Raw genomic sequence first — 59,085 nt, 5'->3', positions numbered from 1 at the left:
AAGACTTCCCCGTTCTTACAGATCCGCTAAAAACGAATTTATTTTCTCGTTACGAGTTTTTTAAATTATAATAATTATTTGCGTTTTAAATAATTATATAATATATTGGGAACATCAATATATCTACAAGTACCTATCAAAGTTTGAAATATATTTTACTTATCAGTTTTCCCTATAACCTTATAAAAATATATTAATTAATAAATAATATGTGAAATAAATAACTCTTAATAAATAAGGCTATGATTTGAATTTATTGAACTACAATAGGTACTGTTAAATAGGCACGCACTTATGTACATAGACAGGGGGATTGTGATATATGTATATATTATATTGCACCTGACTAGTGACCACCGTAAATACGTTTATATACTTATGACTTATTGTTCTAAAAAATTTAAATTGTCAAAATATGATTTTTAAAAGCCAGTCACTATTTTTATGTAAGCATAAAAAACAATTTAAAAACAATTCCGATCAAAATTCGGTTTAAAACTCCATATTTTATTAAAGAATAAATGGAAAACAATTTCTCATTTCAATACTTCGTATTATTTAAAATACACTTTAAACTCGACATTTATTTAAATTTGTATAGGTATTTGTGTAGTAAATAATAGAAGTTTCCATTCTCCAGCTTCGATATACTTTTTTAATTAAAATAGTCTTAAGCCTAAAGACAATTAAAATATTAATTTTCTTTAACGATATTGTGTAGCTAAATTTTCTACATAAATGTATTTAAACATGTCTGAGTACCTATAACAACTCTGGAATTTGTCAAAAACTATGGATTTAAATTAACTCAAAACTAATTTTAGATTCTGAGTGGAGCACTGAAGTGTTAAATGTATTGATTTTGACACAATGATATGTGTTTTTTTATTTTTTTTTGTGTGTGTCTGTGTACACGATAAGTAGGTAATTGAAAATATAATGTTTAGAATCCACTTCAGTATCTTTTTTGATATGATACAGACTCAAGAATCTAGTTGATGCATTCGGCAGGTCGACATTTCTAGTAGTTTCCAAAAAGCGCTGGGAAAAAATCTACGTTTTAAACAATATACCTATATCTAATACTTTTGATATTAAATTTCGTCAAAATGAATAGGTCTAATTAGTCAGTCAAATTAAAATGTAAACAAAAAAAAATTGTGCTTGTTTATATTAATACTTTAAATTTACCTTTAATAGCTTAAAATTAGTTTAAACCTTTTGAACAAACATTGTGAATTAAAAATGATAATCTAGGTAAAAACGGAAGGTCCCCAGTTTCAACGACTAATATTTTTTTTGAACAATAACAAAATTACAAAATAAATTCAGGATAAGTCCTTATTACTTATTAGATGAACGTTTAAGCATTCAATATCATAAAAACTTGAACTTCGATCGCTCAATATGGTTTTATGTTTAAATTTGTTTTTATTTTTGACTAAAAAAACTTATGAGGAATTTCGTATCAAATTTGCAATTTTTAATACCTTACTACCTTCTAAAATAAAATAGAAGATTAGTAAAAATAAAAAAAAAGTGAATTGGATCGTAAAGTACATACATATTTTTTAGAAATTTTGTAATAATTTAGAACTGTAAAAGAGGAAAATATCCCTTTATTTCTTAGCCGCCAAATATATGATGATAAATATATAAGAACTTAAGCATGTCACATGGATGATAAATTACAACTCCGCCATCACTTTATCGTCTTTCGCGATTCCACAATATTGATTTTATACACTGTTAATAAAATGAACATTATAATACTTAATAAATATATACAAAAGGTTGGATTTATAAATGTGCCTGCCATGTGTCAGCACCGTCAAAGAATATGGCGGGAAAAGACAACATAATAATAATTTATTATTATTATACCTCTAAATAAAATGAACGCTACGTGGGTCCATTTTATATTATTGTCGTATTTTATTCATCCGAATCTCTTCACAAAAATTTTAACCCTGATAATATCGCACAATAAATTTAATGGTTTATGCCTGTGAACATGCTCAAGAAAGATGCAGTACCTACCTATATATCTCACACAAAAAATAAATACCTACCATAAATAAATGGGTGACAACCATTGAAATTGTACGAAGACACGGTTCACTAAAAGTTACATACTTATCGTTGGATGTGTTTTCGGAGGTAACGAAGGCGTGCCAAAAAAGTATCCATGTGGTGATCGACCCGCAGAGGTGGTGTGCAACTTAAATTCCTGCCCACTTGCCACACAATAATACATACTATATTACCGAAAACAATTCACGTTGTAAGTATATTATTTAAAATCGTACCAAAAATGTATACGGAGCCATTTCTACACAAACAAGGCATAACTGTATAAGCAGCATCTTGCGTATACTACTACAGAAAAATGAAAATATCATGGTTGCCTAAAAAAACAACATGTAATTTGCACCACATTTAAATACTTAATAATTTTGGTAATCTGCGCCACGACAGAAAACGAAATGGCATAATATATAATGTAATCTGCACACACTTTAATTTTTACTGAGTTCACATCAGTTATAGCATATACAACGTGAATGGTGAATAAATAATATGGATTATGGACTTTTAATAATATGAACAATTGGATAATGATTTGTAATATTGCGAAAAATAATAACTATTAATTTTGTCACATTATTTACTTATTTATAAAGTAGAATGTTCAAACAAAAATGCATAGGTAAGTAACATAAACAAATCATGATAAGTAGATATCATAATTAGTATGGTCAATATATATTTTGAAGAGGTTTGGTCTCAATTTAGTTGAAATTATTCAAAACCTTATAACATTGTTAATATATTGTCAGGGCTTCAGACTTTTTATAATTTAATCGTTTTAGTTTGTAGGTAAGACGGCAAAACCGGTTTCTCTCGGCGAGTTCCCCCTCGACGGTTATTGGGAATATCCTCACAAGACACCCTGTATTTAGGAGGAATTTTTGATAAATCGGCGTATACGGTTGTTCAACTGTACAACACAACACAAGACCACAATTCTATAGATCATCCCTCCTTACATACACACTGACCTTCGATATAGACGCGCTAAGGCACCTGTCCATGGATCAGTATGCCGTCGTGGTTCGAACAGAACAAATCGTTTATTTAGTGTTGAGAGATATTTAAATTCTTGAAAATTGCTCCCGATGAAATCTTAAGGTAATACCATATTATAATATAATATTTTAACTTTTAGTAAAGTTAAATGTAATGTATTTAAATGAAATAAAACATAATTATAGGTGTAGCAATAATTCAATTAGGTTGGTAAGAATATGCGTTTGGGATTAGAAAATATTAAATAAGAATGGCGAATGTATGACATTAAGTATAATATATGATATTTAATAAAAGCGTTCTAAACTTCTAAGCGAATGGATTTGTTCTGTATTTAGACAAATAAGCAGGTGAAAAATAATCATACTTCTAATAGTTCGATGTCAAATTACAAAATAATTTGAATTCTTTAGCATCTTTTCTGTGTTCTGTAGAAAATCTTTTTCTTTTTTTTTGTGGCAACTTTAAACTGCATATTTAATTGGATTAATTGGATGTTCCAGTAAACCTATATAATGAAAAAAGAATGTGAATTATAACAAGTAAATTGGTCGGAAAACAACTGATATTAGGTATGTCATGCCTAAGATATTTTGGTAATATAAGTTCTGTATTGAAATATGAATTGACGAGTAGTATAATTACACAAAACTACTAGATTTAAGTAATCGTCTAAAATATGTACAGGTAATTCATCAGCGTTATTTCATATTTGGTATTTTAAGGACTGTTTCATATGCTTGCAGTATTTGCATACAAATCCAGTTAAATAATCTAAAAATCTAACCACTCAGTGATGGACTACATTGTAAACTTCAATAAACAAATGATACAAAATGCACTATCTCGTGTATAATTGAAATATTTTAGTAATAATTAATGTAGTTCTTTGAGGGTAAGGTTATTTGTTATTTAACAATTTGTTAAAAATATAATATGTCAATTATAACAAGTAAATTAGTGGAAAGGAAACAGATTTTACTTCATGGTTTAGTTGTTTTGGTAATTTATAGGAAGCTTTATTAAAATATGAATTTACAGCTACTATAATTACCAAAACTACTGGATTTATGTAATCTTCTATTAAGAAAATTTATTCAGATATTCAATTATAATTCATCAGCATTAATTAATATCTGGTATTTTAAGGACTGTTTTATATGCTTGCAGTATTTGCATACAAATCCTGTCAAATAATCAAAAAATCTTACCACTCAGTGATGAACTTCATTGTAAAATTTAATAAACAAATGATACAAAATGCACTATCTTGTATATAATTGAAATATTTTAGTAATAATTAATGTAGTTCTTCGAGGGTAAGGTTATTTGTTATTTAACAATTTGTTAAAAATATAATATGTCAATTATAACAAGTAAATTAGTGGAAAGGAAACAGATTTTACTTCATGGTTTAGTTGTTTTGGTAATTTATAGGAAGCTTTATTAAAATATGAATTTACAGCTACTATAATTACCAAAACTACTGGATTTATGTAATCTTCTATTTAGAAAAATGTGTTCAGATATTAAATTATAATTCATCAGAGTTATTTTATAGTTGGTATTAGAAGGAGTGTTTTATATAGGTAACTGGAGTCTTTGGGTAAAAATATAACTGAACAAAACAATAAACCTACACCACTAATTTATGATCTACATTCTAACTTTCAACAAACAAATGATACAAAATGCACTATCTTGTGTATAATTGAATATTTTAGTAATAATTAATGTAGTTCTTTGAGGGTAAGGTTATTTGTTATTTAACAAGTTGTTAAAAATATAATATGTCAATTATAACAAGTAAATTAGTGGAAAGGAAACAGATTATACTTCATGGTTTGGTTTTTGTGGTAGTTTATATGAGTCTGCATTAAAATATGAATTTGCAGCTTCTATAATTACCAAAACTACTAGATTTATGTAATCTTCTATTAAGAAAATTTATTCAGATATTCAATTATAATTCATCAGCATTAATTAATATCTGGTATTTTAAGGACTGTTTTATATGCTTGCAGTATTTGCATACAAATCCTGTTAAATAATCAAAAAATCTTACCACTCAGTGATGAACTACATTGTAAAATTTAATAAACAATTGATACAAAATGCACTATCTTGTGTATAATTGAATATTTTAGTAATAATTAATTTTGTTCTTTGAGGGTAAGGTTATTTGTTATTTAACAAGTTGTTAAAAATATAATATGTCAATTATAACAAATAAATTAGTGGAAAGGAAACAGATTTTACTTCATGGTTTAGTTGTTTTGGTAATTTATAGGAAGCTTTATTAAAATATGAATTTACAGCTACTATAATTACCAAAACTACTGGATTTATGTAAACTTCTATTTAGAAAAATGTGTTCAGATATTAAATTATAATTCATCAGCATTAATTAATATTTGGTATTTTAAGGATTGTTTTATATGCTTGCAGTATTTGCATACAAATCCTGTTAAATAATCAAAAAATCTTACCACTCAGTGATGAACTACATTGTAAAATTTAATAAACAAATGATACAAAATGCACTATCTTGTGTATAATTGAAATATTTTAGTAATAATGAATGTGGTTCTTTGAGGGTAAGGTTATTTGTTATTTAACAATTTGTTAAAAATATAATATGTCAATTATAACAAGTAAATTAGTGGAAAGGAAACAGATTTTACTTCATGGTTTAGTTGTTTTGGTAATTTATAGGAAGCTTTATTAAAATATGAATTTACAGCTACTATAATTACCAAAACTACTGGATTTATGTAATCTTCTATTAAGAAAATTTATTCAGATATTCAATTATAATTCATCAGCATTAATTAATATCTGGTATTTTAAGGACTGTTTTATATGCTTGCAGTATTTGCATACAAATCCTGTTAAATAATCAAAAAATCTTACCACTCAGTGATGAACTTCATTGTAAAATTTAATAAACAAATGATACAAAATGCACTATCTTGTATATAATTGAAATATTTTAGTAATAATTAATGTAGTTCTTTGAGGGTAAGGTTATTTGTTATTTAACAAGTTGTTAAAAATATAATATGTCAATTATAACAAGTAAATTAGTGGAAAGGAAACAGATTATACTTCATGGTTTGGTTTTTGTGGTAGTTTATATGAGTCTGCATTAAAATATGAATTCGCAGCTTCTATAATTACCAAAACTACTAGATTTATGTAATCTTCTATTAAGAAAATTTATTCAGATATTCAATTATAATTCATCAGCATTAATTAATATCTGGTATTTTAAGGACTGTTTTATATGCTTGCAGTATTTGCATACAAATCCTGTTAAATAATCAAAAAATCTTACCACTCAGTGATGAACTACATTGTAAAATTTAATAAACAAATGATACAAAATGCACTATCTTATGTATAATTGAAATATTTTAGTAATAATTAATGTAGTTCTTTGAGGGTAAGGTTATTTGTTATTTAACAAGTTGTTAAAAATATAATATGTCAATTATAACAAGTAAATTAGTGGAAAGGAAACAGATTTTACTTCATGGTTTAGTTGTTTTGGTAATTTATAGGAAGCTTTATTAATATATGAATTTACAGCTACTATAATTACCAAAACTACTGGATTTATGTAATCTTCTATTAAGAAAATTTATTCAGATATTCAATTATAATTCATCAGCATTAATTAATATCTGGTATTTTAAGGACTGTTTTATATGCTTGCAGTATTTGCATACAAATCCTGTTAAATAATCAAAAAATCTTACCACTCAGTGATGAACTTCATTGTAAAATTTAATAAACAAATGATACAAAATGCACTATCTTGTATATAATTGAAATATTTTAGTAATAATTAATGTAGTTCTTCGAGGGTAAGGTTATTTGTTATTTAACAATTTGTTAAAAATATAATATGTCAATTATAACAAGTAAATTAGTGGAAAGGAAACAGATTTTACTTCATGGTTTAGTTGTTTTGGTAATTTATAGGAAGCTTTATTAAAATATGAATTTACAGCTACTATAATTACCAAAACTACTGGATTTATGTAATCTTCTATTTAGAAAAATGTGTTCAGATATTAAATTATAATTCATCAGAGTTATTTTATAGTTGGTATTAGAAGGAGTGTTTTATATAGGTAACTGGAGTCTTTGGGTAAAAATATAACTGAACAAAACAATAAACCTACACCACTAATTTATGATCTACATTCTAACTTTCAACAAACAAATGATACAAAATGCACTATCTTGTGTATAATTGAATATTTTAGTAATAATTAATGTAGTTCTTTGAGGGTAAGGTTATTTGTTATTTAACAAGTTGTTAAAAATATAATATGTCAATTATAACAAGTAAATTAGTGGAAAGGAAACAGATTATACTTCATGGTTTGGTTTTTGTGGTAGTTTATATGAGTCTGCATTAAAATATGAATTTGCAGCTTCTATAATTACCAAAACTACTAGATTTATGTAATCTTCTATTAAGAAAATTTATTCAGATATTCAATTATAATTCATCAGCATTAATTAATATCTGGTATTTTAAGGACTGTTTTATATGCTTGCAGTATTTGCATACAAATCCTGTTAAATAATCAAAAAATCTTACCACTCAGTGATGAACTACATTGTAAAATTTAATAAACAAATGATACAAAATGCACTATCTTGTGTATAATTGAAATATTTTAGTAATAATTAATGTAGTTCTTTGAGGGTAAGGTTATTTGTTATTTAACAAGTTGTTAAAAATATAATATGTCAATTATAACAAGTAAATTAGTGGAAAGGAAACAGATTTTACTTCATGGTTTAGTTGTTTTGGTAATTTATAGGAAGCTTTATTAAAATATGAATTTACAGCTACTATAATTACCAAAACTACTGGATTTATGTAATCTTCTATTAAGAAAATTTATTCAGATATTCAATTATAATTCATCAGCATTAATTAATATCTGGTATTTTAAGGACTGTTTTATATGCTTGCAGTATTTGCATACAAATTCTGTTAAAACATCAAAAAATCTTACCACTCAGTGATGAACTACATTGTAAAATTTAATAAACAATTGATACAAAATGCACTATCTTGTGTATAATTGAATATTTTAGTAATAATTAATGTAGTTCTTTGAGGGTAAGGTTATTTGTTATTTAACAAGTTGTTAAAAATATAATATGTCAATTATAACAAGTAAATTAGAGGAAAGGAAACAGATTTTACTTCATGGTTTAGTTGTTTTGGTAATTTATAGGAAGCTTTATTAAAATATGAATTTACAGTTACTATAATTACCAAAACTACTGGATTTATGTAATCTTCTATTTACAAAAATGTGTTCTGATATTAAATTATAATTCATCAGCGTTAATTAATATTTGGTATTTTAAGGATTGTTTTATATGCTTGCAGTATTTGCATACAAATCCTGTTAAATAATCAAAAAATCTTACCACTCAGTGATGAACTACATTGTAAAGTTTAATAAACAAATGATACAAAATGCACTATCTTTTGTATAATTGAAATATTTTAGTAATAATTAATGTAGTTCTTTGAGGCTAAGGTTATATATTGTTTAATAATTTGTTAAAAAATATAGGATGTCAATTTTACCAGATAAATTGGTAGAAAGGCAATAGATTATACTTCATGGTTTGGTTTTTGTGGTAGTTTATATGAGTCTGCATTAAAATATGAATTTGCAGCTTCTATAATTACCAAAACTACTAGATTTATGTAATCTTCTATTAAGAAAATTTATTCAGATATTCAATTATAATTCATCAGCATTAATTAATATCTGGTATTTTAAGGACTGTTTTATATGCTTGCAGTATTTGCATACAAATCCTGTTAAATAATCAAAAAATCTTACCACTCAGTGATGAACTACATTGTAAAATTTAATAAACAATTGATACAAAATGCACTATCTTGTGTATAATTGAATATTTTAGTAATAATTAATTTTGTTCTTTGAGGGTAAGGTTATTTGTTATTTAACAAGTTGTTAAAAATATAATATGTCAATTATAACAAGTAAATTAGTGGAAAGGAAACAGATTTTACTTCATGGTTTAGTTGTTTTGGTAATTTATAGGAAGCTTTATTAAAATATGAATTTACAGCTACTATAATTACCAAAACTACTGGATTTATGTAAACTTCTATTTAGAAAAATGTGTTCAGATATTAAATTATAATTCATCAGCATTAATTAATATTTGGTATTTTAAGGATTGTTTTATATGCTTGCAGTATTTGCATACAAATCCTGTTAAATAATCAAAAAATCTTACCACTCAGTGATGAACTACATTGTAAAATTTAATAAACAAATGATACAAAATGCACTATCTTGTGTATAATTGAAAAATTTTAGTAATAATGAATGTGGTTCTTTGAGGGTAAGGTTATTTGTTATTTAACAATTTGTTAAAAATATAATATGTCAATTATAACAAGTAAATTAGTGGAAAGGAAACAGATTTTACTTCATGGTTTAGTTGTTTTGGTAATTTATAGGAAGCTTTATTAAAATATGAATTTACAGCTACTATAATTACCAAAACTACTGGATTTATGTAATCTTCTATTAAGAAAATTTATTCAGATATTCAATTATAATTCATCAGCATTAATTAATATCTGGTATTTTAAGGACTGTTTTATATGCTTGCAGTATTTGCATACAAATCCTGTTAAATAATCAAAAAATCTTACCACTCAGTGATGAACTTCATTGTAAAATTTAATAAACAAATGATACAAAATGCACTATCTTGTATATAATTGAAATATTTTAGTAATAATTAATGTAGTTCTTTGAGGGTAAGGTTATTTGTTATTTAACAAGTTGTTAAAAATATAATATGTCAATTATAACAAGTAAATTAGTGGAAAGGAAACAGATTATACTTCATGGTTTGGTTTTTGTGGTAGTTTATATGAGTCTGCATTAAAATATGAATTTGCAGCTTCTATAATTACCAAAACTACTAGATTTATGTAATCTTCTATTAAGAAAATTTATTCAGATATTCAATTATAATTCATCAGCATTAATTAATATCTGGTATTTTAAGGACTGTTTTATATGCTTGCAGTATTTGCATACAAATCCTGTTAAATAATCAAAAAATCTTACCACTCAGTGATGAACTACATTGTAAAATTTAATAAACAAATGATACAAAATGCACTATCTTATGTATAATTGAAATATTTTAGTAATAATTAATGTAGTTCTTTGAGGGTAAGGTTATTTGTTATTTAACAAGTTGTTAAAAATATAATATGTCAATTATAACAAGTAAATTAGTGGAAAGGAAACAGATTTTACTTCATGGTTTAGTTGTTTTGGTAATTTATAGGAAGCTTTATTAAAATATGAATTTACAGCTACTATAATTACCAAAACTACTGGATTTATGTAATCTTCTATTAAGAAAATTTATTCAGATATTCAATTATAATTCATCAGCATTAATTAATATCTGGTATTTTAAGGACTGTTTTATATGCTTGCAGTATTTGCATACAAATCCTGTTAAATAATCAAAAAATCTTACCACTCAGTGATGAACTACATTGTAAAATTTAATAAACAATTGATACAAAATGCACTATCTTGTGTATAATTGAATATTTTAGTAATAATTAATTTTGTTCTTTGAGGGTAAGGTTATTTGTTATTTAACAAGTTGTTAAAAATATAATATGTCAATTATAACAAGTAAATTAGTGGAAAGGAAACAGATTTTACTTCATGGTTTAGTTGTTTTGGTAATTTATAGGAAGCTTTATTAAAATATGATTTTACAGCTACTATAATTACCAAAACTACTGGATTTATGTAAACTTCTATTTAGAAAAATGTGTTCAGATATTAAATTATAATTCATCAGAGTTATTTTATAGTTGGTATTAGAAGGAGTGTTTTATATAGGTAACTGGAGTCTTTGGGTAAAAATATAACTGAACAAAACAATAAACCTACACCACTAATTTATGATCTACATTCTAACTTTCAACAAACAAATGATACAAAATGCACTATCTTGTGTATAATTGAATATTTTAGTAATAATTAATGTAGTTCTTTGAGGGTAAGGTTATTTGTTATTTAACAAGTTGTTAAAAATATAATATGTCAATTATAACAAGTAAATTAGTGGAAAGGAAACAGATTATACTTCATGGTTTGGTTTTTGTGGTAGTTTATATGAGTCTGCATTAAAATATGAATTTGCAGCTTCTATAATTACCAAAACTACTAGATTTATGTAATCTTCTATTAAGAAAATTTATTCAGATATTCAATTATAATTCATCAGCATTAATTAATATCTGGTATTTTAAGGACTGTTTTATATGCTTGCAGTATTTGCATACAAATCCTGTTAAATAATCAAAAAATCTTACCACTCAGTGATGAACTACATTGTAAAATTTAATAAACAAATGATACAAAATGCACTATCTTGTGTATAATTGAAATATTTTAGTAATAATTAATGTAGTTCTTTGAGGGTAAGGTTATTTGTTATTTAACAAGTTGTTAAAAATATAATATGTCAATTATAACAAGTAAATTAGTGGAAAGGAAACAGATTTTACTTCATGGTTTAGTTGTTTTGGTAATTTATAGGAAGCTTTATTAAAATATGAATTTACAGCTACTATAATTACCAAAACTACTGGATTTATGTAATCTTCTATTAAGAAAATTTATTCAGATATTCAATTATAATTCATCAGCATTAATTAATATCTGGTATTTTAAGGACTGTTTTATATGCTTGCAGTATTTGCATACAAATTCTGTTAAAACATCAAAAAATCTTACCACTCAGTGATGAACTACATTGTAAAATTTAATAAACAATTGATACAAAATGCACTATCTTGTGTATAATTGAATATTTTAGTAATAATTAATGTAGTTCTTTGAGGGTAAGGTTATTTGTTATTTAACAAGTTGTTAAAAATATAATATGTCAATTATAACAAGTAAATTAGAGGAAAGGAAACAGATTTTACTTCATGGTTTAGTTGTTTTGGTAATTTATAGGAAGCTTTATTAAAATATGAATTTACAGCTACTATAATTACCAAAACTACTGGATTTATGTAATCTTCTATTAAGAAAATTTATTCAGATATTCAATTATAATTCATCAGCATTAATTAATATCTGGTATTTTAAGGACTGTTTTATATGCTTGCAGTATTTGCATACAAATCCTGTTAAATAATCAAAAAATCTTACCACTCAGTGATGAACTACATTGTAAAATTTAATAAACAATTGATACAAAATGCACTATCTTGTGTATAATTGAATATTTTAGTAATAATTAATTTTGTTCTTTGAGGGTAAGGTTATTTGTTATTTAACAAGTTGTTAAAAATATAATATGTCAATTATAACAAGTAAATTAGTGGAAAGGAAACAGATTTTACTTCATGGTTTAGTTGTTTTGGTAATTTATAGGAAGCTTTATTAAAATATGATTTTACAGCTACTATAATTACCAAAACTACTGGATTTATGTAAACTTCTATTTAGAAAAATGTGTTCAGATATTAAATTATAATTCATCAGAGTTATTTTATAGTTGGTATTAGAAGGAGTGTTTTATATAGGTAACTGGAGTCTTTGGGTAAAAATATAACTGAACAAAACAATAAACCTACACCACTAATTTATGATCTACATTCTAACTTTCAACAAACAAATGATACAAAATGCACTATCTTGTGTATAATTGAATATTTTAGTAATAATTAATGTAGTTCTTTGAGGGTAAGGTTATTTGTTATTTAACAAGTTGTTAAAAATATAATATGTCAATTATAACAAGTAAATTAGTGGAAAGGAAACAGATTATACTTCATGGTTTGGTTTTTGTGGTAGTTTATATGAGTCTGCATTAAAATATGAATTTGCAGCTTCTATAATTACCAAAACTACTAGATTTATGTAATCTTCTATTAAGAAAATTTATTCAGATATTCAATTATAATTCATCAGCATTAATTAATATCTGGTATTTTAAGGACTGTTTTATATGCTTGCAGTATTTGCATACAAATCCTGTTAAATAATCAAAAAATCTTACCACTCAGTGATGAACTACATTGTAAAATTTAATAAACAAATGATACAAAATGCACTATCTTGTGTATAATTGAAATATTTTAGTAATAATTAATGTAGTTCTTTGAGGGTAAGGTTATTTGTTATTTAACAAGTTGTTAAAAATATAATATGTCAATTATAACAAGTAAATTAGTGGAAAGGAAACAGATTTTACTTCATGGTTTAGTTGTTTTGGTAATTTATAGGAAGCTTTATTAAAATATGAATTTACAGCTACTATAATTACCAAAACTACTGGATTTATGTAATCTTCTATTAAGAAAATTTATTCAGATATTCAATTATAATTCATCAGCATTAATTAATATCTGGTATTTTAAGGACTGTTTTATATGCTTGCAGTATTTGCATACAAATTCTGTTAAAACATCAAAAAATCTTACCACTCAGTGATGAACTACATTGTAAAATTTAATAAACAATTGATACAAAATGCACTATCTTGTGTATAATTGAATATTTTAGTAATAATTAATGTAGTTCTTTGAGGGTAAGGTTATTTGTTATTTAACAAGTTGTTAAAAATATAATATGTCAATTATAACAAGTAAATTAGAGGAAAGGAAACAGATTTTACTTCATGGTTTAGTTGTTTTGGTAATTTATAGGAAGCTTTATTAAAATATGAATTTACAGTTACTATAATTACCAAAACTACTGGATTTATGTAATCTTCTATTTACAAAAATGTGTTCTGATATTAAATTATAATTCATCAGCGTTAATTAATATTTGGTATTTTAAGGATTGTTTTATATGCTTGCAGTATTTGCATACAAATCCTGTTAAATAATCAAAAAATCTTACCACTCAGTGATGAACTACATTGTAAAGTTTAATAAACAAATGATACAAAATGCACTATCTTTTGTATAATTGAAATATTTTAGTAATAATTAATGTAGTTCTTTGAGGCTAAGGTTATATATTGTTTAATAATTTGTTAAAAAATATAGGATGTCAATTTTACCAGATAAATTGGTAGAAAGGCAATAGATTATACTTCATGGTTTGGTTTTTGTGGTAGTTTATATGAGTCTGCATTAAAATATGAATTTGCAGCTTCTATAATTACCAAAACTACTAGATTTATGTAATCTTCTATTAAGAAAATTTATTCAGATATTCAATTATAATTCATCAGCATTAATTAATATCTGGTATTTTAAGGACTGTTTTATATGCTTGCAGTATTTGCATACAAATCCTGTTAAATAATCAAAAAATCTTACCACTCAGTGATGAACTACATTGTAAAATTTAATAAACAATTGATACAAAATGCACTATCTTGTGTATAATTGAATATTTTAGTAATAATTAATTTTGTTCTTTGAGGGTAAGGTTATTTGTTATTTAACAAGTTGTTAAAAATATAATATGTCAATTATAACAAGTAAATTAGTGGAAAGGAAACAGATTTTACTTCATGGTTTAGTTGTTTTGGTAATTTATAGGAAGCTTTATTAAAATATGAATTTACAGCTACTATAATTACCAAAACTACTGGATTTATGTAAACTTCTATTTAGAAAAATGTGTTCAGATATTAAATTATAATTCATCAGCATTAATTAATATTTGGTATTTTAAGGATTGTTTTATATGCTTGCAGTATTTGCATACAAATCCTGTTAAATAATCAAAAAATCTTACCACTCAGTGATGAACTACATTGTAAAATTTAATAAACAAATGATACAAAATGCACTATCTTGTGTATAATTGAAAAATTTTAGTAATAATGAATGTGGTTCTTTGAGGGTAAGGTTATTTGTTATTTAACAATTTGTTAAAAATATAATATGTCAATTATAACAAGTAAATTAGTGGAAAGGAAACAGATTTTACTTCATGGTTTAGTTGTTTTGGTAATTTATAGGAAGCTTTATTAAAATATGAATTTACAGCTACTATAATTACCAAAACTACTGGATTTATGTAATCTTCTATTAAGAAAATTTATTCAGATATTCAATTATAATTCATCAGCATTAATTAATATCTGGTATTTTAAGGACTGTTTTATATGCTTGCAGTATTTGCATACAAATCCTGTTAAATAATCAAAAAATCTTACCACTCAGTGATGAACTTCATTGTAAAATTTAATAAACAAATGATACAAAATGCACTATCTTGTATATAATTGAAATATTTTAGTAATAATTAATGTAGTTCTTTGAGGGTAAGGTTATTTGTTATTTAACAAGTTGTTAAAAATATAATATGTCAATTATAACAAGTAAATTAGTGGAAAGGAAACAGATTATACTTCATGGTTTGGTTTTTGTGGTAGTTTATATGAGTCTGCATTAAAATATGAATTTGCAGCTTCTATAATTACCAAAACTACTAGATTTATGTAATCTTCTATTAAGAAAATTTATTCAGATATTCAATTATAATTCATCAGCATTAATTAATATCTGGTATTTTAAGGACTGTTTTATATGCTTGCAGTATTTGCATACAAATCCTGTTAAATAATCAAAAAATCTTACCACTCAGTGATGAACTACATTGTAAAATTTAATAAACAAATGATACAAAATGCACTATCTTATGTATAATTGAAATATTTTAGTAATAATTAATGTAGTTCTTTGAGGGTAAGGTTATTTGTTATTTAACAAGTTGTTAAAAATATAATATGTCAATTATAACAAGTAAATTAGTGGAAAGGAAACAGATTTTACTTCATGGTTTAGTTGTTTTGGTAATTTATAGGAAGCTTTATTAAAATATGAATTTACAGCTACTATAATTACCAAAACTACTGGATTTATGTAATCTTCTATTAAGAAAATTTATTCAGATATTCAATTATAATTCATCAGCATTAATTAATATCTGGTATTTTAAGGACTGTTTTATATGCTTGCAGTATTTGCATACAAATCCTGTTAAATAATCAAAAAATCTTACCACTCAGTGATGAACTACATTGTAAAATTTAATAAACAATTGATACAAAATGCACTATCTTGTGTATAATTGAATATTTTAGTAATAATTAATTTTGTTCTTTGAGGGTAAGGTTATTTGTTATTTAACAAGTTGTTAAAAATATAATATGTCAATTATAACAAGTAAATTAGTGGAAAGGAAACAGATTTTACTTCATGGTTTAGTTGTTTTGGTAATTTATAGGAAGCTTTATTAAAATATGATTTTACAGCTACTATAATTACCAAAACTACTGGATTTATGTAAACTTCTATTTAGAAAAATGTGTTCAGATATTAAATTATAATTCATCAGCATTAATTAATATTTGGTATTTTAAGGATTGTTTTATATGCTTGCAGTATTTGCATACAAATCCTGTTAAATAATCAAAAAATCTTACCACTCAGTGATGAACTACATTGTAAAATTTAATAAACAAATGATACAAAATGCACTATCTTGTGTATAATTGAAATATTTTAGTAATAATTAATGTAGTTCTTTGAGGGTAAGGTTATTTGTTATTTAACAAGTTGTTAAAAATATAATATGTCAATTATAACAAGTAAATTAGTGGAAAGGAAACAGATTTCACTTCATGGTTTAGTTGTTTTGGTAATTTATAGGAAGCTTTATTAAAATATGAAATTACAGCTACTATAATTACCAAAACTACTGGATTTATGTAAACTTCTATTTAGAAAAATGTGTTCAGATATTAAATTATAATTCATCATTATTATAAATATTTGGTATTTTAAGGATTGTTTTATATGCTTGCAGTATTTGCATACAAATCCTGTTAAATAATCAAAAAATCTTACCACTCAGTGATGAACTACATTGTAAAATTTAATAAACAATTGATACAAAATGCACTATCTTGTGTATAATTGAATATTTTAGTAATAATTAATTTTGTTCTTTGAGGGTAAGGTTATTTGTTATTTAACAAGTTGTTAAAAATATAATATGTCAATTATAACAAGTAAATTAGTGGAAAGGAAACAGATTTTACTTCATGGTTTAGTTGTTTTGGTAATTTATAGGAAGCTTTATTAAAATATGAATTTACAGCTACTATAATTACCAAAACTACTGGATTTATGTAATCTTCTATTAAGAAAATTTATTCAGATATTCAATTATAATTCATCAGCATTAATTAATATCTGGTATTTTAAGGACTGTTTTATATGCTTGCAGTATTTGCATACAAATCCTGTTAAATAATCAAAAAATCTTACCACTCAGTGATGAACTTCATTGTAAAATTTAATAAACAAATGATACAAAATGCACTATCTTGTATATAATTGAAATATTTTAGTAATAATTAATGTAGTTCTTTGAGGGTAAGGTTATTTGTTATTTAACAAGTTGTTAAAAATATAATATGTCAATTATAACAAGTAAATTAGTGGAAAGGAAACAGATTATACTTCATGGTTTGGTTTTTGTGGTAGTTTATATGAGTCTGCATTAAAATATGAATTTGCAGCTTCTATAATTACCAAAACTACTAGATTTATGTAATCTTCTATTAAGAAAATTTATTCAGATATTCAATTATAATTCATCAGCATTAATTAATATCTGGTATTTTAAGGACTGTTTTATATGCTTGCAGTATTTGCATACAAATCCTGTTAAATAATCAAAAAATCTTACCACTCAGTGATGAACTACATTGTAAAATTTAATAAACAAATGATACAAAATGCACTATCTTATGTATAATTGAAATATTTTAGTAATAATTAATGTAGTTCTTTGAGGGTAAGGTTATTTGTTATTTAACAAGTTGTTAAAAATATAATATGTCAATTATAACAAGTAAATTAGTGGAAATGAAACAGATTTTACTTCATGGTTTAGTTGTTTTGGTAATTTATAGGAAGCTTTATTAAAATATGAATTTACAGCTACTATAATTACCAAAACTACTGGATTTATGTAATCTTCTATTAAGAAAATTTATTCAGATATTCAATTATAATTCATCAGCATTAATTAATATCTGGTATTTTAAGGACTGTTTTATATGCTTGCAGTATTTGCATACAAATCCTGTAAAATAATCAAAAAATCTTACCACTCAGTGATGAACTTCATTGTAAAATTTAATAAACAAATGATACAAAATGCACTATCTTGTATATAATTGAAATATTTTAGTAATAATTAATGTAGTTCTTCGAGGGTAAGGTTATTTGTTATTTAACAATTTGTTAAAAATATAATATGTCAATTATAACAAGTAAATTAGTGGAAAGGAAACAGATTTTACTTCATGGTTTAGTTGTTTTGGTAATTTATAGGAAGCTTTATTAAAATATGAATTTACAGCTACTATAATTACCAAAACTACTGGATTTATGTAATCTTCTATTTAGAAAAATGTGTTCAGATATTAAATTATAATTCATCAGAGTTATTTTATAGTTGGTATTAGAAGGAGTGTTTTATATAGGTAACTGGAGTCTTTGGGTAAAAATATAACTGAACAAAACAATAAACCTACACCACTAATTTATGATCTACATTCTAACTTTCAACAAACAAATGATACAAAATGCACTATCTTGTGTATAATTGAATATTTTAGTAATAATTAATGTAGTTCTTTGAGGGTAAGGTTATTTGTTATTTAACAAGTTGTTAAAAATATAATATGTCAATTATAACAAGTAAATTAGTGGAAAGGAAACAGATTATACTTCATGGTTTGGTTTTTGTGGTAGTTTATATGAGTCTGCATTAAAATATGAATTTGCAGCTTCTATAATTACCAAAACTACTAGATTTATGTAATCTTCTATTAAGAAAATTTATTCAGATATTCAATTATAATTCATCAGCATTAATTAATATCTGGTATTTTAAGGACTGTTTTATATGCTTGCAGTATTTGCATACAAATCCTGTTAAATAATCAAAAAATCTTACCACTCAGTGATGAACTACATTGTAAAATTTAATAAACAAATGATACAAAATGCACTATCTTGTGTATAATTGAAATATTTTAGTAATAATTAATGTAGTTCTTTGAGGGTAAGGTTATTTGTTATTTAACAAGTTGTTAAAAATATAATATGTCAATTATAACAAGTAAATTAGTGGAAAGGAAACAGATTTTACTTCATGGTTTAGTTGTTTTGGTAATTTATAGGAAGCTTTATGAAAATATGAATTTACAGCTACTATAATTACCAAAACTACTGGATTTATGTAAACTTCTATTTAGAAAAATGTGTTCAGATATTAAATTATAATTCATCAGCGTTATAAATATTTGGTATTTTAAGGATTGTTTTATATGCTTGCAGTATTTGCATACTAATCCTGTTAAATAATCAAATAATCTTACCACTCAGTGATGAACTACATTGTAAAATTTAATAAACAAATGATACAAAATGCACTATCTTGTGTAAAATTGAAATATTTTAGTAAAAATAAATGTAGTTTTTTGAGGGTAAGTTTATTTGTTATTTAACAATTAGTTAAAAATATAATATGTCAATTATAACAAGTAAATTAGTGGAAAGGAAACAGATTTTACTTCATGGTTTAGTGGTTTTGGTAATTTATAGGAAGCTTTATTAAAATATGAATTTACAACTACTATAATTACCAAAACTGCTGAATTTATGTAATTTTCTATTTAGAAAAATGTGTTCAGATATTAAATTATAATTCATCGGAGTTATTTTATAGTTGGTATTAGAAGGAGTGTTTTATATAGGTAACTGGAGTCTTTGGTAAAAATATAACTGAACAAAACAATAAACCTACACCACTAATTTATGATCTACATTCTAACTTTCAACAAACAAATGATACAACATGCACTTTCTTATGTATAATTGAAATATTTTAGTAATAATTTATGTAGTTCTTTGAGACTAAGGTTATATATTGTTTAATAATTTGTTAAAAAATATAGGATGTCAATTATACCAAATAAATTGGTAGAAAGGCAATAGATTATACTTCATGGTTTGGTTTTTGTGGTAGTTTATATGAGTCTGCATTAAAATATGAATTTGCAGCTTCTATAATTACCAAAACTACTGGATTTATGTAATCTTCTATTTACAAAAATGTGTTCAGATATTAAATTATAATTCATCAGCGTTAATTAATATTTGGTATTTTAAGGATTGTTTTATATGCTTGCAGTATTTGCATACAAATCCTGTTAAATAATCAAAAAATCTTACCACTCAGTGATGAACTACATTGTGAAAATTTAATAAACAAATGATACAAAATGCACTATCTTGTGTATAATTGAAATATTTTAGTAATAATTAATGTAGTTCTTTGAGGGTAAGGTTATTTGTTATTTAACAAGTTGTTAAAAATATAATATGTCAATTATAACAAGTAAATTAGTGGAAAGGAAACAGATTTCACTTCATGGTTTAGTTGTTTTGGTAATTTATAGGAAGCTTTATTAAAATATGAAATTACAGCTACTATAATTACCAAAACTACTGGATTTATGTAAACTTCTATTTAGAAAAATGTGTTCAGATATTAAATTATAATTCATCATTATTATAAATATTTGGTATTTTAAGGATTGTTTTATATGCTTGCAGTATTTGCATACAAATCCTGTTAAATAATCAAAAAATCTTACCACTCAGTGATGAACTACATTGTAAAATTTAATAAACAATTGATACAAAATGCACTATCTTGTGTATAATTGAATATTTTAGTAATAATTAATTTTGTTCTTTGAGGGTAAGGTTATTTGTTATTTAACAAGTTGTTAAAAATATAATATGTCAATTATAACAAGTAAATTAGTGGAAAGGAAACAGATTTTACTTCATGGTTTAGTTGTTTTGGTAATTTATAGGAAGCTTTATTAAAATATGAATTTACAGCTACTATAATTACCAAAACTACTGGATTTATGTAAACTTCTATTTAGAAAAATGTGTTCAGATATTAAATTATAATTCATCAGCGTTATAAATATTTGGTATTTTAAGGATTGTTTTATATGCTTGCAGTATTTGCATACTAATCCTGTTAAATAATCAAATAATCTTACCACTCAGTGATGAACTACATTGTAAAATTTAATAAACAAATGATACAAAATGCACTATCTTGTGTAAAATTGAAATATTTTAGTAAAAATAAATGTAGTTTTTTGAGGGTAAGTTTATTTGTTATTTAACAATTAGTTAAAAATATAATATGTCAATTATAACAAGTAAATTAGTGGAAAGGAAACAGATTTTACTTCATGGTTTAGTGGTTTTGGTAATTTATAGGAAGCTTTATTAAAATATGAATTTACAACTACTATAATTACCAAAACTGCTGAATTTATGTAATTTTCTATTTAGAAAAATGTGTTCAGATATTAAATTATAATTCATCGGAGTTATTTTATAGTTGGTATTAGAAGGAGTGTTTTATATAGGTAACTGGAGTCTTTGGGTAAAAATATAACTGAACAAAACAATAAACCTACACCACTAATTTATGATCTACATTCTAACTTTCAACAAACAAATGATACAACATGCACTTTCTTATGTATAATTGAAATATTTTAGTAATAATTTATGTAGTTCTTTGAGACTAAGGTTATATATTGTTTAATAATTTGTTAAAAAATATAGGATGTCAATTATACCAAATAAATTGGTAGAAAGGCAATAGATTATACTTCATGGTTTGGTTTTTGTGGTAGTTTATATGAGTCTGCATTAAAATATGAATTTGCAGCTTCTATAATTACCAAAACTACTAGATTTATGTAATCTTCTATTAAGAAAATTTATTCAGATATTCAATTATAATTCATCAGCATTAATTAATATCTGGTATTTTAAGGACTGTTTTATATGCTTGCAGTATTTGCATACAAATCCTGTTAAATAATCAAAAAATCTTACCACTCAGTGATGAACTACATTGTAAAATTTAATAAACAAATGATACAAAATGCACTATCTTGTGTATAATTGAAATATTTTAGTAATAATTAATGTAGTTCTTTGAGGGTAAGGTTATTTGTTATTTAACAAGTTGTTAAAAATATAATATGTCAATTATAACAAGTAAATTAGTGGAAAGGAAACAGATTTTACTTCATGGTTTAGTTGTTTTGGTAATTTATAGGAAGCTTTATGAAAATATGAATTTACAGCTACTATAATTACCAAAACTACTGGATTTATGTAAACTTCTATTTAGAAAAATGTGTTCAGATATTAAATTATAATTCATCAGCGTAATAAATATTTGGTATTTTAAGGATTGTTTTATATGCTTGCAGTATTTGCATACTAATCCTGTTAAATAATCAAATAATCTTACCACTCAGTGATGAACTACATTGTAAAATTTAATAAACAAATGATACAAAATGCACTATCTTGTGTAAAATTGAAATATTTTAGTAAAAATAAATGTAGTTTTTTGAGGGTAAGTTTATTTGTTATTTAACAATTAGTTAAAAATATAATATGTCAATTATAACAAGTAAATTAGTGGAAAGGAAACAGATTTTACTTCATGGTTTAGTGGTTTTGGTAATTTATAGGAAGCTTTATTAAAATATGAATTTACAACTACTATAATTACCAAAACTGCTGAATTTATGTAATTTTCTATTTAGAAAAATGTGTTCAGATATTAAATTATAATTCATCGGAGTTATTTTATAGTTGGTATTAGAAGGAGTGTTTTATATAGGTAACTGGAGTCTTTGGTAAAAATATAACTGAACAAAACAATAAACCTACACCACTAATTTATGATCTACATTCTAACTTTCAACAAACAAATGATACAACATGCACTTTCTTATGTATAATTGAAATATTTTAGTAATAATTTATGTAGTTCTTTGAGACTAAGGTTATATATTGTTTAATAATTTGTTAAAAAATATAGGATGTCAATTATACCAAATAAATTGGTAGAAAGGCAATAGATTATACTTCATGGTTTGGTTTTTGTGGTAGTTTATATGAGTCTGCATTAAAATATGAATTTGCAGCTTCTATCATTACCAAAACTACTGGATTTATGTAATCTTCTATTTACAAAAATGTGTTCAGATATTAAATTATAATTCATCAGCGTTAATTAATATTTGGTATTTTAAGGATTGTTTTATATGCTTGCAGTATTTGCATACAAATCCTGTTAAATAATCAAAAAATCTTAACCACTCAGTGATGAACTACATTGTAAAATTTAATAAACAATTGATACAAAATGCACTATCTTGTGTATAATTGAATATTTTAGTAATAATTAATTTTGTTCTTTGAGGGTAAGGTTATTTGTTATTTAACAAGTTGTTAAAAATATAATATGTCAATTATAACAAGTAAATTAGTGGAAAGGAAACAGATTTTACTTCATGGTTTAGTTGTTTTGGTAATTTATAGGAAGCTTTATTAAAATATGAATTTACAGCTACTATAATTACCAAAACTACTGGATTTATGTAAACTTCTATTTAGAAAAATGTGTTCAGATATTAAATTATAATTCATCAGCGTTATAAATATTTGGTATTTTAAGGATTGTTTTATATGCTTGCAGTATTTGCATACTAATCCTGTTAAATAATCAAATAATCTTACCACTCAGTGATGAACTACATTGTAAAATTTAATAAACAAATGATACAAAATGCACTATCTTGTGTAAAATTGAAATATTTTAGTAAAAATAAATGTAGTTTTTTGAGGGTAAGTTTATTTGTTATTTAACAATTAGTTAAAAATATAATATGTCAATTATAACAAGTAAATTAGTGGAAAGGAAACAGATTTTACTTCATGGTTTAGTGGTTTTGGTAATTTATAGGAAGCTTTATTAAAATATGAATTTACAACTACTATAATTACCAAAACTGCTGAATTTATGTAATTTTCTATTTAGAAAAATGTGTTCAGATATTAAATTATAATTCATCGGAGTTATTTTATAGTTGGTATTAGAAGGAGTGTTTTATATAGGTAACTGGAGTCTTTGGGTAAAAATATAACTGAACAAAACAATAAACCTACACCACTAATTTATGATCTACATTCTAACTTTCAACAAACAAATGATACAACATGCACTTTCTTATGTATAATTGAAATATTTTAGTAATAATTTATGTAGTTCTTTGAGACTAAGGTTATATATTGTTTAATAATTTGTTAAAAAATATAGGATGTCAATTATACCAAATAAATTGGTAGAAAGGCAATAGATTATACTTCATGGTTTGGTTTTTGTGGTAGTTTATATGAGTCTGCATTAAAATATGAATTTGCAGCTTCTATAATTACCAAAACTACTAGATTTATGTAATCTTCTATTAAGAAAATTTATTCAGATATTCAATTATAATTCATCAGCATTAATTAATATCTAGTATTTTAAGGACTGTTTTATATGCTTGCAGTATTTGCATACAAATTCTGTTAAATAATCAAAAAATCTTACCACTCAGTGATGAACTACATTGTAAAATTTAATAAACAATTGATACAAAATGCACTATCTTGTGTATAATTGAATATTTTAGTAATAATTAATGTAGTTCTTTGAGGGTAAGGTTATTTGTTATTTAACAAGTTGTTAAAAATATAATATGTCAATTATAACAAGTAAATTAGTGGAAAGGAAACAGATTTTACTTCATGGTTTAGTTGTTTTGGTAATTTATAGGAAGCTTTATTAAAATATGAATTTACAGTTACTATAATTACCAAAACTACTGGATTTATGTAATCTTCTATTTACAAAAATGTGTTCAGATATTAAATTATAATTCATCAGCGTTAATTAATATTTGGTATTTTAAGGATTGTTTTATATGCTTGCAGTATTTGCATACAAATCCTGTTAAATAATCAAAAAATCTTACCACTCAGTGATGAACTACATTGTAAAATTTAATAAACAAATGATACAAAATGCACTATCTTGTGTATAATTGAAATATTTTAGTAATAATTAATGTAGTTCTTTGAGGGTAAGGTTATTTGTTATTTAACAAGTTGTTAAAAATATAATATGTCAATTATAACAAGTAAATTAGTGGAAAGGAAACAGATTTTACTTCATGGTTTAGTTGTTTTGGTAATTTATAGGAAGCTTTATTAAAATATGAATTTACAGCTACTATAATTACAAAAACTACTGGATTTATGTAATCTTCTATTAAGAAAATTTATTCAGATATTCAATTATAATTCATCAGCATTAATTAATATCTGGTATTTTAAGGACTGTATTATATGCTTGCAGTATTTGCATACAAATCCTGTTAAATAATCAAAAAAATCTTACCACTCAGTGATGAACTACATTGTAAAATTTAATAAACAATTGATACAAAGTGCACTATCTTGTGTATAATTGAATATTTTAGTAATAATTAATGTAGTTCTTTGAGGGTAAGGTTATTTGTTATTTAACAAGTTGTTAAAAATATAATATGTCAATTATAACAAGTAAATAAGTCGAAAGGAAACAGATTTTACTTCATGGTTTAGTTGTTTTGGTAATTTATAGGAAGCTTTATTAAAATATGAAATTACAGCTACTATCATTACCAAAACTACTGGATTTATGTTAACTTCTATTTAGAAAAATGTGTTCAGATATTAAATTATAATTCATCAGCATTATAAATATTTGGTATTAGAAGGAGTGTTTTATATAGGTAACTGGAGTCTTTGGGTAAAAATATAACTGAACAAAACAATAAACCTACACCACTAATTTATGATCTACATTCTAACTTTCAACAAACAAATGTACAACATGCACTTTCTTATGTATAATTGAAATATTTTAGTAATAATTAATGTAGTTCTTTGAGGCTAAAGTTATATATTGTTTAATAATTTGTTAAAAAATATAGGATGTCAATTATACCAGATAAATTGGTAGAAAGGCAATAGATTATACTTCATGGTTTGGTTTTTGTGGTAGTTTATATGAGTCTGCATTAAAATATGAATTTGCAGCTTCTATAATTACCAAAACTACTAGATTTATGTAATCTTCTATTCAGAAAATTTATTCAGATATTCAATTATAATTCATCAGCATTAATTAATATCTGGTATTTTAAGGACTGTTTTATATGCTTGCAGTATTTGCATACAAATTCTGTTAAATAATCAAAAAATCTTACCACTCAGTGATGAACTACATTGTAAAATTTAATAAACAATTGATACAAAATGCACTATCTTGTGTATAATTGAATATTTTAGTAATAATTAATGTAGTTCTTTGAGGGTAAGGTTATTTGTTATTTAACAAGTTGTTAAAAATATAATATGTCAATTATTACAAGTAAATTAGTGGAAAGGAAACAGATTTTACTTCATGGTTTAGTTGTTTTGGTAATTTATAGGAAGCTTTATTAAAATATGAATTTACAGCTACTATAATTACCAAAACTACTGGATTTATGTAAACTTCTATTTAGAAAAATGTGTTCAGATATTAAATTATAATTCATCAGCGTTATAAATATTTGGTATTTTAAGGATTGTTTTATATGCTTGCAGTATTTGCATACAAATCCTGTTAAATAATCAAAAAATCTTACCACTCAGTGATGAACTACATTGTAAAATTTAATAAACAAATGATACAAAATGCACTATCTTGTGTATAATTGAAATATTTTAGTAATAATTAATGTAGTTCTTTGAGGGTAAGGTTATTTGTTATTTAACAAGTTGTTAAAAATATAATATGTCAATTATAACAAGTAAATTAGTGGAAAGGAAACAGATTTTACTTCATGGTTTGGTTTTTGTGGTAGTTTATATGAGTCTGCATTAAAAATATGAATTTGCAGCTTCTATAATTACCAAAACTACTAGATTTATGTAATCTTCTATTAAGAAAATTTATTCAGATATTCAATTGTAATTCATCAGCATTAATTAATATCTGGTATTTTAAGGACTGTTTTATATGCTTGCAGTATTTGCATACAAATCCTGTTAAATAATCAAAAAATCTTACCACTCAGTGATGGACTACATTGTAAAATTTAATAAACAAATGATACAAAATGCACTATCTTGTGTATCATTGAAATATTTTAGTAATAATTAATGTAGGTCTTTGAGGGTAAGGTTATTTGTTATTTAACAAGTTGTTAAAAATATAATATGTCAATTATAACAAGTAAATTAGTGGAAAGGAAACAGATTTTACTTCATGGTTTAGTTGTTTTGGTAATTTATAGGAAGCTTTATTAAAATATGAATTTACAGCTACTATAATTACCAAAACTACTGGATTTATGTAATCTTCTATTTAGAAAAATGTGTTCAGATATTAAATTATAATTCAACAGCGTTAATTAATATTTGGTATTTTAAGGACTGTTTTATATGCTTGCAGTATTTGCATACAAATCCTGTTAAATAATCAAAAAATATTACCACTCAGTGATGAACTACATTGTAAAATTTAATAAACAAATGATACAAAATGCACTATCTTGTGTATAATTGAAATATTTTAGTAATAATTAATGTAGTTCTTTGAGGGTAAGGTTATTTGTTATTTAACAAGTTGTTAAAAATATAATATGTCAATTATAACAAGTAAATTAGTGGAAAGGAAACAGATTTTACTTCATGGTTTAGTTGTTTTGGTAATTTATAGGAAGCTTTATTAAAATATGAATTTACAGCTACTATAATTACCAAAACTACTGGATTTATGTAATCTTCTATTAAGAAAATTTATTCAGATATTCAATTATAATTCATCAGCATTAATTAATATCTGGTATTTTAAGGACTGTATTATATGCTTGCAGTATTTGCATACAAATCCTGTTAAATAATCAAAAAATCTTACCACTCAGTGATGAACTACATTGTAAAATTTAATAAACAATTGATACAAAATGCACTATCTTGTGTATAATTGAATATTTTAGTAATAATTAATTTTGTTCTTTGAGGGTAAGGTTATTTGTTATTTAACAAGTTGTTAAAAATATAATATGTCAATTATAACAAGTAAATTAGTGGAAAGGAAACAGATTTTACTTCATGGTTTAGTTGTTTTGGTAATTTATAGGAAGCTTTATTAAAATATGAATTTACAGCTACTATAATTACCAAAACTACTGGATTTATGTAAACTTCTATTTAGAAAAATGTGTTCAGATATTAAATTATAATTCATCAGAGTTATAAATATTTGGTATTTTAAGGATTGTTTTATATGCTTGCAGTATTTGCATACTAATCCTGTTAAATAATCAAATAATCTTACCACTCAGTGATGAACTACATTGTAAAATTTAATAAACAAATGATACAAAATGCACTATCTTGTGTAAAATTGAAATATTTTAGTAAAAATAAATGTAGTTTTTTGAGGGTAAGTTTATTTGTTATTTAACAATTAGTTAAAAATATAATATGTCAATTATAACAAGTAAATTAGTGGAAAGGAAACAGATTTTACTTCATGGTTTAGTGGTTTTGGTAATTTATAGGAAGCTTTATTAAAATATGAATTTACAACTACTATAATTACCAAAACTGCTGAATTTATGTAATTTTCTATTTAGAAAAATGTGTTCAGATATTAAATTATAATTCATCGGAGTTATTTTATAGTTGGTATTAGAAGGAGTGTCTTATATAGGTAACTGGAGTCTTTGGGTAAAAATATAACTGAACAAAACAATAAACCTACACCACTAATTTATGATCTACATTCTAACTTTCAACAAACAAATGATACAACATGCACTTTCTTATGTATAATTGAAATATTTTAGTAATAATTTATGTAGTTCTTTGAGACTAAGGTTATATATTGTTTAATAATTTGTTAAAAAATATAGGATGTCAATTATACCAAATAAATTGGTAGAAAGGCAATAGATTATACTTCATGGTTTGGTTTTTGTGGTAGTTTATATGAGTCTGCATTAAAATATGAATTTGCAGCTTCTATAATTACCAAAACTACTAGATTTATGTAATCTTCTATTAAGAAAATTTATTCAGATATTCAATTATAATTCATCAGCATTAATTAATATCTAGTATTTTAAGGACTGTTTTATATGCTTGCAGTATTTGCATACAAATTCTGTTAAATAATCAAAAAATCTTACCACTCAGTGATGAACTACATTGTAAAATTTAATAAACAATTGATACAAAATGCACTATCTTGTGTATAATTGAATATTTTAGTAATAATTAATGTAGTTCTTTGAGGGTAAGGTTATTTGTTATTTAACAAGTTGTTAAAAATATAATATGTCAATTATAACAAGTAAATTAGTGGAAAGGAAACAGATTTTACTTCATGGTTTAGTTGTTTTGGTAATTTATAGGAAGCTTTATTAAAATATGAATTTACAGTTACTATAATTACCAAAACTACTGGATTTATGTAATCTTCTATTTACAAAAATGTGTTCAGATATTAAATTATAATTCATCAGCGTTAATTAATATTTGGTATTTTAAGGATTGTTTTATATGCTTGCAGTATTTGCATACAAATCCTGTTAAATAATCAAAAAATCTTACCACTCAGTGATGAACTACATTGTAAAATTTAATAAACAAATGATACAAAATGCACTATCTTGTGTATAATTGAAATATTTTAGTAATAATTAATGTAGTTCTTTGAGGGTAAGGTTATTTGTTATTTAACAAGTTGTTAAAAATATAATATGTCAATTATAACAAGTAAATTAGTGGAAAGGCAATAGATTATACTTCATGGTTTGGTTTTTGTGGTAGTTTATATGAGTCTGCATTAAAATATGAATTTACAGCTACTATAATTACCAAAACTACTGGATTTATGTAAACTTCTATTTAGAAAAATGTGTTCAGATATTAAATTATAATTCATCAGCGTTATAAATATTTGGTATTTTAAGGATTGTTTTATATGCTTGCAGTATTTGCATACAAATCCTGTTAAATAATCAAAAAATCTTACCACTCAGTGATGAACTACATTGTAAAATTTAATAAACAAATGATACAAAATGCACTATCTTGTGTAAAATTGAAATATTTTAGTAAAAATAAATGTAGTTCTTTGAGGGTAAGGTTATTTGTTATTTAACAATTAGTTAAAAATATAATATGTCAATTATAACAAGTAAATTAGTGGAAAGGAAACAGATTTTACTTCATGGTTTAGTGGTTTTGGTAATTTATAGGAAGCTTTATTAAAATATGAATTTACAACTACTATAATTACCAAAACTGCTGAATTTATGTAATTTTCTATTTAGAAAAATGTGTTCAGATATTAAATTATAATTCAACAGCGTTAATTAATATTTGGTATTTTAAGGACTGTTTTATATGCTTGCAGTATTTGCATACAAATCCTGTTAAATAATCAAAAAATCTTACCACTCAGTGATGAACTACATTGTGAAAATTTAATAAACAAATGATACAAAATGCACTATCTTGTGTATAATTGAAATATTTTAGTAATAATTAATGTAGTTCTTTGAGGGTAAGGTTATTTGTTATTTAACAAGTTGTTAAAAATATAATATGTCAATTATAACAAGTAAATTAGTGGAAAGGAAACAGATTTCACTTCATGGTTTAGTTGTTTTGGTAATTTATAGGAAGCTTTATTAAAATATGAATTTACAGCTACTATAATTACCAAAAGTACTGGATTTATGTAATCTTCTATTTAGAAAAATGTGTTCAGATATTAAATTATAATTCAACAGCGTTAATTAATATTTGGTATTTTAAGGACTGTTTTATATGCTTGCAGTATTTGCATACAAATCCTGTTAAATAATCAAAAAATCTTACCACTCAGTGATGAACTACATTGTGAAAATTTAATAAACAAATGATACAAAATGCACTATCTTGTGTATAATTGAAATATTTTAGTAATAATTAATGTAGTTCTTTGAGGGTAAGATTATTTGTTATTTAACAAGTTGTTAAAAATATAATATGTCAATTATAACAAGTAAATTAGTGGAAAGGAAACAGATTTCACTTCATGGTTTAGTTGTTTTGGTAATTTATAGGAAGCTTTATTAAAATATGAAATTACAGCTACTATAATTACCAAAACTACTGGATTTATGTAAACTTCTATTTAGAAATATGTGTTCAGATATTAAATTATAATTCATCAGCGTTATAAATATTTGGTATTTTAAGGATTGTTTTATATGCTTGCAGTATTTGCATACAAATCCTGTTAAATAATCGAAAAATCTTACCACTCAGTGATGAACTACATTGTAAAATTTATTAAACAAATGATACAAAATGCACTATCTTGTGTATAATTGAAATATTTTAGTAATAATTAATGTAGTTCTTTGAGGGTAAGGTTATTTGTTATTTAACAAGTTGTTAAAAATATAATATGTCAATTATAACAAGTAAATAAGTCGAAAGGAAACAGATTTTACTTCATGGTTTAGTTGTTTTGGTAATTTATAGGAAGCTTTATTAAAATATGAAATTACAGCTACTATCATTACCAAAACTACTGGATTTATGTTAACTTCTATTTAGAAAAATGTGTTCAGATATTAAATTATAATTCATCAGCATTATAAATATTTGGTATTAGAAGGAGTGTTTTATATAGGTAACTGGAGTCTTTGGGTAAAAATATAACTGAACAAAACAATAAACCTACACCACTAATTTATGATCTACATTCTAACTTTCAACAAACAAATGATACAACATGCACTTTCTTATGTATAATTGAAATATTTTAGTAAAAATTTATGTAGTTCTTTGAGACTAAGGTTATATATTGTTTAATAATTTGTTAAAAAATATAGGATGTCAATTATACCAAATAAATTGGTAGAAAGGCAATAGATTATACTTCATGGTTTGGTTTTTGTGGTAGTTTATATGAGTCTGCATTAAAATATGAATTTGCAGCTTCTATAATTACCAAAACTACTAGATTTATGTAATCTTCTATTAAGAAAATTTATTCAGATATTCAATTATAATTCATCAGCATTAATTTATATCTGGTATTTTAAGGACTGTTTTATATGCTTGCAGTATTTGCATACAAATTCTGTTAAATAATCAAAAAATCTTACCACTCAGTGATGAACTACATTGTAAAATTTAATAAACAATTGATACAAAATGCACTATCTTGTGTATAATTGAATATTTTAGTAATAATTAATGTAGTACTTTGAGGGTAAGGTTATTTGTTATTTAACAAGTTGTTAAAAATATAATATGTCAATTATAACAAGTAAATTAGTGGAAAGGAAACAGATTTTACTTCATGGTTTAGTTGTTTTGGTAGTTTATATGAGTCTGCATTAAAATATGAATTTGCAGCTTCTATAATTACCAAAACTACTAGATTTATGTAATCTTCTATTAAGAAAATTTATTCAGATATTCAATTATAATTCATCAGCATTAATTAATATCTGGTATTTTAAGGACTGTTTTATATGCTTGCAGTATTTGCATACAAATCCTGTTAAATAATCAAAAAATCTTACCACTCAGTGATGAACTACATTGTAAAATTTAATAAACAATTGATACAAATTGCACTATCTTGTGTATCATTGAAATATTTTAGTAATAATTAATGTAGTTCTTTAAAGGTTAGTTTATTTGTTATTTAACAATATGTTAAAAATATAATATGTCAATTATAACAAGTAAATTAGTGGAAAGGAAACAGATTTTACTTCATGGTTTAGTTGTTTTGGTAATTTATAGGAAGCTTTATTAAAATATGAATTTACAAATACTATAATTACCAAAACTACTGGATTTATGTAATCGTCAATTAAGAAAAATGTGTTCAGATATTAAATTATAATTCATCAGAGTTATTTTATAGTTGGTATTAGAAGGAGTGTTTTATATAGGTAACTGGAGTCTTTGGGTAAAAAAATAACTGAACAAAACAATAAACCTACACCACTAATTTATGATCTACATTCTAACTTTCAACAAACAAATGATACAACATGCACTTTCTTATGTATAATTGAAATATTTTAGTAATAATTTATGTAGTTCTTTGAGGCTAAGGTTATATATTGTTTAATAATTTGTTAAAAAATATAGGATGTCAATTATACCAGATAAATTGGTAGAAAGGCAATAGATTATACTTCATGGTTTGGTTTTTGTGGTAGTTTATATGAGTCTGCATTAAAATATGAATTTGCAGCTTCTATAATTACCAAAACTACTAGATTTATGTAATCTTCTATTAAGAAAATTTATTCAGTTATTCAATTATAATTCATCAGCATTAATTAATATCTGGTATTTTAAGGACTGTTTTATATGCTTGCAGTATTTGCATACAAATTCTGTTAAATAATCAAAAAATCTTACCACTCAGTGATGAACTACATTGTAAAATTTAATAAACAATTGATACAAATTGCACTATCTTGTGTATAATTGAATATTTTAGTAATTATTAATGTAGTTCTTTGAGGGTAAGGTTATTTGTTATTTAACAAGTTGTTAAAAATATAATATGTCAATTATAACAAGTAAATTAGTGGAAAGGAAACAGATTTTACTTCATGGTTTAGTTGTTTTGGTATTTTATAGGAAGCTTTATTAAAATATGAATTTACAGCTACTATAATTACCAAAACTACTGGATTTATGTAATCGTCAATTAAGAAAAATGTGTTCAGATATTAAATTATAATTCATCAGAGTTATTTTATAGTTGGTATTAGAAGGAGTGTTTTATATAGGTAACTGGAGTCTTTGGGTAAAAAAATAACTGAACAAAACAATAAACCTACACCACTAATTTATGATCTACATTCTAACTTTCAACAAACAAATGATACAACATGCACTTTCTTATGTATAATTAAAATATTTTAGTAATAATTTATGTAGTTCTTTGAGGCTAAGGTTATATATTGTTTAATAATTTGTTAAAAAATATAGGATGTCAATTATACCAGATAAATTGGTAGAAAGGCAATAGATTATACTTTATGGTTTGGTTTTTGTGGTAGTTTATATGAGTCTGCATTAAAATATGAATTTGCAGCTTCTATAATTACCAAAACTACTAGATTTATGTAATCTTCTATTAAGAAAATTTATTCAGATATTCAATTTTAATTCATCAGCATTAATTAATATCTGGTATTTTAAGGACTGTTTTATATGCTTGCAGTATTTGCATACAAATCCTGTTAAATAATCAAAAAATCTTACCACTCAGTGATGGACTACATTGTAAAATTTAATAAACAAATGATACAAAATGCACTATCTTGTGTATCATTGAAATATTTTAGTAATAATTAATGTAGTTCTTTGAGGGTAAGGTTATTTGTTATTTAACAAGTTGTTAAAAATATAATATGTCAATTATAACAAGTAAATTAGTGGAAAGGAAACAGATTTTACTTCATGGTTTAGTTGTTTTGGTAATATATAGGAAGCTTTATTAAAATATGAATTTACAGCTACTATAATTACCGAAACTACTGGATTTATGTAAACTTCTATTTAGAAAAATGTGTTAAGATATTAAATTATAATTCATCAGCGTTATAAATATTTGGTATTTTAAGGATTGTTTTATATGTTTGCAGTATTTGCATACAAATCCTGTTAAATAATCAAAAAATCTTACCACTCAGTGATGAACTGCATTGTAAAATTTAATAAACAAATGATACAAAATGCACCATCTTGTGTATAATTGAAATATTTTAGTAATAATTAATGTAGTTCTTTAAAGGTTAGTTTATTTGTTATTTAACAATATGTTAAAAATATAATATGTCAATTATAACAAGTAAATTAGTGGAAAGGAAACAGATTTTACTTCATGGTTTAGTTGTTTTGGTAATTTATAGGAAGCTTTATTAAAATATGAATTTACAAATACTATAATTACCAAAACTACTGGATTTATGTAATCGTCAATTAAGAAAAATGTGTTCAGATATTAAATTATAATTCATCAGAGTTATTTTATAGTTGGTATTAGAAGGAGTGTTTTATATAGGTAACTGGAGTCTTTGGGTAAAAATATAACTGAACAAAACAATAAACCTACACCACTAATTTATGATCTACATTCTAACTTTCAACAAACAAATGATACAACATGCACTTTCTTATGTATAATTGAAATATTTTAGTAATAATTTATGTAGTTCTTTAAGGCTAAGGTTATATATTGTTTAATAATTTGTTAAAAAATATAGGATGTCAATTATACCAGATAAATTGGTAGAAAGGCAATAGATTATACTTCATGGTTTGGTTTTTGTGGTAGTTTATATGAGTCTGCATTAAAATATGAATTTGCAGCTTCTATAATTACCAAAACTACTAGATTTATGTAATCTTCTATTAAGAAAATTTATTCAGTTATTCAATTATAATTCATCAGCATTAATTAATATCTGGTATTTTAAGGACTGTTTTATATGCTTGCAGTATTTGCATACAAATTCTGTTAAATAATCAAAAAATCTTACCACTCTGTGATGAACTACATTGTAAAATTTAATAAACAATTGATACAAATTGCACTATCTTGTGTATAATTGAATATTTTAGTAATTATTAATGTAGTTCTTTGAGGGTAAGGTTATTTGTTATTTAACAAGTTGTTAAAAATATAATATGTCAATTATAACAAGTAAATTAGTGGAAAGGAAACAGATTTTACTTCATGGTTTAGTTGTTTTGGTAATTTATAGGAAGCTTTATTAAAATATGAATTTACAGCTACTATAATTACCAAAACTACTGGATTTATGTAATCGTCAATTAAGAAAAATGTGTTCAGATATTAAATTATAATTCATCAGAGTTATTTTATAGTTGGTATTAGAAGGAGTGTTTTATATAGGTAACTGGAGTCTTTGGGTAAAAAAATAACTGAACAAAACAATAAACCTACACCACTAATTTATGATCTACATTCTAACTTTCAACAAACAAATGATACAAAATGCACTATCTTATGTATAATTGAAATATTTTAGTAATAATTAATGTAGTTCTTTGAGGGTAAGGTTATTTGTTATTTAACAATTTGTTAAAAATATAATATGTCAATTATAACAACTAAATTAGCGGAAAGGAAACAGATTTTACTTCATGGTTTAGTTGTTTTGGTAATTTATAGGAAGCTTTATTAAAATATGAATTTACCGCTACTATAATTACCAAAACTACAGGATTTATGTAATCTTCTATTTAGAAAAATGTGTTCAGATATTAAATTATAATTCATCAGAGTTATTTTATAGTTGGTATTAGAAGGAGTGTTTTATATAGGTAACTGGAGTCTTTGGGTAAAAATATAACTGAACAAAACAATAAATCTACACCACTAATTTATGATCTACATTCTAACTTTCATCAAACAAATGATACAACATGCACTTTCTTATGTATAATTGAAATATTTTAGTAAAAATTTATGTAGTTCTTTGAGACTAAGGTTATATATTGTTTAATAATTTGTTAAAAAATATAGGATGTCAATTATACCAAATAAATTGGTAGAAAGGCAATAGATTATACTTCATGGTTTGGTTTTTGTGGTAGTTTATATGAGTCTGCATTAAAATATGAATTTGCAGCTTCTATAATTACCAAAACTACTGGATTTATGTAATCTTCTATTAAGAAAATTTATTCAGATATTCAATTATAATTCATCAGCATTAATTAATATCTGGTATTTTAAGGACTGTTTTATATGCTTGCAGTATTTGCATACAAATTCTGTTAAATAATCAAAAAATCTTACCACTCAGTGATGAACTACATTGTAAAATTTAATAAACAATTGATACAAAATGCACTATCTTGTGTATAATTGAATATTTTAGTAATAATTAATGTAGTTCTTTGAGGGTAAGGTTATTTGTTTTTTAACAAGTTGTTAAAAATATAATATGTCAATTATAACAAGTAAATTAGTGGAAAGGAAACAGATTTTACTTCATGGTTTAGTTGTTTTGGTAATTTATAGGAAGCTTTATTAAAATTTGAATTTACAGCTACTATAATTACCAAAACTACTGGATTTATGTAATCTTCTATTTAGAAAAATGTGTTCAGATATTAAATTATAATTCATCAGCGTTAATTAATATTTGGTATTTTAAGGATTGTTTTATATGCTTGCAGTATTTGCATACAAATCCTGTTAAATAATCAAAAAATCTTACCACTCAGTGATGAACTTCATTGTAAAATTTAATAAACAAATGATACAAAATGCACTATCTTGTTTATAATTGAAATATTTTAGTAATAATTAATGTAGTTCTTTAAAGGTTAGTTTATTTGTTATTTAACAATATGTTAAAAATATAATATGTCAATTATAACAAGTAAATTAGTGGAAAGGAAAAAGATTTTACTTCATGGTTTAGTTGTTTTGGTAATTTATAGGAAGCTTTATTAAAATATGAATTTACAAATACTATAATTACCAAAACTACTGGATTAATGTAATCGTCAATTAGGAAAAATGTGTTCAGATATTAAATTATAATTCATCAGAGTTATTTTATAGTTGGTATTAGAAGGAGTGTTTTATATAGGTAACTGGAGTCTTTGGGTAAAAATATAACTGAACAAAACAATAAACCTACACCACTAATTTATGATCTACATTCTAACTTTCAACAAACAAATGATACAACATGCACTTTCTTATGTATAATTGAAATATTTTAGTAATAATTTATGTAGTTCTTTGAGGCTAAGGTTATATATTGTTTAATAATTTGTTAAAAAATATAGGATGTCAATTATACCAGATAAATTGGTAGAAAGGCAATAGATTATACTTCATGGTTTGGTTTTTGTGGTAGTTTATATGAGTCTGCATTAAAATATGAATTTGCAGCTTCTATAATTACCAAAACTACTAGATTTATGTAATCTTCTATTAAGAAAATTTATTCAGATATTCAATTATAATTCATCAGCATTAATTAATATGTGGTATTTTAAGGACTGTTTTATATGCTTGCAGTATTTGCATACAAATTCTGTTAAATAATCAAAAAATCTTACCACTCTGTGATGAACTACATTGTAAAATTTAATAAACAATTGATACAAATTGCACTATCTTGTGTATAATTGAATATTTTAGTAATTATTAATGTAGTTCTTTGAGGGTAAGGTTATTTGTTATTTAACAAGTTGTTAAAAATATAATATGTCAATTATAACAAGTAAATTAGTGGAAAGGAAACAGATTTTACTTCATGGTTTAGTTGTTTTGGTAATTTATAGGAAGCTTTATTAAAATATGAATTTACAAATACTATAATTACCAAAACTACTGGATTAATGTAATCGTCAATTAGGAAAAATGTGTTCAGATATTAAATTATAATTCATCAGAGTTATTTTATAGTTGGTATTAGAAGGAGTGTTTTATATAGGTAACTGGAGTCTTTGGGTAAAAATATAACTGAACAAAACAATAAACCTACACCACTAATTTATGATCTACATTCTAACTTTCAACAAACAAATGATACAACATGCACTTTCTTATGTATAATTGAAATATTTTAGTAATAATTTATGTAGTTCTTTGAGGCTAAGGTTATATATTGTTTAATAATTTGTTAAAAAATATAGGATGTCAATTATACCAGATAAATTGGTAGAAAGGCAATAGATTATACTTCATGGTTTGGTTTTTGTGGTAGTTTATATGAGTCTGCATTAAAATATGAATTTACAAATACTATAATTACCAAAACTACCGGATTTATGTAATCGTCTATTAAGAAAAATGTGTTCAGATATTAAATTTTAATTCATCATCGTTAATTAATATTTGGTATTTTAAGGATTGTTTTATATGCTTGGAGTATTTGCATACAAATCCTGTTAAATAATCAAAAAATCTTACCACTTAGTGATTAACTACATTGTAAAATTTAATAAACAAATGATACAAAATGCACTATCTTGTGTATAGTTGAAATGTTGTAGTTATAATTTATGTAGTTCTTTGAGGCTAAGGTTATATATAGTTTAATAATTTGTTAAAAAATATAGGATGTCAATTATACCAAATAAATTGGTAGAAAGGCAATAGATTATACTTCATGGTTTGGTTTTTGTGGTAGTTTATATGAGTCTGCATTAAAATATGAATTTGCAGCTTTTATAATTACCAAAACTACTAGATTTATGTAATCTTCTATTAAGAAAATTTAGTCTACACCATTAATTTATGATCTACATTGTAACTTTTAATAAACAAATGATACAACATGCACTTTCTTATTTATAAATGAAAGATTTTAGTATTAAATTATGTAATTTTTTTAGTGTTGGGTAAATTATAAAAAAAATAATATCAATAAAAACCTATGTCGTACCCTAGGTAATCTTAATAATCTTACCAAATCGGCCAATTTACTCAAGTATCCAAACTAACAGCACACTATTGAAACTGGTGAACGAAAATTTGTCATGTTGTGCGTATGTAAGACGGAGAAAACACATGTGGGTACAACTTTCTCTAACAGAATACCATTGATTATAATTACTTGTTTTTATACTTTCTTAATTTTATAAAACTTTTTTAAAAATACTTAAAATTATATAGTTAATATAATTTTAAGTTCTTACAATACAACATTTTATTGTTATGTTATAGCTTCATAAATTATTTACTTTCGAATAAATTTAGTCTATAATATAAATGATTTTCACGATTTTGTAGCTGCAACTGAACAATATTCATAATCAAAATAAACATATTTTTGATGTTTGAATGTACACTGGTATTGCAAGTCACTACGTCATATATTTTTGAGGCATGTGACTCAATAGTTAGTATGGTAGGTAATAGGTATTGATGTGCCTAGGAAGACTATACATAAAAATTAAATTTTATTTTGCAACAAGGATTAACTTTAAATGTTTAAATTGAATTATACAATATAAAAAATAATTACAATTTAAATAGTAAAAGTATACATTTTGTTAACTATACCCTGTTCAAAACAAAAAACACATAGGTGGCCACGGGCAAAACCGGTTTTGTTACGTAATTCTATGTGCTTCTTATTTTGAATAGGGTTGTGAACATATTGTGAATATATAAAAAAGATAATTAAAAAAATAAGTTTTCTTCTTGAAACTAACAAATTATACTTAAAAATTATAAAATTAAAAAAGTACTTCTAATTTAAATAGTAACATTATACAAACATTAAAATAATTATTATTTAGAAAATATGTAAGAAAAAATAAATCAAAAAACTAAGTTTTATCTTTTAACTGTCAAATTATACTTAAAAATCCAGGAATCAAAAATACTTATAATGAAAAAAATACTTTTAGTTTGAATAGTAAAGTATACATTATAATAAAATAATAACTAAAGAGAATACCTAATAATGATAAATAAAAAAAATAAGTTTTCTTCTTGAAAATAGCTGATTACACTTAAAAATTGCATTTCTTTTGCAACAAGGATTAACTTTAAATGTTTGTGTTGAGTTATTTTTTGTTTGTTGCAAAATTAAAAAAAAACTATAGTTTAAATAGTAACATTATATAAACATATTATAATAATAACTATTTAGACAATATTTTTTAAAAAGGAAAAATTATCAAAATAATTAACTTTTTAAAATTAAATCAACAGACCTACTTAATAATTAAGAAATTAAAATTTAGTCAAAAAATACTTATAGTTTGAATTGAAAAGTATACATTTTAATAACTATAATTAATATGTATTAAATATAAATTAAAATTAATCAAAATAACTAAGTTTTATCTTTAAGCTGTCAGATTATACTTAAAAATCAAGGAATCAAAAATATACTTTTAGTTTGAATAGTAAATTAACATTATAATAAGTTAATAGAGAATCATGATAAATAAAAAAAAACCAAGTTTTCTTCTTGAAACTAGCAGACTATATTAAAAAAAATTTCTTTTGCAACAAGGATTAACTTGTTTATATTGAATTCTTTTTTGTTTGTTCACGAAATTTCGCTCCAGCTAGGTATTGTTTAATTGGAGTTTCAATTTCAAAATCAGTTGCTTTTTCAAATTTTGTAATTTTTCGAATTGCTTCTGAAAAATGAAGATTTATTATTTGTTTTATGCAAAATTCTATGGCAAAGTACTTAAGTCTACATTATCGGTTAAAATAATGAAGCTAATATATTGAATATTATATAAGTTACTGATAAATAATTGTACTTTATATTTAAAATATTTATACAACTACAACATTGTTGCTAAAATCCGTATATATTTGAGGGGGAATTAACTATAAATCGTACGTATAATAATAAATAATAATAGAAACAGGCACCTCACAATCACAAAGTGAGGCTACTGCCGATTTGCACAATTTGATTAAAGTAAATTAGTTATTAAGTACCTATAGTAGACAGAATAATAATTTGTGTTTACCAAAAATAACTTTATTCGCATTTAAACTTTGGAATGGTTTCTTTTTCTTCTTTCCAATATAAGAATATGTAGATAATAATGTGTTGTGGAATAGTTTTGATATAATTCGTCTTAGAGTATTACCAATAGTATCCCTTGCAAGTATTGTTAATTCATTAACCTGTAATCATAATTATTTATTATTTATTTAACAAATAGCTATTTTACTTTCAGAAAATTTCACTGATTAGTGCCCACTAATAATATTTTATATAAATAAAAAATAAACATTTCAGCTCATAAATAGGTATTACAATATATATATACTAACTAGTCTCAGTTTATAAGGTAGTTGAGTTAATTTAAGCTCAAATTCTTGAAGTTCTTCCTCAGTTTTTATAGGAAAATTATAAGTTGTTAATTCAGAAACATTAGAAACTGGCATTGTGTTTTTTTTTGAATTGTTACATATTTCCATTTGATTATTTTCAATAATATTAAGTTTTAAAGATAAATCATGTATGCTGTGTTTCATATCCAAAACTATCCTTAACATTTTGTTCTGAGTTTCTGAAACAATATTTTTTGTATTATAATTTAGATTTATAAATGCAATGCATATTATATTAAGTGAAACAATTTAAGAAAAAATTATATATAAGAAATTATAATTTATGTATAAGGTATGTATAAATGTATATTATACTCGTCATATAGCTACCTAATATAGTAGTAATTGCTGCATTATCTTTGTTATTTATGACATCAACCACAGGAGCAGACATGGTCTGTTTTGGTTCTATCAATTTTCGATTGTCATCATATAACATACCTAGAAATAAATCCAAATTTTATTTAAAAAATTAAATACTGGAAAACAATAGTTCTTTACTTGATACGTTTGAATGAGATGAATCTAGTTGCACATTAATATCTTGTTTTTCAAATTGTGAAGATGAAATGTTAATAGTATTTAAAAGTGTACGACCATCTTTAGGAATAAATGGCATACGAATACCTTCATATGGTTTTAATACACTTAGTAATGAATTCACAGTATATAAAGGGACATTGCAATTCACAGCCCAGTTTGCCAAATTTTGAGTTAATGTACAATTTGTAAAATCAGCTATATTATTACGATAATTTATATTTTCTTCTAGACGTACACCATCATTACTTAAAAAGTGACTATTGGATATATTAATGAATCGTACAGATGGTTCGGAATCTTCTAGGATAATAGATTGACTTTGTTCTGGGGGATATTCAGCATTATCTAATACATCATCATTTATTTCAATACTATTATTAGATGATTCAGAACTTGATTTGGAACAATTTGATTGATTATAAATGAAGTCAATCTCTGCTTGTACTCTCCTCCTTTTTGTTCTAGCACTTAATTGTTTTGAATACATAATACAAAGCACAGAAAAATAAGGAATTTGCTAGTAAAACCACCTGCAATATTAAATATAATATAAGCATGCTTGTTTTATTATAATAAACACTTTTATGAATTAAATATTGTATAGTATAGGTATAATATTATATAATATAAACATAGGTATGATCGCAACCTTGTGATACGCAGGTGTCATGGCCGTCATGTCAATATTATCACTTCGATTTATTTGCTAACAAAACCATACAAATTATTTATTTCTTGGCTAAGTAAATCCAAAAATCACTGCCAGCTGAAATTCCTTTCCATGCTAAAATATGCAATAATTGTACGTGCGCAGCCCATAACAAAAATGAATCTCAATGCGATCATACCTATATATTTAGCCATGCTATTTAGTAGTAGGTGCATGTGTAATTGATACTAATAATAACATTAGAGGTACCTACCTATACATATTATGCATATTATATAAGAATAAGAATTATTAAGATTTAAATTAAATAAGAATATTTATATAGGTTAATATTACAATGTTATTATATATTTATACAATATATTATATTTAAGTATGGCTCTAGTTTAAAAATTATGATTTAATTGTTTAAAGAGGTATAATATTTATAATAGGTAGGTAATAATATACATATATATACAGGGTGGGCTACGGGAATAGGGACTATATGTAGGTGTAAATAATATTATATTTTAATTTTTAGCCATCCCACGTGGCGTTGCTGGTGAAACTTGCTTATGATTAAGCGAACAATATCAAGTGGTATATTGCGGACCTAGCAAGGTGGGTGATAAAATATAGCTTTGTAGTTGAAAAAAATGTTTAAACGGTGTACCTAAAATAGTATTGATTATCCCTGATTTTTAGGAGCAACGTATTTGTAAATATAAATTTTAAATTTAAATCATGAACTTACATCAAAATATGAACGGAAAAATTCTAGATGAACAAAAAAAATGCCATAAAACCACCGTATTCACGATAACCATACTAGAATCTGATAAATAAAAAAAACAAACATTTGTGATAAATAAGTACCTAATCAGTAAAAATAAGAAAAAAATTGGGCCACCGAAACCGTGGTTCGGACTCGAGACATTCTGTACTAAAATACATAGAAGTGCCAATGTGCCAACAGGTTTCTCGTACTTGGCGGTATTTTTTTGGCTTTTTAAACTTAGACTTAGCGGTTTGGGCTGTGCGTTGATCGATAAATCAAACTTTGAACCCCCTTTTCACCTCTTTAGGGTACACATTTTAAATCTTTTCTTAGTGAGTGTCTACCTCATAGTTCCAGTAATTTCGACTAGACGATGACAAATCAGTCAGGACAAGTTATTTTATAAATTATATAGGTAGATATAATAAGCAAGTTATTTGTGACAATACAAACATTAACATATTTTTTTCTTCAAGAAGATAATGGTCCATTTTCTAACATGTTTGTCATGACATAATAAAATCTTGCAAGTGACTGAGAATTTAAATAGGTACTATGGTTGAATTTAGTTTTTATTTCGTGAATTATTTATTATTTTACTAGATGAATAGAAAATTATCAAGATCATATATTGATCATGTATTCGCAAAAGGTTTTAATAGTTCAGATCATGGCACCCATTGGGGGGGGGGGGGGGGGTACTATACTGTAATATTATTACTATAAAACCACATTAGAAATGAACATAATAATTACCTGGTTACTGAGCAGTAGTTGATTGATATTAATTACTTTAATATAAGATCATGCGTTCAGTGAAGTCGCAAAGGTAAACGATGAAATTTGAAGTATGAAAATTAAATATTATATTTTAAACATAACTATACGTGTCTTTACAAGCGTAATGCTAATTGCTACATACTTAATATAATATTATAATTTTAAAATTATTGTTGCATGTTAGTTGTTAATGATACTATATTATAATGCACGCATAATATTATCGATAATATTATCGATCATCGTCACTGGCCTCGTCAAACATCGATGAACAACGGTAAATAAAATCGCACAATATTTATAAATATAAAAATATCTTTGAATTTCTAAATTGATACCTCTCCCCCCCCCCCCCCCCCCCGTACCACACACAACACACACACACACACCGAACGCTGCAGCCGATCACCAGATGCAACGCACGTTATCGCGTAACGCGTTGGGAAAAAATAATGAATGTCAAAAATAACTTTCCGAAATTAATAATAATACCATAGACCTATAATAGAATGGACAGCGCTTAGAGAGAGGAGTAATAGATATAGAGTGAGCGAGAAAAGAACCAAAGTAGTAAAATGTATACAGTTGCTCATGCGAGCCCCGATTCGGCCGATTCACTACTTTATGTTCTTTCTCTCTTCTTTATTTCTCAATTATTATAATATGGTTGTAATAATATGATCGCCTGGCATCGGTGGCAGGGCGGAGTGGAATGCGCTGTCCATTATTTAGTCCATAGGTCTATGACTAATATCATTGGTTATAAATACTAATGTTTAAAATCAATGATACCTCATACCTACGATGCAATGATGAATATTGAATAATAATAATCAATGTTCGAATGAGCTGGATATGCCACCCATAGTCCGTAAATGTATTACTCTATGATGTCACCATGTCAGCGGATTATATTTTGTTTTCTCTCTCTAACCCTATACCCACGGGCTACACATCAAATTTGAGTTTAGCTGCACGCCTGCACCAGGCTTGTGACCAGTGGCGACTCCGGGGGGAGGGCAAAGGGGGAATTTGCCCCCCCCAATCATTGTAGTTTTCCTTTGTTTTACACTGTGTTTGGTCAATTTTGTAGCCAATTATTAAACTTTTTGCACTTTCCCCCCCCCCCCCAAAAAAAAAAATTAAGCCCTGGATCCGCCACTGCTTGTGACTCTCGATTCGGCGAGTCCTGTTCGCTTTAATATTACAGTGAAATGACCTATGTCCTATTATATAAAATAATAAAATTCCTATAAAAATGCTTAGGACATTATCTGTGTTTATACGTCGGAATATTTACGATTTTTCAATATTGTTTTGCAAGTCATGCGTATTGAGTACTGACATGGACCTAATATCATGATACTATTGGTACTGAGTAAAAAATGAGAAAATGTAGAAAATTACAATTTAAAAATTATCATACATCACAGTAAAAAGTTAACTCACAAACAAATTACACAGACGTTTATAAGTATAAATTATAGGTACCTACCATAGGCGCAATTTGGACAGTTGATTTCGGGGGGCTAAATTTATAAAATCAATACAGACCCGCATACTTTTTTTATTAGGTGGATTTAAGAATGAATATATTTAAAAACTTAGGGGGGCTTAAATAAAACTAGGAGGGGCTAAGCCCCCCTAGACCCCCCCCCCAAATTGCGCCTATGGTACCTACCTAAACAGTAAAAACTAGTAAATAATGAGAAACAAAAAATTTAAAAACATATTACCATTGATTATAATTAATAAATACCTACTATCAATAAAATTACATTACGTATTTACGTATCGTAATATTACATTTTATAATACAATTATGAATTAAATTTCAAAATATTTAGATTAATTTTAAGTTTCTTTTTGCAGCCATGAATCTATTCAAACAGTTCATTAGGTTAACTAGACGGTCCTCGTTCAGAATAGTTTTTTATATGTTTATCATGCAATTTAAATGTAACACACTTACACACTATTAAAAACATTATCTGTGTTTGTATGTCGGATTTAACGATAGTTCAAGTTTTAGTAAGTTATGCGTATAATGTATATAATATAGCGTAAATTAAAAATGCTCATAACTCACATAAAAACTGAATTATCGTACCTATGTACAGTTGCTGAGTTATACTACATTCCAATCCAATAAGTTGCATGAACATGGAACGTTATTGACGATAATAAAATTTTATAGTAATTTAAGAAGACGTAATAAACATATTTCGTAGGTATACCCATAAATATATTAAGTAATAGGTACATAACTATATAATAGCAGTTGAGAAATATTAAAGATCCATTGGCAGTTGGCACATGGCATGGTTTTTTTTATAAGTAGGTATTTTTTAGGTATTTTAAGTTAAGATTTTGACCAAAGCTCGAAAATTTGCAAATTACTTTGTAATTTATAAAATGTTCCATTTTTATAGCTTTTATAGCTATCGTATTCTTATAAAAAGAAAATTTAAAACAAGGATTTTCATAAATTGTTCATACTGTAATCAACAAATCTAAAAAATATATAAATACAGTTTTTTTCTGCAGACATTTTAAGTTCAAATTAGTCGGAATTAGATATTTAAATGGAGAATAACTATTTTACCTAGTTATTTTGTTGTAATTAAAAATATTATTTGAGGGTATTGGAAACTTTTCAAATTCCAAGTTGGTATATTATTATATTTTGTACACACATTGACATTTTCAAATTCAATTTTTTCAGCAAATATTAATTTAACCTACTGTAGTACTAATGCTTAGTAGTAAAATAAATTACTTTAACCACAGTAATATCATAAAATATACATTTTTCGTATAGGTACGATGATTTAATATCTATTATTGAATCCAAATTCAACGCGTTTACGCATCCATTAAAGTGACTCCTCTAGACAACTAATGCTTAGCTGTTTGCAGACATTTTAAATTTAAAATTTTTTTTTAGATTTTTTTCTGTGTATAGGTATCAAAAAATTTTTATTTGTTGGCCAAAAAGCGCGAAAATTTAATACAAAACTCCTGATATATACCTAGTTACAATAATAGTTGAAAAATAATAAAATATATATCATTTTTTTTATATGCACTTAAAGCTAGTAGTAATATTTTTTCATTTTTTCAAATAACGCATGCATCTGTGCAAGACAATCAAGGATTATAAATAATAATAATACATTAATACTTAGTTACGTGGGTATGTGGCTACGTATAATAAATACTGTATGTAGTTGGTAATAGTAAAAATATCCTCGTAGGTGTCAAGAAAAACGAGTGTCAAATTCTCACTGAACAATTGTTGTTATAATAAAGCTTAAGCAGATTTTTTATCATTAACATTTAAAATAACCTAGAAGCCGAACATTTTGAATTTTAAAGTTAGAAACTAGTTATTTATAATGACAACATTTTTTGAGTTTTTATGATAAACCTGGAAAATATTTTTTAATCACTCAACTCTTATTTATATTATTTGTTATTAGAATGTATATTCAAAGATGCATTTAATATTTATAACAATATTAATAATTAAGTTTGTTATTTAAATTCTGTCATCACTGTTCAGTGTTTATTTTGTGTATGAAAAAAAGAAAATAACAATCAACTATTATACATCACCCATCTAGAACAATAAACTATAGTAGTCTACTCTGCTAGTCTATAATACTAATCTAGATGTTTAATTATAAAAACTAATATTAATATGTGCATTAAAAAAAAAATGTCTTGGTATTGGTTACTTTATATTTTGTTTTAAATAAAAAAATAAATTCATATAAATGTTAACATGGTAAAAATAAACAATTTATAGGGAGTAACTAAAATAGGTAGTAGGTACATTATGTAATTATTATAGAAAAAAAATGTAATTTACAAAACAAAGCAAAAAAGTTTATTCTTAACTTATAATTTTTGTTGATGAGATACCTATTTTTATTAGACAAAATTAATTTCTAAAAAAAAATTTTAAAATTTTGATAAAACATTATTTAAAAATTAGTTTAGCAAATTTATTATAAAACTAGATTTACGTGAATAATCTCTATTTTAAATTCAGGTTAATTTTGAAGTTGATAAAATCCAGGCAGGCTAATAAAAACCCCTTGATTTATTATATTTTTCATAATAACATATTAATTTTAACAACATTTGATGAATTTGTATTAGAAATAAGGAAGGATTTTTAATGTAAAGCACAGATGAAGGCTGGCGAACATCAAACATTTTTAAGTGCAACATAATTTAAAGCTAAGATAATTTATATAAAATAAAATGTATTTAGGTTATTATGAGTTGGCTGAAAATGATCATGCAATTTTAAGCATATAAGTAAGTGCGATAAGTACATAAATCTGAATTCAAAAAAAAATACATGAGAATGTTGTTCATATACATTGAGCATAACTATATTATATAGAAATAATCTAATATTGTGTAATTTAGTAACAAAATAGTATAAATCTAAAATTAAAACATGCCATTAGTTCATACAAGCATATGATCTATATCAGTGATCTCCAACCTACGGCCCGGCCCATCAAAATTTTTGAACTGGCCCACTAAGCTAACTGAATATAAAGAATATACACTATAAAGAAAATACATTAGTTTAAACTTATAATTTTTTTTAATTAATAAAAGACAAGCAATTCCAAACTTCTCAATAGTAACGTAACATTTTACAATTTTTTTTCTTTGTAAAATTATGGAGCTAAAATAATAAATAAATTATTAAATTATAAAATAATAAGATTGTACTTATTATTTCAGTTTATGTAAATTGTCATTTACATACAATTTACGCTAGAATTTATTTAGAAATTATTAAAAATTATAAAAATTGGTGCATTTTTTGGGCGCATGTAGACTCCGCCACAAGTACCTTTTTTTACTGTAAACTCCGCCAGTAAAAAAAAAAACAGGTAAAATTGAGGTCATGTAAACTCCGCCAGTGAAGATAATCAATTAACAGTATAAAATTAATATAATTATTATTTTAAAATAAAAATAATAATAATAATAGTAATTAGTAGTCGTCCACATTAAAATATAATTAAAAATTATCTAACGGATAAGAGCATACAATTGATATAATATAATATTCATAATTTTCATAATATTAATTAATAATCGTCCACATTAAAATATAATAGTTATAAGTAAATAATACATTTTACACAAAATATATCAAAATGAAGCCAAAAATTAAAAATTCTCTAACGGCTAAGAGCATACAATTGATATAAAATAATATTCATAATAAAACTGGTGGAGTTTACATACACCCATTTCAGGTAAGAAAATAAAACTGACGGAGTTTACATTAGACCTTTTAATTACCTTTTAATCTAACCGGTATTCTGGCGAAGTTTACAATCGCCCCATTTTTAAGTGCATTAGTAAGAATTTTTAGGACATACATTTTTTTAATGGTATTTTTAGTTTTTTTAGTGCATTAAAATCCTAATCTTACAATCATTATCTTTCTATCCCTTTCTTAAGCAAATTCGGTACGCCGTAAAAAAAAAAGATTGGAGACCACTGACTAAGATTATAGTTATCTAACATTGTATTCTTAATATAATTTATTTTATTAAATAAATTTAAAAGTCAATTGTAAACTCTCCCAATTTTAATGACCTATAAACTCTTCCGGGTCTAATCCAGTACTACCTGACAGGTACATCTAAACTCTCCAGTGTCTGTAATAACTTTGTTTATACATTATAGTTATACATTATAATATGACCATAAAAAGTTTTAAAAATGAAATATATTATTTAAATTATATCACTATAGTAAATAATAAAAATAATAATAGCTTATATCATTGAGTATAGATAAAATATCTATCTATACTCAATGCTTATATCAATTAATTAAATTAACATTTTAATTTAATTTTATAATTATACAGACATGCAGATTTAAAAAACTTAAGTTGTCCATTTTTTGGTATTTATAGACTATAATTTTTTGCGATAAATATTTGTTTATTTATTTAACACATTTACGGGAAAATGTTATAATGAATACTGAAAATAATATTGACCCGGGAGAGTTTATATATTTCCATCGGGTAAACATAATGTTGAGCCAGGAAAGTTTAATAGTTTTAAAAATTGGGAAAGTTTACCAACCCCAATTTAAATCCCTGAAAAAGTATCTTATAGCTATTTATTTTTTTGACATTCAAAATTTTTAACCAAATTGGTTGGAGAAAAAGAAACTTGCAAGCTACTTAATATTACTAATAATAAATTAACTGATAAGTAATAATAATTTAAAAAAATATTTTTACATTGTTGAATATTTGTGTAAATATATTATAAAAAACTAATAAAAGTTGAATACTCATAAATAATAGTAATAGCATTCAATATGGTTATAAATAAATAATAATTAAATATGCATAGTTATTATATTATATTATAATATAATAAACAATAATAAGAATAATGAATTAAAAAATTACTTAGTAATCAAATAGACCAGTCTTAAAATGTTTAATTAATATAACAGTCGGTAACATTGGCCAATAAAAATATCAGGAATTTTCATACATGTTATGATGAATTAAAATCATTGTACGCTTGTGTCTTATCATCAGCTAGTGACGGATCTGAAGAAGAGTGAGGTATTCCTTTTATTTTTGAATCATCTGAACTACTAGTATCTTCTCTATAAACATCTCTGGAAGATCTGGGTGGTACATTTAAAGAAGACTCTAGCGAAGAATTTGAAGATGTGAATTTTGAAGTTTGTAATTTTAATCTAAACAATTCAATAAAAGTTGATTTAGAAAAATGTATTAACTAATACAAGTAATAATGATAATTAAACAATTAAACTAATAATTTCATAATGTAATAAATTAGTGCTTTAAATATTATACAAATATTCTTTTACTTATTATCTGTTAAATTAAATAAATAAGATAAATTCCCTCTAAAAATATTTTTTTAACCAATTTAATATAACGTATTAATTAAGATATCACCATTTTAAATTTTAATAAATCATAATACAAGGAAATTTATATACAGCCATATAGGCTGGCGGAAACAAAAAATATTTTCTATGAATACTGGAGAGATTAATCATGGTATGCTGTAATAAAGTTATTGTAAATTAAGATGGCATTGTCTTTGTCTTACATACACGCAACATAGCAAATCTACATAATATATTTTTACTACAGTTTATTTACAGTTGATATTAGAGCGAATTTATTCATGATCAAATTTTTAGAAAACAATATTAACTGTGCTTTAGCAAAGATATTTTTTTCACATTTTTTTTTTAAATGAGTTTTAAAATTCAAATAACTCGTTTTAAATAAAAATATGAAAAAATATCTTTGCTAAAGCACAGTTAATATTAATATTATTATTACGGTTTATTATTATTGTACATTCAGAATATTGTTTTCTAAAAATGTTATCAAGAGTAATTTTTTTCTAATTTTTCTCAAAAATAAATGAACTGTAGTGAGAATCCAGTACATAGATTTGATGTATTATAAGTGGATTAGACAGAGGTAACACATGTAAATACAACATCCTCTTAACACTTGAAATACAACCATAATATTTCTTGGTATTTAGTTATTATTATGTATCAATATTAAATATATTTATTACTTAAAAATATATTCATAATTGGGTAAACCTAATTATGCCCTGTTCTTATAACAGTAGAAAAAAACATAAACGTACAAACTTGATTGTGGTTGTAACATAATTAAACAATTGTATAAGGTTGTACGCAAGTCGTTAGTACTATAACCATTGTACCATCGAAGTTGGGCAATATTTTTGTTTAGCAAATAAACAGCATAATTAAATTCTAATCGAGCTTTAGCACGACCAAACAAAGGAAATCTGAAAATAAAATAATTAGTTAAAATATGCATATATTTTATTCTTTAAACTTACAGTCGTTCTCTATCCTGTATATCTAATGAAATATGATCGATAATTTTACTACGTGATCCTATGTGGTTAATAGGGTATCTCAATGGAATATTTAGAAAGTAGGAAATCATAAGAATTAAATGGGAAACGTAACCCAGACCAATACTCAATTGAATATCATTGCAGCCATCAAAGTTTTCTGAATTTGGAAGATGAACATCACATATTGAAATATTTTCGTTAACCTGGAATATTGAAAAATAATTTAAATATTTGTTTATGTTGAAAAAACTTTAGTGTGAAAATATAGTTAATGATTAGTCCAACACAATAAATAATATAATTAATTGGCCCGGGTTCAAGATCAATCGACAAATTGTAATATCATTAATTATTATCATATTTTTGTACATATTTAGTGTGAAAAAATAGATGGTTAATAAAATAAAGCTAGTAGCCAAAAACCCTTGTCACTGAACCTAAGTTAAATAAAAAAATAAATAAATATTAATATTAACAAAATATGAGCTACTTATTATACTAAAATATTACCTGTTTACAACTAAATAAAAATATAATTTGTTAAAATATAAGATTTTACAATAATACACTAAATGTTATTTTTATACTAAAATACATATTATGTAGAAAATTTGGTTGGTTAAAAGAACTTTCCAATTTAAAAGTAATCAAAAAAGAAAAATATATAGTTAAAAATTATAATAACATAGCAAAAACTGTTTTGCGCGGAAAGAACCACTGAAGCTGTAATCCAAGCTAAGCAACCACATTTTCACACTATAAATGGGAGAATATTTACAGTGCATCATTGTTTTTATTTTTTTGATATCAAAATTAAAAAAAATTATTCAAGTTTGAAAAAATAAAAAAATAATGATTTTTTAAACAATAAGAACTTTTTTCGTATTTGTGATATCAAAAAATTAAAAACAACGTTGCACAGTAAATATTTTCTTCTTTATAGTGTAATAATTTGGTTGCTTAGCTTGGATTACAACTTGAATGGTTCATTTCCGCGCAAAACAGTTTTTGCGATGTTTTACATAATTTTTATTTCTAAATAAGTTATTTATTCAGAAATAAAAATAAAAATAATAATGTACGTAAAATTGTAAAATCTTATTTATTTCAATTAGTTACTATGGTAAATAAAAAAAATCATATAGTGTGACTTGACTTTGATCCTGATTAATCTGTACAGAAATATGTCATAATTAAGACCGGACTTTGCATAAAATACATGTTGCTATTTTCAACATCATAAACATGCAGGAAACGAGTACCCATAAATTATTACTTGATTGATTAAATATCAAAATGTTATACTGCATATTTTTGCATATTCCAATATTAGTGCATGGTCTACATATTTCCACATATTTTAACAAAAAAGCATATATACAATTTGATTTATATTTACAAACTACAACATTTAAATTAAACCCATTTAATTGATTTTTGCACTAGTATTTAATATTCCTTTTATTTTATTTGCAAATATGTATCTTGCAGTGTATCATAAGCAAATATATTTTTAATTCCTTATCATTTTAACTACTCATAAAAAAGCTAAAAGAAATACAACACTAAATACATAATATACATTATGATATGAATGTTATAACTTTTAAAAATTATTTTTGTTCGGGTACTTAACAGTTTACATAAGAATTTTCTTTTTTATTGAGGTTTATATAAATAAAATTATCTTATAGATTAAAATTTCTATCTGTCCAAAATTATATAGTAATTAGTTCTTTACCTCTGTTATAGGATATATAAAATTAAGTTCTGAAACAAGTTGTTTTTTCCGATAAATGAGTTGACTATTTAATGCGGACAATGTATCAACTGAGTCAGATGTATTACTCAATTGTTTCAGCTGATGGATATTGATGCAAAGTGTTTCGTTCATTTCAATTAGCTTGCTATCTAGTTATAACACAATATAAAAGGAAATTTAAATATATTAGTTTATATAAGTTTTGTATTATTAATAGTAATGGTTACTACATATATATTTCAACATATACAAAATTACAATAATAGTAGATTTTTTTTTTTCAGTTTTTAAATAATCTTATTAGTTTATTTTTTCATCATAAGTTTTTAAAATTCTCAAATAAACAAACATGAAACATTACTATATTCGAAAAAAATGCTACCAGTAAATGAAAAAAAATATATGAACAGTCTTTTTACAATATAAATTTGAAATTGAGTAGATAGGTATAATAAATAAATATGAACTACAAATTATTTTATATTTGATATAGATATTGTAGTATTATATTGTATCATAAGTAATTTTTTTTATTTAATTTTTATAATTTTTTTTTTCAATAATTAATTGTTAAATATTAACAATAGTAAAAAAAATATTAGCAAATTAGACAATCAAATATATCAAGGGTGGCCAAATTTTTTTTATAAAGATCTGAGAATATATTTTTTCTCTGAGGAGCCATTAATATACAACTATTGTTGAAAGTGGTATTGGCTGTTATTGGGGGGGCTACTAAACGTATAATAATAAAATCTAACACAGGGTTATAGATTTTAAAATTGTCTACGATCACACGGTTGGCTGTCCCTTAAATATAAACTATTGACAAAGACACAGTAATTTAATTTAATAACTATGAAGTTTGAACTTCAAAATTCCCTGAGCTGGCTGAACTAATTAAGCATGTTATGTTACTTTAGACCATTTTATTTAATATTTATTTACTATACCATATATTAAATAATGACCGTTTGTAAAATATTATAAAATGATTATATTGTAATCATAACTATTCGTATTTTTTTTTATACTTATCAAGTATGAATGTTGTAATAATGATTATTTGACATCCTTAATTTTTCTTATTTTCCTTGGTACCTCAGCCTATTGGTTACTATAGATAATAACTAAAAATAATATCAAAATATAAAAAAGTCTTTTACAACATGATATAAATAAGTTTTTATCCATTTCATGAAAAGCTCATAAAGTTATCCATAGTGTGTAGTAAAACATATTTTTTACAATATGATACATTTTATGAAGTATATGTCTAACATGATGGAAATAACAATTTCACTTAGCTAATTGATGCGGCATAAGTATGTTATATTTTGTGTAGTAAATCAGAAAAATATTGTATAAAATATAAAAAACATCTTTTAAATGAAAAATAGTGCAATTATTTAAGAATATTAAAAACGGTTTACTTTACATAATATATAATTTAAGTTTTGAATAAACTAATCCAAATAATACGTATTATATACGTCTATATCTCATTACCTTATAATTAACGATTTATTAATGACTTATGATAATATTAATTGAAGATGAACTTACTTTGTATACAATTTGCATCATAAAATGTTTTACTAGTTAGTGTTTTATTGCGAAGAATGACAATTTTACGAGATTTTTCTTGACATAGCAACAATACTCTAAATTTTACCAGTTCAATTTCTTTTCTCCTACACAGAATACTCTGACGAGATGGTTTTTGTCCAATTTCTTTGTTCATCAATCTACGTATTGTAGCACTTTGATGTCTTCCAGTTCGATGTTCGTTCAAACCGATTTCACCTTGAACTACTTTTTCTTTTAATAAAGTTGCTGCTTCTCTTTGTTTACTAGTTATTCGTTGAATATTATGCATCCTATAACAAATGTAACATAAATTAAAATTGTAAAATTGTTAACTTTTATTGAATAGTACCTTGTCAGTTGTAAAAGCGTACCACTTAATCTAACATCTTTTACAGGCAAAGTAAGATGAGTAATGCGAGCTAAAGTAGGCTGATCTTCAGCAATGCAATGTGGAGCAGTATAATTTCCTCCAGTCATACAAAATACTAAAGAATTAGAATGAAACATTTTTGGATTTAATGACATTGGAGTTATATACAAAAGACCACTTAGTTCAATGCCCCAAACAAACAAAACTTTTGTTTGGTCATCTGTAGTTCTCCACAATCGTATTACAACCGCTGTAAAGTTACAAAGTTATTTCAATATAGTATAACATAATTCAATAATAATTATTAAATTAACATATTTAATTAAAATTTTATCTTTTGAAAAAATATTACAATATATAACATATTTGTTTAAATACCTAGGTACAATTAATGTTACTGATAATACTAAACAACAAGGTAAAATATAAAATTGTCAAAATATATTTGGAGTAGCAATATAATATTATGCTGTTTTAATCAACTCTTGAATTGCATATCATTCAAATGGGCTAATCCATGTATTAATTTAATTGTACCTACCTATATTGTATATATTTTTTATTTTTAAAATTTATAGTACAAATATTAAGTTACAGGGTAAGTTTGTAGTTAATATATTAGTAAATGAATAACATTTTTTAAATAGGCATTTTCATTTGTTTCAATAACTGTTTTAATTACTTACCTATAACTCGGGATATTTAATTACATTAAATGTTGATAAAATATTCTATATAAATACAGCCAAAATTGGGTAGCTGTAATACTAGTTGTGATTAAGTTATATATTAGGTTTGAATCATTCTTTATGAATCACAATTGAAAATTATATTTTTTTACTTAGACAGATGTACATTTAAGCAAGTAGTGAAACTTAGTGAAACTATATTACACCCAAATTATAAATAATAGTTTATTACTTCAATTAAATATAATTTGTTAATTAAATTATTCTAATATAAGTCTATGATTGAATAGTTGAATGTTAATTGTACGTTAATTAATTCTGTTATCATTGGAAAAATTAGTAAATATTATATAATGTAAGTATATATATATATATATTAAATTATAATTGTAATACAATTAAAATATAATAGTTTAATACAACCAAATATCTAAATACCTTTAGCAGATCCAATTGAACTACAAATATCCATTTTTGTCCATTTTGGATTACGGCTGCTAACTTTTTCACTAGTATACAAAGGAGCACACATTGTTGTTAAATGCAATGTGTAATAATAGGAAGTTGTATTAGCAGTACATTCTGGATCATCACAAAGATTGTAACCATTGATTTGAATTAAATTTCTGAGCCTTTGCTAAAAATTAAAAAAATACTTATAATGAAATCTGGGTTTTCAATGAAATATCGAATGTAAATACTTGTTGAGTAACAAAAGGCACCCATTCTTGAGAACGGATGGTTTCAGATTTTAACATCGTTATTTTCATACCAATGTGTACTATTCACCATACCTAAAACAGTTATAGTAAATAAACTACCAAGGTATGTTTCACAATCAACAAATTATGTAAAAAACAATTATTCATTTGTGTTAAATTAAAATGTATAGTATATCAAAACTAAAGTGAATAAAAAATATAAGACCAACACTTTCAATGTCTGAAAGGCTTAGACTTGTTCATATTTGGTTAATTTAATATGCCAATAGCGTGTAACATCTTGATGAAATAATAATTTTTAAACTCACCTTCTGTCGCCCACTGAGTCATTGGAATTCTATAAAAATTGATGTATTTGTTTGATGACGGATTATTTGGTTTTACGACTCGATACATATAGTTTTGAACATTTAACGGAAAACATACTTTAAAAAAAATATAGATGTTGGGCGAAAATTTATAATATTAATTAGTTACCTACATAACCGACTATTTAGTATTGACATATTAAGTTTTTTTTAAGTTATCATTGAATGATAACCATTATCAATTTTATGATATTATTGCACAGTTTATCAAATTATATAGCATGGAGGCACGGACTAAGATTAGGTTAATCTTAGTCCGTGCATGGAGGTAAACCATTGATAGACCAATATAATGTTATTTTATTATTATTTATTTATTATATTGATAATTATTATAATCATAACGAAGGCTTGAATAGTTTAAATAGTTTCTTATGATTATTATTTATAATAATATTGATTATTATAAGACGTAGGTAGTTGTAATATTATTATAAATATCACTTCATGTTTACTACGTATATACTACCTACTGTAATGGTGTACCTATAACTACCTACCTAGTTCATGGTTGTACCTACCAATGATTAGAGTTTAAATAGTATTTATAATCAATAGTTGGTAATTATTAGTAGTACACTGTACAGTATTACTTAAGCTGTAAAGTGTATTACCTAATAAAATATGGTACTCTTGTAGTCTTGTACTATGCTATCTACCGTAAAATACTACATACCTACAAAAAAACTGTACTCGTGCAGTATTTGATTGCTACCTTCAGGAAAATATGACATACCTACTCTTCTATGTGTTATATTTTTGT

At 24.5% G+C, this 59,085-nt stretch overlaps 2 protein-coding genes across 2 annotated transcripts; both read right to left on the bottom strand.

The window, feature by feature from the left end:
• Positions 1–40,825: 40,825 nt before the first annotated feature.
• Positions 40,826–45,059, bottom strand: LOC132936376 (uncharacterized). The gene is made up of 6 exons (XM_061003097.1): positions 44,840–45,059; positions 42,612–43,183; positions 42,441–42,551; positions 42,051–42,289; positions 41,741–41,900; positions 40,826–41,395 (listed from the first exon to the last, which is right to left on the bottom strand). Exons 2-6 carry the CDS (start codon positions 43,138–43,140, stop codon positions 41,277–41,279), a joined length of 1,158 nt encoding a protein of 385 aa, XP_060859080.1. The 5' UTR covers positions 43,141–43,183; positions 44,840–45,059; the 3' UTR covers positions 40,826–41,276.
• Positions 45,060–47,218: 2,159 nt separating this feature from the next.
• On the bottom strand, positions 47,219–58,466 carry LOC132935605 (UV radiation resistance-associated protein). Its single transcript, XM_061002204.1, has 9 exons — positions 58,263–58,466; positions 57,934–58,026; positions 57,671–57,869; positions 56,523–56,793; positions 56,150–56,463; positions 54,563–54,732; positions 52,801–53,024; positions 52,582–52,746; positions 47,219–51,637 (listed from the first exon to the last, which is right to left on the bottom strand). The coding sequence occupies exons 2-9, from the start codon at positions 58,000–58,002 to the stop codon at positions 51,430–51,432; spliced, it is 1,620 nt and encodes a 539-aa protein (XP_060858187.1). The 5' UTR covers positions 58,003–58,026; positions 58,263–58,466; the 3' UTR covers positions 47,219–51,429.
• Positions 58,467–59,085: the final 619 nt, after the last annotated feature.

This window comes from Metopolophium dirhodum, chromosome 1, assembly GCF_019925205.1.
Source record: "Metopolophium dirhodum isolate CAU chromosome 1, ASM1992520v1, whole genome shotgun sequence".
Lineage (NCBI taxonomy): Eukaryota > Metazoa > Arthropoda > Insecta > Hemiptera > Aphididae > Metopolophium > Metopolophium dirhodum.
The sequence above is the reverse complement of the archived record's forward strand: the minus strand, read 5'-3'. Positions and strand labels throughout refer to the sequence as shown.

Excerpts from the sequence above, each read along its gene's own strand:
- LOC132935605 (XM_061002204.1), bottom strand. The coding sequence starts at position 58,002 with ATGAAAATAACGATGTTAAAATCTGAAACCATCCGTTCTCAAGAATGG. Across the intron at positions 56,464-56,522 it reads ACGCTTTTACAACTGACAAG|GATGCATAATATTCAACGAA; the intron begins GTACTATTCAAT and ends CATTTGTTATAG. Across the intron at positions 53,025-54,562 it reads TTATATATCCTATAACAGAG|GTTAACGAAAATATTTCAAT; the intron begins GTAAAGAACTAA and ends TCAATATTCCAG.
- LOC132936376 (XM_061003097.1), bottom strand. The coding sequence starts at position 43,140 with ATGTATTCAAAACAATTAAGTGCTAGAACAAAAAGGAGGAGAGTACAA. Across the intron at positions 42,290-42,440 it reads AGCAATTACTACTATATTAG|AAACTCAGAACAAAATGTTA; the intron begins GTAGCTATATGA and ends ATATTGTTTCAG. Across the intron at positions 41,901-42,050 it reads TACCTTATAAACTGAGACTA|GTTAATGAATTAACAATACT; the intron begins GTTAGTATATAT and ends TTATGATTACAG.